The sequence below is a fragment of the Bidens hawaiensis genome, unplaced genomic scaffold (assembly GCF_021521415.1).
Source record: "Bidens hawaiensis isolate Kalapana, Puna unplaced genomic scaffold, B.hawaiensis_p1.1 tig00027327_1, whole genome shotgun sequence".
Lineage (NCBI taxonomy): Eukaryota > Viridiplantae > Streptophyta > Magnoliopsida > Asterales > Asteraceae > Bidens > Bidens hawaiensis.
The window spans coordinates 247,848-311,907 of NW_027494419.1; the positions used below are offsets into that span (position 1 = coordinate 247,848).

At 36.2% G+C, this 64,060-nt stretch overlaps 2 protein-coding genes across 2 annotated transcripts; both read right to left on the reverse strand.

Annotated features, from left to right (window-relative positions):
• Positions 1 to 29,627: 29,627 nt before the first annotated feature.
• Positions 29,628 to 30,527, reverse strand: LOC143575265 (auxin-responsive protein IAA32-like). Its single transcript, XM_077059682.1, has 4 exons — positions 30,371 to 30,527; positions 30,070 to 30,297; positions 29,880 to 29,988; positions 29,628 to 29,709 (listed from the first exon to the last, which is right to left on the reverse strand). Exons 1-4 carry the CDS (start codon positions 30,525 to 30,527, stop codon positions 29,628 to 29,630), a joined length of 576 nt encoding a protein of 191 aa, XP_076915797.1.
• A 16,841-nt stretch (positions 30,528 to 47,368) lies between these two features.
• Positions 47,369 to 49,942, reverse strand: LOC143575264 (uncharacterized). Its single transcript, XM_077059681.1, has 2 exons — positions 48,961 to 49,942; positions 47,369 to 48,422 (listed from the first exon to the last, which is right to left on the reverse strand). The coding sequence occupies exons 1-2, from the start codon at positions 49,908 to 49,910 to the stop codon at positions 47,633 to 47,635; spliced, it is 1,740 nt and encodes a 579-aa protein (XP_076915796.1). The 5' UTR covers positions 49,911 to 49,942; the 3' UTR covers positions 47,369 to 47,632.
• Between the last annotated feature and the right edge of the window lie 14,118 nt (positions 49,943 to 64,060).

The window sequence follows — 64,060 nt, forward strand, 5'->3', positions numbered from 1 at the left end:
CACACGAGGAGTTGTAGGCTCAACTTGGGTTAGAAAGCAAGTGAATTTAGCTGTATTTACTATACCAGTGGAACATAAATAGGCATAAGCACATAAGACATTATTATCACCCGAGGAAGCAATTTGATGACGAGTTTGAACACCCACACCGAGGTCTCCAATAATGTTTTCTTGTGGATGGTAATTATGAATCCTAAGAGTAGGATTTTCAGAAACAGCAACATTGTCAAATAAGTTAGTATAATGTTCACCCAATTCAGGAGATGAAACATTATCATCATTCACAATTGCATTATCATCATATGAAGACGAAGCAATATTGTAATGAATAGGAGATTCATTATCAGGTTCTTCTTCAGTTGGAGCAACCAATGGAGCTTCAACGTCATTTGAACTAGCAAACCTTGGAATTTCCAACTGCTCTTCAAAATAAGCACGAACTAAATCTTCATTTGGATGTTCCGTTGATGGAGTAAATGAATTAAATAAGCTATCGTAGTCAAACATCCAGTCGGGACCTTTCCCTTGAGTAGGAGTAGTGTATCGTTGACAGTCCACATGGAACCATTCCTTAACACAACCAGATGTGAAATTATATACCCTTTTCTTTGGAGATGCATACCCCAAGGAATAACCTTCGATAGCTTTTTCCTCGAATTTACCCGCATCCTTCTTCAATATTGTACAAGGACACCCAAAGGGTTCCAAGTACTTTAAAGTAGGCTTTCGATTGTTCAAGAGCTCATAACTTGTCTTCTTGAGTCGTTTAATAGTCAAAACCCGATTAAGCGTGTAACAAGCTGTGTTCACCGCCTCATTCCAGAATTGGACAGGAAATTTAGAATCAGCGAGCATAGTTCTTGCAGCTTCAATCAAAGTTCTATTCTTTCGTTCTGCAACACCGTTTTGTTGAGGTACATAAGGTGCACTATATTCACGGTGAATTCCCTTTTGAACACAAAAGAAATCCAATATAGTGTTTTTGAATTCAGTTCCATTATCACTTCGAATTCTCCTCACTTTTTGTTTGTAAAGTGATTCGATCTTAGTGATAAGACTTTGTACCAAAACAGGCGTTAGATTTTTCGAACTCATAAATAAGACCCATGAGTATCTCGAATAATCATCAGTCACGACTAGACAATACCAGTCTCCAGAAATACTTGCCCGATTCACTGGACCGAACAAATCCATATGAAGTCGTTCAAGCGGAGTATCAATGGAATTCAATAACTTAGAAGGATGTAGTTTCTTCTTCTGTTTGCCCTTCTTACAAGCAACACAGTGATCGGATAACTTAAAGTTCTTTAACGACACTCCTTCTACCAGATCGTTTGCCATTAAATAATTCATCTTTCGAACAGGTATGTGACCCATTCTTCGATTCCAAAGCACTGAGTCTTTCTCGGTTGCTTTCGAGACAAAACACGTTTCGATCGATGTAGATACATTAGTATTCATATTTAAGACATAAATATCATTTGATCGTGGTGATCGCATGACAACCATGTCCTCGGGAATCACATAACCCGGTTTCAAGATCAGACACTCTTTAACTGTAAATACCGTATTGTATTGCTTATCACATATTTGCGATACACTCAATAAATTATGGTCCACTTTATCACAATAATTAACCTTCTCAAACGTAATCTTCCCATTTGAAACATCACCTTCTTGTGTAATCATACCCCCAGAATTCCCAGCAAATGCCACATAACCCCCTTGAATATTTCTCACGTTTGATAAGAGGTTGAGATTCCCAGTAATATGACGAGAACATCCACTGTCCATGATCCAGTTTTCACCAGAAGTGGTCTTGGATGAACCCTACACACAAAAGAAAATGATTAGTTCAAAAAGGCAGCCCAGGCCTCAGTCTTGGGCACCTTTTGGTTTTCTTGAGAAAAGTTAACCTTAGTTGCATTCAATTGTTGTTCAGCAACTTGAGAATAAGTTACAGGCTTCCTAGACTTTCGTCTTAAATAAGCGGCTTGAACTACATTTGAATTTTCATTCTTGCGTAGAGGTGCAGTAGGAATAAACTTAGGTTTGACAGATTCATGAGTTTCATTCATATGAACGAACCACTTTTCGAGGATGTACATCAGAAAACATAATATGAGTATCATCAGCATACGACATAGGTCGTTTCAGAATCTCCGTTACCACAGGAACCGGCTTAGAATGTTCCTTGATAAAAGGATGAAGATTCTGATAGCTCTTCTGACTGTAATTTCTCACTACATGACCATGTTGACCACAGAGAAAACAACTTCGCATGTCTACACGATGATGTTGAGAGGTAGTTGGAACGAATGAAGCAGAAGTTTGATGATGACTCACATTTTTTATCATGCTCTTAGCAAACTCATCAGATAATTCAGATTTCTTTTTCAAGTAAAAATCTAACTTAGAACTGTTTGAAAAACTTTTTAATGTATCTCTCCCAGTTGACTTAACAAAGTTAATTTTCTTAGCTTGTTTTAAAACTTGTTTTGCTTTAGTCAATGGGTCAGATTGAACTGATGTTTTCGCTTGAGCATATCGACGTTTAAGATCTTGAATCTGTGAAGTTTCATTGATAAAAACACTCTCAATAAGCTCAGGTTTGATGATACTTATTGGAATATCTTTTTCTGTGAACATCGTGTCCATCCCTTTTAACTTAAAAACCCTAGAAGATGATGGCTTAGAACTTGGAGGATTTATGAAACGCATTAAATCCTCATCAGAAATTTTCGGTTTTTCTGACTTCTTTGCCTTCACAGAGTTTGCTTTCAACGGATTTTTCTTTTGCACCTAAGGTTTGTGTGAACCATACACTGCTTCCTCAAATTCATGAGGTTCGCACAGAATGTGATTAGAACTTGGAATGTTCTTATTCTTGTGTATAATCTCGGGTTTGTTAGTACACGGTTTTGCGTCTAGAGTCTTTGTATTTAACGTTAACGATTTTGTTTATGTTTAATGTAATAAATAGTTTATTTATTAATCAGTTCGCTATGTTAAAGGCTAGTTCGCTAGGGGATGTTAGCGAACTAGCCAATTAATGTATTCCCTCCTGATTCGTTAGGGAAAGTTAACGAATCAGGGGGTGCTTCGCTATGATTATTTATGTAACGAAGGGGAAGCTGGTTCGCTAGGGGATGTTAGCAAACAAGATTACCCTCTATATATAGTGAACTACTGTTCACTTTTAATGTAAGTTTTTGAGCTAATTTTTCAGTCCATATCTCTCTCAAAGCTTCACATAATATTATACAACAATTACAGATAATATATTGATAATATATACACATACATAACACTGAATCAAAGTTAATTATGAGCTAGATCCTTAATCGTATTAATAGTATAAACACAGATCTGAGATCTGTTAATGATTATTGTTATTGATACGAATCGAATTGGGATCAAACAAGTGGTATCAGAGCTATTGGTGCTCGATTTACACTTGATTTGGTGTTTCAATTGTTATTGTTATTAAGTTTTTTCTGTTTTAGAGTTTTTGAATTGATTATGGTTAAATTGTTTGAATTATGAACAATTTGGATTGAATTTGTGTTGATTAAGGTATTGGATAGGTTCGGATTAGAGGAATTGAGGTTTGATTTGGATTTGAGTGGTTTGGTATTGATTTCGGTTTAAGTCCGAAACAGGGTTGTGTTTTGGTCAAAATTGGTTTGGCTATTGATGTTAATCGGTTACGAGATGATGTGTATTGGATTCGGAATTTGATTATGAGAAGATTGATAGGTTATTTGTATGATTTGGTTAAGATTTGAAAGAGTATTACAAATTTGGTATTTCTGGGTTTCTGGGTTTGATCTTCAAAATTTCTGGAAAAATTGTTTGAAGATTTGAAGATGAACGTAATTCACTATCATCTGTATGGTGATTCGCTATATGTTTATCTGTGATTCATTATCAATTTTGTTACTTTGCTACCTTGTTCGTTAGCCAGTTCGTGTGAGTTATTGGTTCGTGTTATCTAGTTCGTTAACTAGATTAACTGATTCGTGTGACACGCGTCCACGTTGGAATTTGTGTCATAACAACCTTTGCTACGTGGCATAAGGTGTCAGAGTTTGTTACAAACGGTTGTAACAACCTGATTCGCTATAGTGTGATTCGCTAATCCACTGTAGCTGTTTCGCTAAGCATTCCTTAGTGATTCGTTACTGATTATCATCTGATTCGCTAAACTAATCCTTTGTGATTCGCTAAACTAATCCTGTGTGATTCGTTTGGTCAATTCGTTATCTTGACTTGTGATTCGCTAAATCTTCATCTCATTCGTTATCTGTTTCGCCATTTGGTTGATTCGTTAACCTTATTTGTGATTCGTTAACTTTTAATCTTAACTTTGTTAAGACTTGATTCGCTACACTATTCACAGTTCGCTATAACTGTTCTCAGTTCGCTATAATAGTTCACAATTCGCTACACAGTTCGTTAAATCTAGTTCTTTAAACTTGTTTAATTTTCAAATATGGCCGGTATGTATGCATTGGCGTCTCAAAACATGTTAATGCAACAGATGTTGCAACTTGATACCGAGATAGGTTCGCATTCTAAATGTCCAAGGTTGATGAAGTTCAGTGACTTTGCCAAGTGGGAACCTCGGTTTCGTGCACATTTGGGATCTGTTCATCCTGATTGCTCTTACTGTCTTGATGAAGTTTATGTGGCACCAATGATTGGTAATGATACTATTGGGTATACTCCTAAAGCTGTCTCTCAATACTCACAAGAAGAGAAGAAAGCTTTAGAAATCGAGATAAAAGCCTATTCTACTCTGACTATGGCATTAACAGAAAATATCTTTCATCAAGTTGGTAGTATTAAGAGATGTGCGTCTTTATTTCAACATCTGCGTATGAGAAGCATGGGAAACACAGCTGAGACTAAGAAAGTCATGCTCAAGTTTCAGTTTCGAAACTTTAATCTATTAAAGGGAGAAACAGTTGAAGAGATGACTACAAGATTTAGTCATTTAATTGCTGAAATGGACAAGATGAAAATGGAAATTTCTGAAAGGGATAAAATTGACACTATTAAAAGTGTGCTTCCAAGTTCTTACTCAACATTTCTAATGGTCTTGAAAGAAAATGACTATTTCTTAAATGAAGACTTAACGGCACTTGAATTTCTACAAAAGATCGAAGCTAGAGAATACGATCTTAAGTGTCAAAAATCCTCCAAAGAAAATCAAGATCCAGCTTTCTATGGTGGAAGTATGCCTCTTAGTTCAACGATCTCTCCAATTACTGCTTTTCTTACTCATGCTGCAAGTGAAAAAGAATCAACTATGTTTAATGATCCAAAAGTTTGTTTCTACTCTGCTGGTAATTCGGGTGGTTCTGGAAGTTCAACTAATACAAATCCATTTGCTACAACACCTAGTGTTAATATGAAGGAAGCTGAGCATAACTTTTCTTTTCTGACGGCTTTTATGTCTTCATATGAAAACTTAGTGAGTAGTAAGATTGCCACAAGTGATTTAACAGATGAGGACTATGATCAGATAGATCCAGATGATCTAGAAATCATGGATTTAAAATGGAACATGGCTATGATTGTTCGTAAGTTAAAAGATTCATGCAGAGAACTGGAAAAGATCTTCCAGCTTTAAACAAGAAGTTGGGTTTTGACAAATTAAAAGTAAAGTGTTATAATTGTCAAGAATTTGGGCATTTCGCGAAGGAATGTGACAAACCAAGGAAAGAATACACTGGTCCTCGTGGTCAAAGTCAAAATGCTTCTACACCACGAGGAAGTGATGCTGAAAAGAAACCATCTTCTTCTACAACACAAGCAATGTTAGCAGATGGAACTGATTGGTCACAACGGTTAATATGCAATGATGTTCAAGCAAATTTGGCTATGTTTGGATTACACAATGATTGTCAAGATGCAACTGGTAATGAGATGTCTTCCAATAATGATTCTGGATCTGATTCTGACGACTCTTGCGGCAAGCCTTCCGAATCAATGTTTGCTTGCATGGCCAAAATCAACGAGGTTAGTAATTCTATTTCTGCTACTTCATTTGTTAAAGCATCATGTGTTAACTGTAAATCTAACAAATCTAAGTTAGAAGCTTTGAAAAACCAAAATGATAGTCTTATACAAGAAATTGCTTCTCTGAAAGATACTTATCGACAATCTCTTGAATCTCAAATGAGATCTTGAGAAAAGATTGAAGCATTGTCGACAAGTAACCATGATCTCAAAGCCGAATTATCTGTGAAAATGACCATTAATGACCAAAAGTTTCAAGAAATATTGAAACATCGTTCTAAGATAACTGAGCTTGAGAATTAGGTTCTTGAGTTGAAGAACAAATTGGGGAAATTTAGAAATTCATCTTTTCTGTTGAATGAAATCATTGAGGTATCTGGAAAACAAAAGGATTCCAAGAAAGGTATTGGTTTTGTTGAAATTCCACCACCTTCCATAATGATTATAAAATTAATCCTTTTGCAAGAAAAGAAGAGGATTTGATTCAAAAAGATTCTGTGACTTCTGAAAAACCTAAATTGGTTAAACCTGAAATTCTCAAACCCCAAGTTGCACCTCAAAAACCTCATGTGGAAAGTAAAAAGGTCTTTGTTGAAAATGTTGACAAAGTGATTATTGAAGATGTGTTTGAACCTGAGATTATACACAAGAATAAGAACATTCCTAGTTCTAATCATATTCTTTGCGAACCTCAAGAGTTTGAGGAAGCTGTGTATGGTTCATTCAAATCTCAAGTGAACAAGGAAGAAACTGTGAAAACCAAACCAGTGAAGGCTAAGAAATCAGACAAACCCGAAGTGTCTGATGAGGATTTGTTACGTTTTATCAATCCTAATGCTCTTAAGCCAACACCTGCTCATGTTTTTAAGTTAAAAGGAATGGACACTATGTTCACTGAAAAAGACATTCCAATTAGTATTATCAAACCTGAATTAATTGAAAGTGTGTTTTACAATGAAACTTCCAAAGTTCGTTAACTTGAACGTCAATATGCTCAAGCGAAAACATCAGTTTCATCAGATCCAATGACAAGAGCAAAACAAGTTTTAAAACAAGCTAAGCAAGTTAAATTTGTTAAGTCAACAGGAACTGACACCTTGAAAAGTTTTTCAAACTGTTCTAATTTAGATTTTTACTTAAAGAAGAAATCTGAATTATCTGATGAGTTTGCTAAGAGCATGACTAAAAATGTGAGTCATCATCAAACTTCTGGGTCATTCATTCCAAATACCTCGCAACAACATTGTGTAGACATGCGAAGTTGTTTCTTATGTGGTCAACTGGGTCATGTACTGAGAAATTGTAGTGAGTAGAACTATCAGAATCTTCATCCTTTTATCAAGGACAAATCTAAGCCAATTCCATTGGTCAAGGAGATTCTGAAACGACCTGTGTCGTATGCTGATGATACTCATATTTTGTTCTCTAATGTGAATCCTCGGAAGGTTCTTCATGTTAATGAGATACATGGTCAAGTAAAACCAAAATTCGTTCCAACTGAACCCATATGTCAGAACAAGAATTCAAACATTGTTCAGGCAGCTTACTTAAGACGAAAGTCTAGGAAGCCGGTAACTTATTCACAAGTGGCTGAACAACAGTTGAAATCTGTTCAAGTTGATGATCAAAGAGAAAACCAAGAGGTGCCCAAGACCGAGGCCTGGGCTGCCTTTTTAAACTAATCACTTTTGTTTGTGTGTAGGGTTCATCCAAGACCATTTCTGGTGAAAACTGGATTATGGATAGCGGATGATCTCGTCATATCACTGGGAATCTCGACCTATTAACCAACGTAAGAAATATTGAAGGGGTTTATGTAGCGTTTGCTGGGAATTCTGGGGGCATGATCACACAAGAGGGTGAAGTTTCAAATGGTCACATTACGTTTGAGAAAGTGAATTATTGCAACAAAGTTGATCATAACTTATTGAGTGTGTCACAGATTTGTGATAAGAAATACACTACCGTTTTTACTGACAAAGAATGTCTTATCTTGAAACCGGGTTATGTTATTCCCGAGGACATGGTTGTCATGCGATCACCACGATCAAATGATATTTATGTCTTAAATTTGTGTTCTAAGGTATTCACATCGATCGAAACATGTTTTGTCTCGAAAGCAACCGAGAAAGACTCGATTCTATGGCATCGTAGAATGGGTCACATACATGTCAGAAAGATGAATTATTTAATGGAAAATGACTTAGTTGAGGGTGTCTCGTTAAAGAATTTTAAGTTATCCGATCACTGCGTTGCATGCAAAAAGGGCAAGCAGAAGAAGAACACACATCCCTCTAAGTTATTGAATTCCATTGATACTCCTCTTGAACGACTTCATATGGATTTGTTTGGTCCTGTGAGTCGTGCGAGTATTTCTGGGGATTGGTATTGTCTTGTAGTGACTGATGATTATTCAAGATACTCTTGGGTGTTATCTATGAGTTCGAAGGATCAAACACCGGTTTTGGTACAAAACCTTATTATTAAGATCGAATCACTGTATAAACAAAAGGTGAGGAGAATCCGAAGTGATAATGGTACTGAATTTAAAAACACTATATTGGATTTCTTTTGTATTTAAAAGGGAATTCACCGAGAATATAGTGCACCTTATGTACCTCAACAAAACGGTGTTGCTGAATGAAAAAATAGAACTCTGATTGATGCTGCACGCACAATGCTCGATGATTCTAAGCTTCTTGTCCAATTCTGGAATGAGGCAGTGAATACAGCTTGTTATACGCTTAATCGAGTTCTAACTGTGAAACGACTCAAGAAGACAAGCTACGAGCTCTTAAATAATAGAAACCCTAATTTAAAGTACATGGAACCATTTGGGTGTCCGTGTACAATGTTGAAGAAGGATTCGGGTAAATTTGAAGAAAAAGCTATCGAAGGGTATTTTTTGGGATATGCATCTCCAAAGAAAAGGGTTTTTAATTTCACATCTGGTTGTGTTGAAGAATGGTACCATGTGGACTGTCAAAAGTATACAACTCCTCCTTAAGGGAAAGGTCCAGACTGGATGTTTGACTACGATAGTTTATTTAATTCATTTACTCCTTCGACTGAACACATTGAAGAAGATCTGGTTCGAGCATACTTTGAAGATCATTTGACCATTCCAAGATTTTCAAGTTCTAATGATGTTGAAGCTCAACTAGATGCTCCAACTGAAGAACCTCAAGTTGTTTTTCCAGTTGCTATTGATAATGTTTCTATCTCATCTGATGATAATGCTTCCATAATTGGGAATAATGTTTCACCTCCCGAGTTAGGTGAACATTACACTAACTTATTTGATAATGTTGTTGTTCCTGAGAATCCCACTCTTCGGATTCATGGATATCATCCACAGAAAAACATCATTTGAGAACTTGATATGGGCGTTCGTACACGTCATCAAGTTGCTTCGTCAAGTGATAATTACATATTGTGTGCTTACACTAACTTACATTCTTCGGGAATTGTAAATCTTGCTAAATTCTCTTGCTTTCTATCTCAAGTTGAGCCAACGACAGCTCGTAAGGCACTTGAAGATCCTTCTTGGGTAGAAGCTATGCAAGAAGAATTGCAGCAATTTGCACGTTTGGGTGTTTGGGACTTAATAGACAAACCTGCTAGAGTCAAGAAAGCCATTCCGACTAAGTGGGTATATAAGTGTAAGAAGGATGATCGTGGGGTAACTGTGAGAAACAAGGCACGTTTAGTGGTGCAAGGTTTTCATCAGCAAGAGGGTATTAATTACACAGAGGTATATGCTCCAGTTGCAAGATTAGAGTCGATTAGAATCTTCCTGGCATATGCAGCTTATAAGAATATCAAGGTCTATCAAATGGATGTAAAGAGTGCTTTTCTCAATGGTGAATTACACGAGAGAAGTGTTTGTTTTACAGCCTCCTGGTTTTGAAGATCCTGATTATCCGGACCGTGTTTACCGATTAAACAAGGCCCTGTATGGTCTACATCAAGCCCCGAGAGCTTGGTATGGCACGCTCACCGACCATCGACTGCTTTATTTCATAAAACTTTTGGTGACGATCTTCTCCTAGTCCAGATTTATGTCGACGATATTATTTTTGGGTCTACAAACGACACATTGTGTAAGGAGTTCGAGAAGTCCATGCAAACAAAGTTCGAGATGAGCTCGATGGGAGAGATGAATTTCTTTTTAGGGTTGCAGGTTCACCAGTCTACTCACGAAATTTTTATTCACCAGACTTAGTATGTGAACGACGTCTTGAGCCGATTCAAGATTTCTGACGGAAAAATCCCTTCTACTCCTCTTCCAGTAGGGCACAATTTATCACCGAATGAATTGGAGGATTCCGTTGATCCTACCCTCTATCGTGCCATGATCGGTTCTTTAATGTATTTAACGGCATCTCGCCCTGATATTATGTTTGCTGTTTGTCTTTGTGCTAGGTATCAAGCAAGTCCACGAGTGACTCACCTAGCTGCAGTCAAGAGAATTCTTCAGTATTTGAGGGGAAATCCAGACATCGGGTTATGGTACCCCGAGGATGATACTTTCGATCTTACTGCCTACTCAGACTCAGATATTGGAGGATGCAAGATCAATTTCAAGTCTACTACAGCGGGATGTCAATTTTTAGGAAACCGGCTTGTTTCCTGGCAGTGTAAGAAGCAGACAATGGTCTCCACTTCAACCGCCGAAGCTGAGTATGTTGCAGCCTCGAGTTGCTGTTCCCAGGTTTTGTGGATACAACATCTTCGCGACTACGGTTTGAAGTTTCTTACTACTCCTATCCTGATTGATAATTATGCTGCTATTAGTATCACCAAGAATCTCGTACAACATTCTAAAACGAAACATATCGAAATTCGATATCACTTTATACGGGATTGCTTTGAGAAGAAGTTGATTGACCTTGAGAAAGTACATATTGATTTTCAGAAAGCCGATCTGTTTGCTAAAGCTTTTGACAAAACGCGTTTTAAATTTTTGCTTGATTTAAACGGATTGAAGGCCCTTGCTGATATCCTTAAACATGGATGACTATCTGTATTTTCTGTCATATTTTTCTTTTAAAATTTATTTTGGTTTTAGGGGGTGAAAATCTAGAAAATACAAAAAGAGTGGGTTTTTCGTTTGTATAGATAAAATCCAAAAACATTAAAAAAAATTTCAAAATTCAAAAATATTGTGATTTCTGTTCTTTAATGTTTTTCTTTTAAATATTTAGAAAAACCAAAAACATTTTAAAATTTTGAAAAACCAAAAAGAATGTGATTTATGTTTTGTACAGAAAAATCCGAAAATCCAAAAAGATTGTGAAATTTATTTTGTTTATAAAAAAATTGAAAAAGACAAAAATATTGTGTTTTTATAGTTTGTATAGAGAAAAACCAAAAAGATTTTCGCTTATGATCGCTGAAAATTATGTCATTTGCTTCTATTTCGAAGGACATATACTTGTATATGTTTGGTCCTGATAATTTCTTGAAATCTTCGGGTTAGCCATTTATCTGACAAATGGAAAGTATTTGGGGCATTCATTAAGCATTCTATTTTATTTTAGCTGAGAATTTAGTCAGTTATTTAAGTTTGTAAAGCATGCTTGCATGTCTTGGTCATGTTCTCTACTTGTAGATGAATAGGATAGCCATTAATTTATGATCTTAAGTTAAATAGGACGATTAAATTTATCTTTTCTTTATTTTATGCTCCTCAAAATTTTGAGTTTTTGAAGCAAAAAGAGAACATGATAGTACATTGATTATCTTGACCCCCAAATCCAGCAAAAAGTAAGCTTAAAAGACTGTGTGCTTAATTGCATTGGTGCATTGGTAGGTCTTAAAACAACCCAGTAGAGTAAAGTATGTGATATAAACATAAAGAAACACCAAATTGAAAGAGGTGTTAGTCTCTAGCAAAAGTCTCGGTGAGGATGGCAAAATGTAATAACTAGTCATACTCAAGCTTTATATTTGTTGATCATCCAAAAATAAAATAAAGCAAATAACAAGCGTTAGGATTCTGGACACTGTGAGTCTTTATGCGGCTTAACCGTCTGGGTATTCATAAGCATGAATATTTCACTCGCTTTCTAGAGCAAACCCAAAGTCATTAAACTTGATCACTGTTGTACTTCGTACAATCTAAATTACTGACTTGATCAAAATCCATTGTTAGTCATACAATTGTTCCTCCCTTGCGTGCGTCTTAATACCAATAAGAAACGGACCCCAGGGGATACAATGTATGTAAGCCGACAGATGGACTCATGCATACTCACTCACAGTAAAGGAAACTTGATGCATTGCTCAAAATTTCAAAATTGATGTCAAAAATTTTGATCAACAATATAATGGTTTAAGTCAAGTTGGGGTGATTTGGCAAAAATCAAATTAAGCTTGAACCGAGATTAGAGGCTGATAGTTTCTGATGTTCTGTGCTTTAATTGAACAAATTAATCATATCACAAAAATACTTGAATGTGTGTTATTAGATTTATGTGGATAACAATACCAATGACCGACTTATCGCCAGTCATAATATCGATGAAATATAAAACTGTGATGGAAGGGCAATTTAGTCAATATGATTCTCTGCTCAAACTCAACAAAAATACAAAAATACAAAAATATGTACTGCTTTTGATAAAATTAATGAAAACATAAAAGATTGTCTATTTTTAAAGGATCGGATTTTCGTCTTCTTTGTATAAATTATTTAAATAAGTTAAGTTATGTTTCGAAAAATGAAATGTTTTTAAGGTATTTGGTTGTCGGGATAAAAAGATTCTCGATAACCTAATTTATTTATTTTTATTTAATTATTTAATTCATTTATTTATTTAATTTAAAATTAAATAAAACTTTATTTTAATTAGAATCTAATTTGTTAATTATGGATAACGAACTAGGTGATTTACTAGCGAACTGGATTCTAGTTCGCTAACCTAATTCGCTTCCGCACTCTGTAACGAATCATCCCTTCGTTATGCATATTTAAGAATCACGACATGAATCATATCTTGATTCGCTAAATGTAACGAATCAGGAAGTGATTCGCTAACCTAAGGTAACGAATGAATTAGCGAATGGGCTAATTCGCTAACATTAATTAAAACGAAATGCCTACTTCGTGCCAGCTGTACCTTGGGTTGCGTGCAAGGTTATAAAAGACAAGAAAAACGAACAGTTCTCCACTGTTCGCCTTCTTCCTTCACCTTAAAGAAACTCTGTTCAAATTTTCTATGAAATTTCGACCTTCTCGTTTTGACATTTCAAGGATATATTTGAGTTTCTTAGGTATAGACGATTATTGCGATCTAATTTTCGTCAAAAATGGTTGTGATTTGTTAGCTAAATTATTGATTTTTAAGGGTTTAAGGATTTCCGAGTTTTTAAACCTATTTATGTATCATTTATGTTAACAACTTGATGATTTAGATGTCATTGTGATCTGAATGTGATTTCGATACCCTTGGTGGACTCTAATCAACATTTGATTGTTGTTTGATGGGTTAATTATGATTACCTGTTATCGGTGGTTACAGTGGGTTCGTCTAACCTTGATATTTCAAGATGTTGAGTCTCAATCTCATCAATCTTAGTGTATTAGAGTGATTCCGAGTACAACGAGATCATTATCTCGATGATTCGACGATAGTTATGGCCAAATTGAATCTGGGTTTATAATGTTGACTGTTGTTGTTCTTCCTGATTTTGACCTTAACTATGCGAGTCAAAGAACAAGTCTTAATTATCTTGACCATTCGTTAATCTTAGCAAATTGGGACTGTTTCGTGTCCAATTCGTTAAGATCATATACGAACTAGCTAAGCGAATAAGATGTTACACGAATCAGATATGGATTCGCTTAAAATATAACGAACTAGAGTTTAGTTCGTCAAAATTAAATAGTAATTCGCTATGTTCAGTTCGTTAAAGTATTTACTTGATAGCGAATCGCCTGATTCGTTATCTTATTGTAACGAATCAGTGTGATTCCCAACGAATGACATTTATTAATTAACTTAATTTCAATATTCAATTAATTTAATTAAAGAATTTAAAACGTCTAATACGCGTAAATATGTTATTTATACATATCCTTTGATCACGTATATACACCATATATAGATATGTTGATATATTTTGATATCTCTTCTCATATTCGATTTTCTTTATGCAGTAAAACATGGCTGATCAAGAACAACAAAATCAACCACCACCAGAACAACTTCCACATGATCAACAAGATCAACAAGCTGAAGTGATCTTATTTTCGTTTGATAAAAAGCACAACATTTGTGCTTATGTTGATCAAGATGTACCTGATTTGGAAACATTTGGGGATTTGTTGACTTTCTTACGACGATCAAAGATACACTATGCTATCACTGCTAGACCAAAGGTGTATCTAAGTATTATCAGACAATTTTGGAACACGGCTGCATATGTTGAAGAAAATCAGATCATCAGGGCTACAATCAATCAAACTCCAATTACAATTGATGTTGCAGTGATTCGCCTAGTACTTCAATTCGATGATAATGACGATTACCCGAGTGAATTTGACAGGTCATTAGTTAGAGGACTATTCACCCGTTTGCACTATAATGGAAATATTCTTAAGTCCATGTTGAATAAGAATGGGGTGTGTGCACCATACAAGTATCTGCTAAACGTTTTACTTCATTGTATGAGTGGCCGTCGGGGTGGTTTTGATGAGTGTAGACTGAGTTTGCAGTCGGCCTTTATTGCCTTAATTCTGAACAAGCCGTATAATTATTCAGAGTTAGTATTTGATCATTTGAAGGAACAGGTTCAGCAAACTCTTCAGTCAAAGAAATTCTTGATGTATCCTCACTTTTTACAGCTAATTATTCAAGATTTGATTCCGAATTTGGTGTTTGATCGGACGTTGGTGAATGATGTACTTCATCAAGAACATATGACAGCAGATACCATTCATCATATGTTAATTTATAGAAAGGATAAACCACAGGATAAACAGATGATTGGTTATATAATCAATCCGGATTATGTATGTCCTCCTAATGAGCGCTGGATCCACGACTATTTGGATTCTGAGCGTGAAGGGGGAGAAGGTGGGAACGGTGATGGTGGAGATGATGATGGTGATAATGATGGGAATGATGGTGATGGTGGAGCTGGTGAACGAGTTCTTAAAGAACAACAAGATGCAGTCGATGCTGCTCTAGCTGCCACCATGAAAGCTCAGCTGGAAAGAAAAAGAAAGGGTAAAGCTGTAGCTACTGGTGAACCATCAAAGAAGCCCCGTGTGTCTGCTGGGGCTGGGGTAATCATTAGAACCCCACCACCAAGTCATACAACGCCTCAAATCTCGGCGGTGCCGCTAACTACTAGCACTCCGATGCTTACTTTGACGACGACGTTGGTGTCACACGAGAGGCTCGGTCTTATTCCTCAAATGGCGTTAACCGAGATGCCGAGACCTCCTGCTGCATTGTCTACAGTATCTCCTATTACATCAATGAGACCTCCTCCTCCGCCAACAACTACTTCTCCTTCTCCTCCACCTCCGCCTAGTGATATCTCATTTATGAGAATTACTCGGCCTCAAGGACCTGTTCAACCTGTTCACCCATCCGTATACAACTTGCCACCAGGTCGTCAAACTGAAATGCTGCTAAATCTGCTATATCTATATGAAAATCAAATGGCAGCTGACCGTCAAAATCAATAACGACACATGGAGAATCAACGACGAATGATGAGTTATATTTCTTACTGTCAGAAGGAGACTAAGTCGTTGCGTACGATTGTTGAGTCTCAGGGGGTGAAATTAAAGGAACAAGAAGAGTTGCTTTTACAATTAACTTGTAAAGAAGATGCCCTCAAGAAACTCAAGAATGACGACGATGATCCTGACGAATCTGGTGCAGGAGGTGAGCCTAAACAATCGCATGGTTCATCCTCTGGTGCTGGTGTTAGTGGCGGTGAAGACTCAAGCAAACAAATTATTATTTATCAAGATCCAACAGCTGCCAAGCCAATTGAAATGATTGCAGCTAACACAGTGATATTTGTTGATGGATCAGGGGTGGTGAAGAGTGTGGTGAATAGGGACGAGATACAGGTTGGTGAGTTTGTAGAAAGATCGTTGACACGGACGCAGATTTCTATACTACTTGGGCTGAATGATGATCAGCTAAATGCTTTAGAAGCTGAGCCCGATGTTGAGGTTGTGAATGAAGAAGGGTTGGATGTGGATCCGTTGTTTATGAATACGGATTTTATTTATGAGAATGAGGACATTGAGATGGAGGATGTGACTGCTGATGAGTACTCGGACTTGTATCAACACACGAACGTTGATCAAGGTGCTCCGGTATTTCAAGAAGAAGTATTTAAAGAGACTGAGGATGAATTGGAAAAGGTTGTGCAGCGAACAGTACCCTCACTCAAAGAAGTTACTGATGAGGACGTAGAAAGATGGTTCAAACGTCATAAAATGGGTAAAATTATCAGTGCTTATCGTTATGTAGATCAAGAAAGAAAAGATACTGCTGCTGCTTGGGTTAAGGCTAATCAGGTGACTACCTTCAAGACTGTTTCAAAGGTACACGGTGATATTGTTTCATAGGCTTATGACTCTGACCTTAAAGTATGTATAGTCAAGTGGGAAAAGGTTGTCCAGTATTACGAGAAGATAATGGATGTTCTTACATTGCCACAGTGGGATGTTCGTACCCTCGCGAGACGTCCATTTATCAATCGTGGGGGTTACCGAACAGCTGAGTGGTTTCACCAACACTAATTGTTCGAGGTCAATCATGGCATCAAATTCTTCAAGCCCCAGGTCCCAAGACGTAAGCGCATTGACGAGATTGATCCAAGGACCGGCTGGAAGAAACTTGTCTTGAAAGTGAAGCCGCCAAAGACGATGAAAAAGGTTCCTGTGAAGACGATGCCTCAAGATATTTATCTGTCTTTCAACCGTTGGTACTATGACAATCGTATTAGTGAGGCCGTTATTGTTCGTGGTCGAGGACTGCAGACCGAGCTTATCAAGATAATCGACCCGATGTGGTTGGTTAATTTATCAGAGACAGACAACGACGTGCTACACAGGAAGCAGATTTTGTTTGAACGCCAAGAAGATTACGACCTGGCTATGCAATTCCAACGTGTGGTTCGTGTGTGTCATGAACATGGAATTCATAGTTGCAGAGACTGGCAGTCAAAGCGCTTCAAATAAGTTAAAGACAAAGAGCTCAAGATGAGGGGGTGTCTGTTAGTACACGGTTTTGCGTCAGTCTTTGTATTTAACGTTAACGATTTTGTTTATGTTTAATGTAATAAATAGTTTATTTATTAATCAGTTCGCTAAGTAAAAGGCTAGTTCGCTAGGGGATGTTAGCGAACTAGCCAATTAATGTATTCCCTCCTGATTCGTTAGGGAAAGTTAACGAATCAGGGGGTGCTTCGCTATGATTATTTATGTAACGAAGGGGAAGCTGGTTCGCTAGGGGATGTTAGCGAACCAGATTACCCTCTATATATAGTGAACTACTGTTCACTTTTAATATAAGTTTTTGAGCTAAGTTTTCAGTCCAGATCTCTCTCAAAGCTTCACATAATATTATACAACAATTACAGATAATATATTGATAATATATACACATACATAACACTGAATCAAAGTTAATAATGAGCTAGATCCTTAATCGTATTAATAGTATAAACACAGATCTGAGATCTGTTAATGGTTATTGTTATTGATACGAATCGAATTGGGATCAAACTGGGTTCGAACACATCCTCAATAATAACCTTGTCATTTTGCTCAACAAACACTTTGTTGCTTTGAACATGAGATTTCTGAGGAGCAAATTGGGTCTTAACAGTTTTAGATTTAACAGATTTAGCATTTTCTGAAATCACAAATTCTTTCAAAATTACCTCTTCTTCCTTTTTGGCAAAAGGATTGATTTTATAATCATTGTGAAATGGTGGAGGAATTTCAACAAAACCTATCCCTTTCTTAGAATCTTTTTATTTTCCAGAAACTTCGATAATTTCATTCAACAAAACGAAGAGTTTCGAAATTTACCCAATTTGTTCTTCAACTCAAGAACCTCATTCTCAAGTTCGGTTATTTTCGAACGATGTTTCAAGATTTCTTGAAACTTTTGGTCATTGATTGTCATTTTTACAGATAACTCGGCTTTAAGATCATGATTGCTTATAGTCAATGCCTCAATTTTCTCTCTCGAGTTTATTTGAGAAGTCAAGGATTGCCTATAAGTGTCTTTTAAAGACACAATTTCTTTTATCAAATTATCATTTTGAAGTTTTAATGAGTCTATCTTGGACTTATTATACTCACAGTCAACACATGATAACTTAGAATTTGAATTACAAACCTCGCTTTGTTTGGCCATGCAAGCAGATGTAGCAGAATCACTGATCTTCGCCATACAAGCAAAGCTAGTTGGAAGCTTTTCACTTGGATTATCATATTCAGACTCAGTTTCAGCGTCAGAAGAAACTTCACTTCCACTTATATCTTGAGTGTATTCAGGAAACCCAAACATAGCTAGATTAGCTTGATTATCATTGCACAATAGTCATTGTGACCAGTCACCTCCATCAGCTAACACTGCATGTGACCCAGAAGTAGACTGTTTCTTTTCAGCATCATTGACTCGTGGTGTGGAGGAATTTTGATTTTGAAAACGAGGAACAATATACTCCTTCTTTGGCTTGTCACATTCTTTTGCAAAGTGCCCGAATTCTTGACAGTTATAACATTTTACCTTCAACTTGTCAAAACCCAACTTCTTATTCAGGGCAGGAAGATCTTTTCCGGTTCTTTGCATAAATCTTTTCACCTTACGAACAATCATTGCCATGTTCCATTTTAAATCCATGAGTTCAAGATCATAGGGATCAATTTGATCATAGTCTTCATCGGTTAAATCACTTGTTGCAATTTTGCTACTTACCAAATTCTCGTAAGAAGACATAAATGCAGACAAAAATGCGAAATTCTGTTCAACTTCCTTGATGTTTACATTAGTTTGAGATGAGAATTGGTTTGCAGATGATGAAGTTCCCGATCCTCCAGATGATCCAGAGATACCAGAAGATCCAATATTACCAACTGTATAAAAACAGGCTCGTGGATTACTATACACTGTAGTTGCATTCTCACTTGCAGCTTGAGTAAGGAAAGCAGTCAATGGAGAAATAGTTAAACTTAGAGGCATACTCCCAACATAGAAAGAAGGATCTTGACTTTCCTTAGAAGATTTCTGGCACTTAAGATCATATTCCCTGGCTTCAATCTTTTGTAAAAATTCAATAGCAGTCAAATCTTCATTCTAGAAATAATTATTCTCCTTGAGAACCATTAAGAATGTGGAATAAGAACTTGGGTGTACACTTTTAATAGTGTCAATTTTATCCCTCTCAGAAACTTCTAACCTCATCTTGTCCATTTCAGCAATTAAGTGATTAAATCTCGTTGTCATTTCTTCAACTGTCTCACCTTTGAGTAAATTAAAGCAACTGAATTGAAACTTAAGAATCACCTTCTTGCTTTCAGCAGTGTTACCCATACTTCGCATTCGAATATGTTGAAACAACGAAGCACATATTTTTATGCTCCCCACTTGATGAAAAATATTCTCAGGCAAAGCCATGGTTAGAGTAGAATAAGCTTTAGTCTCTATCTCTAATGCTTTCTTTTCTTCAACAGAGTATCGTGAGATAGCTTTTGGTGTAAAACCAATAGTCTCATCTCCAATCATAGGGACGGTATAGACTTCAACTAAATAATATGATCAGTCAGGATGAACTGATCCTAGATGAGCACGAAACCTAGGTTCCCACTTGGCAAAATCACTGAACTTCATCAATCTCGGACATTTTGAATGTGAACCTATTTCGGTATCAAGTTGTAACATTTGTTGCATCAACATGTTTAGAGACGCCAATGCATACATACCGGCCATCTTTGACAATTTTCAAAAAATCAAGGGTATAACGAATCAAACAACGAATAAGGTTATCAAACTGTAAACAGTTGTAACGAACTGTGAACAGTAGAATAACGAATCAAATCTTAACGAAGTTAAGATTGATCAGACAACGAATCACAATTGAGGTTAACGAATCAACCAACGAATCAAAAGGTAAACGAATTAGAAAGTCAAACTAACGAATTGACTAACGAACTGGCCAACGAATTAGCAATCAAACTGATAAGAAAAACTTAACGAATTAGAGAGTCTTTAGTAGCGAATCACTAAGAAATACTTTGCGAAATAGATAACGAACCAGCTACAGTTGATTAGCGAATCAACTATAACGAATCAGGTTGTTACAACCGTTTGTAACAAACTCTGACACCTTATGCCACGTGGCAAAGGTTGTTATGACACAAATCCCAAAATGGACGTGTGTCACACGAATCAGTTAATCCAAATAACGAATCTGATGACACGAATTAACAAATTATACGAACTGGCCAGCGAATCACTTGAAAGTTATGACGAATCAACTAATTTAGATAACGAATGAAGATGAATCATATAACGAATCATCATAAAGATTATAGCGAACCATATTCATCTTCAAATCTTCAAAGAGAATTTCCAGAAATCTGGAAATGATGAACACCAACCCAGATTCTAAAATATTTAATACCAACTCAATCCTTAACAAAAATCCACAAATGACCTACCAAAATACTCGTAACACAATCGCGAAATCAATACACCAAACCTCGATACCAAATATCTCTGATTACCAATCCAATTTAACCAAAACACGAACCCTGTTTCGGCCTTAAACCAAAACCGACACCAAATCCACTCAAAACCAAAACAAATCTCAATTCCAATTCATAAACTCTTACCAATACCTTTAACAACTCAAATCAAATCTGAATCGTTCATAATTCAATTCAATTAACGTAAAATTAGTCCAAATTCACTAAAACAGAACACTATCGATATATAAAACTAAGTAACCAATCAATACTCGAAATAAACACCAAATCAAGTGTAATTGAGCTCCAACGGCTCTGATACCACTTGTTGGAACCCGAATAATTAATTAACAGATCTCAGATCTGTGTTAAACCGATTGATACTTTAACTATAGATCTAGCTCATAATTAACTTCGATTCAGTGTTATATATATGTATATATTATCAATATGTATATAATAGTATTTGTATAATGTTAGGATGAAGATTGAGAGAGAATCTGGATAGCGTTTCGTTAATTAACTTCTCAAAGCTTATATTAAACGTGAACTGAGTTCACTATATATAGAAGATAGGTCTGGTTCGCTAACATCCCCTAGCGAACCAGACGCTACTTCGTTACATACATTAATAAGACGAAACACCCCCCTGATTCGTTAACATTCCCTAACGAATCAGGAGGGAATAAACTTAAGTCTTAGTTCGCTAACATCCCCTAGAGAACTAGACATTACATATAGCGAACTAGACAATAATTAAACTAATTATTACATTAAAAACAAAAACAAATACGTTAACGATAATTACAAAAACTCAAGACGCAAAACCGTGCACTAACAAAAGGAACTTGCATTTAGCATTTTTCTCACCTTATATTAAAGTTAGATACTTTAACCCGGTTTCAAGCAAACTTACATTTTTAAAGGGTTATTATTATAAATTCTTAAATAGTTACATTTTAAACCTTGAACTTTAATTGTTTACTTTTTTGCAACAATTATTTAGTTAAAGATCTTCAAGACAACCTTTATAAATCCAAGACTTTCTGTTATTTAGGCTTCATACGTTAAACTCGTCGTTCCGGCAAATCTCCAATTAATCAATCTTTCAAGTTTATTACTTGAACGTGAGTAACTTCATACCCCGTTTTCTATCTTTTGTTTTGGGGTGACATTTCATACTTATTCAAATTAAATGCTTTATACTTGAGTCTTAAACGACAAACGTTATTGTATACTTTACTTAAATAAATGCTCGATTTGGTGTTCTATGCTTATATGATTATATGCTTATGTGTTTATCGCTTTTGGAAGGTTGATTTATAAAATCCGTGAACTATCTGGTATTCTCTTATAGCACGGTGCCGTTAATGTATTCTTATTAATGACCTCATGAAATCCAAATCTATTTGGTATTCTCTTATAGACGGTGCCGCTAATGTATTCTTATTAGTGACCTCAAATTATCCAAATTATTGCTATTTATTTGTTGTTTCGTATACAAGATTGTGGCATTTCTTATTATATACATATATGCTCAAAACTGTGAATTACTCACCAACCTTTGTGTTGACAAACTTTATTTTATGAAATGTTACAGGTTTACATCTCGGTTGATTCGATGCTTGTGGAGAGAACGAATGTCAAGACCTTTAAGTTATTAGCAAAAATGAACAATATTTGATTTGCTATATTTTGTTATATTTTCTATTGACTATCTCTTGAATATTGTTATGTGACATTTTCGATGTTGTGAAATAAAATGAGTTTGTTAAATATTGTCGCTTTAATTAATGTCATGCGCTTATGGGCAATCGTTACACCTCGGCATGTTCCGCCTTTGGTCGGGGTGTGACATTTCTTTATACTAACAAAAGTCACAATATTTTTGTATTTTTCCCTTTTTCTCTCCCAAAAACCAAAATAAGATAAAAAAACGTACAAACTTAAAGTTGATTATTCGAGCTTAAGAATACAGCAAATGTTTTCAATCCATTTATACCAAGCAAAAAGTTAAAGCGTGTTTTATCAAAAGCTTTGGTAAATCTATGTTTTTGTGACATGTTGAATTAAACAAACATATATAAAACTATGTTTTTTTTAAAATCATTGTTTAGTTGTTTATATATGTTTGAATGAACTTTGAAGTTTGTATGTAAAAACTGGAGTTAGGATAGAAAAACGAAGCATGCTCGTTAACAGAAGAAAGCTGCAGAAAACGGGTTATATAATACCCGAAAATAGGGTATTCAAATACCCGAAAAACGGGGTTTTTCAATACCCAAAAATAGTTTTTTTTTTTTGTTTTAGTGGGTTTTGCCTAAAATTAATGGAATTTAGGTGTCTAACACAAGGGTTAAAGGAAAATAGGTATTCCTTTATGTTCGATGAAGGAAACTTTCCAACATGACATTATATATCATTACTTGAGAGTACATAGAAGCCACATAGGACTAGGGGTGCTCAAAGTCGGATATCCAGAGTTTTGGATATCCGTACATTTCGGATAATGAATTTCACTATCTGAATCAGTATCCGAAATTTCAGATATCCAAACTAATTTTGAATATCCGATTGGATAGTTAAACGGACATCCAAATTTGTATTGCATTTTTATTTATTTAACAAACCGCTGCAACATAAAAATGATCGAGATCTGATAGTTAGCATTCCCAAACATTAATTCAACCATTTATTCTATAATGTGTTTCCCAAAGAAAAAAAGGTATACCTCAAAAGATTTGAAGATGGATATTTTAACAAACCACATATGTGGTATAGAAGTTCATGGCAGATTAAAATTTTCAAATAATCAAAATAGTTATGGCTGATTCACGGTTTCAAATAACCAATATATCTGGTATCCAACCTTAAGCAGTGGAGATCTAACCTAGACGCGGCCGCCGGCCGGAGAAGACAACGATGGAGGAGTGGTTTTGAGGGTTTGGCCGTTGGGTCGTGGAGGAATGGATGCTGAGTGAGGGAGCGGCTATAATACAAACTAAAGGAATTAGGGTTTTCTAATCTTATAAGTTGAGATATAAATATATTTAAAAAATACTAAATTTACTATTTGGATATTTCGGATAATCCGAATATCTGAAAAATCCCAAAATTGATATCCGAATTCAAATCCGAATATCTGAAAAATCCCAAAATTGATATCCGAATTCAAATCCGAATTTTCTGATATCCGGAATTCGGATATCTAAAATTTTGGATAGTTCGGATCTGGATTATTGGATAATGTGGATACGGATAGCAACCCTACATACACTACAACAAAAATGGTATTTTAGTACACACAAAAGCGTCCTAAAATACTATTTTATAGGACATTTTATTAAATAGGACCAACGAAAAAAGTGTTTCATGTAAAGGGGTCGTAATAAGTATCAGAACTCAAAAGGCGTCCTGATATCCCAACTAAGATTATGAAACCAATTTTATGGTCGCATAATATATTCATTAACAACCTAGAAAACGTCCCAATAAAAATATATTATGACACTTTTTCAATGTTTTAACATGTTCTTACCTACCTTTAATCTTTTAATACATATACAAGTGTCCTTAAAAATTAATTTATAGGACCCTTATGTAACTGTATAGTACCAAAAAAGGGCCCTAATATCCCATACAAGATTATGAAATTTATGGTCACATAATATGTCTATAGACAACTTAAATGTCCTAAAAAGCATATTATGACATTTACAATATTCTAATGTTTAATAGTAACAAATCATATTATACAACCCTCTTTTTTAAACATCCACACACAATTTTACGATACGGTTATGGACATTTAAATATTGAAAGAAATAAAACTTCATTATATTAAGTAAGCTTGTTCATAACGAAAACACTAAACATAAATAAGTTATAACATTATCCAACATAAACTCTTGTAACATTCAACAAAAAATTAAAAGCAATAAAAGAAACAACACCATAAAATCCCGAGTCATCATGCGTCCTCAATCCTCAAGGACTACCTACGAATAAACCATCCATGTATAAGCATTAAGTTCAAATTTATCTCGATCTCAGCATTTCAGCTCATTAAGGTAAACAAATAGCCGAGCTGGCTCGTTATACTTCGAGCCCAAACCATGAGCAAAACATCGGTTGACTCAACTCGATTCATTTATAACCTATCTCATATATGTTTCATACTACAGTGCCAACTTTTACAAACAATGGTTTTCTTCCATTTATATAAAAACAATATTGGGCAAAATTTGTTTAACCCATATAAGAAGTTGTCATTTTTTACCTGTTACCGACTACCCCGTTTCAAAAGTCCCTGAAGTTAGTACTTTGACCCGTTACCAAAAACATTCTTCGTTAGACACTTAGGCTTATGGTTTCTTCATCTTTATTTACAAAAATGTTGTTTGTGTAAAACCAAACTCGTTCCCAATCTTCCATTAGTAGCATCTGCATCACACAAACGGGCTGAAATAAAAATATAAAAGTCACGATATCATAATATGCTCAAACTTTAAAATTTACATATGGAATTGATTGATGAAATTAGAGTGTGGAAAAGCTTAACACATTCCACAACTGTTAATACTATTTTCAAGCTAAGATAGAACCTGTTAGTGCACGAAATGGTTGTCCGTAGCATTCGAATAAGTTATACATAGTCTAGATTGTTTATTTATTGTAAATGGCCCATTCGCTATGGTTTGTATAGCGAATGAGGTCCATTCGTTATATGCTAGGCTAGTTCGTTAAGGTATAAGCTCATTCGTTATGGTAGCATAACGAATGAGAACTGGTTCGTTAAGTGATTAGCCTAAACATAGCGTATTAGGCTTATGTTAACGAATGGGAGTGTGCAGCCTATATATAGGATGCTCCCATTCATAGTTATGTGAGATCACACATATGAGAGGTGTGAGGTCCTAGATCTAAGTTATATTCTCTCTAAGTTATGTATTTATCTACCATAATGTATTCTCTCCATATTTATCAATAAACTATGTATTTAACGTATCTTAGATTCGTATTGTATAATCGATGTATCATAGCGGCTAGATCCGTAACGGGTTACTACAGAACCCTATAAACTTGAGTTTTAAACCTTACCAAGTCCCTTAGAACATGCAACTAATATACTTCATGTGGACGCAATCACTAAAGCGAGCTACTGCTTTCTTAAATACAAAACCAGTCCAATCTTCAATTGTTTCATAATATTAAAACATGGAAGTGTTTTTTTTAAACAATGATAACGGCGAAAACATTTTAGTTTTTTTAGATTTTTTTTAATTTATATTTTGCCTTATGACTTTTTTATTTTTATTTTTTGAATTTTTTATGGGTTGTCTATTAAGATAAAAAAAACCCTCAAAAAATATTCAAAAATAATAATAAAAAATTCTTTACTCAAAATATAAATTAAAAACAAAGAAAGTAAAAAAACTAAAATGTTTTTATTCATTGGCCTCGTTAGAAAAAAAAACCTAAGACGTCTTACTATTTTCCTCATGATATCAAAAATTGAATGCACACCTGACTTTGCTGCCTCGAATAAACACATGTTCAAGTTGAGCTACCTTTCTATCCTGCAGACATGATTAACAACATTATGATATAATTGTTCCAAACTTTCAATAAAAACAATTTGATTCCAAAAATATGAAATCCGTTTAAATTTCTACTGAACTTGTGTGATTGTCTTCACCATCATTATCTAGCAAATATTTAAATTCAAGTGTGCTATAAACAAACAGACATGAGTCAATAAGCCGAGCCCAAGCTCTACTCGTTTATCATTTATGAATTTATATTTAAAATTAAATAATTTTTATATACATTGAAAAAGCCTTAAAACAAGCCTAAACTCGACTCGATAATGTATGTAGAACCTTAAACATGCCAAATCTCAGCCATGCAGTGTAAAATTAACGCATAAAAGTCCAAAAAATTTAAAATTTATAAATACACAAGGTCCAAGGCTCGATGAGCCTAAATTATCTTCGCATATAAAACTCGAGCTCAGGTTCAATAACTAAACAAGCTTTATCTGAGGCTTGGCCTCGATAACTCTCAGATCGTTTCAAGCTTCTTATCGATTCAATCTCGAGTAGCTAGCGAGCGGGCTCAGCTCATCACATTCATATAACTAATGTTAAGGTTTAGGGTTTACAAACACACAACAATCAATTCGGTGTTCAATAATCATGAATTTGTTATTAAAACTCATAAAATGTTATCCGTGCAGTTGTAGCTCTACTCATAAAAACTTAGGGTTTATACAAAGTACTTAATAAATGACAGCAATAGAACAAATTAAAATGATAATTGACTGTACATATATTCATAAATCAGAGAGTAGTAACCTTAGCGGTGAAGGTGATGTTTTCCAGCTGGCAATTCCGGTTATCTTCACATTCAGTCATGCTTCCTCTGTAAACTTCGCCGCTCTTGAGTTCTACGGTAACTATGTGTCCGGCGGCCTCGTGTAGAAGCTTCATCGGAATCCCTAGGCTCCGACTGGTTCTATGAGTGTATGGTGATCGGCGGCAAGGGTTGCAGATTCAAGGGTTTTGAAAGTGGAGAGTGGTACCCTATTAATTCTTTTATTATTAGCACTAGGAGTATACTCGCGCGATGCCGTGGTAATTAACGACAAGGTAACGACAATAGTGTAAACAAATTTTTAGTAGTTACAACCTTTTAAACATATGAGGCAAATCAAAACCATTTATTTAAATATAACTTGAACTCATAATGCTTATAACATGTTTGAACCATAACCAAAATTAACAACTTTTTTTCCCTTAAATGACTCAAACTCAATTTTACTTATTGCATGTTTTGGCCTAAACAAGATTTTAAACTTTTAAATATAATGACCTAATCTCATTTGGCTTACATCCAATTATAACTCGAAGGCATTTTGACATGTCAAAGTCTTCAATCGTTGACCCGAAACAATAAACTAATTTTAAAGAAAATGATTAAGTGTATTATAATAACACTACAATGATTAAGGGTCCTATAAAGGTTAAAGTTATAAGACTAAAGTGTCAAGTGTCCTGTTAAGTTATGTTATAATAAAACTCTAGCGAATAAGCGTCCTATAAATCAGATGTTTTATGACTAAAATATCAAATGTCCTATTACGGTGTATTATAATAACACCATAATGATTATGCATCTTATAAAAGTTAAAGTTATATGACCATAGTGTAAAATGTCCTATTAAGTTATATTCTTATATGACTTCAACTAGAAAAGGTCCTATAGCACCGAACATTTATGACTTAACTACAAAGTGTCCTATTAAGTTATGTTATAATAAGACCTCCAGTGATAAAGTGTGTTATTACATTGACACATAATGGGACACCAAAAACTACATGTCTTATATATTACTTTATTAGGATTTACATTTTAAGTGTCTTATTAAGTAATATGATAATACAATCCCAAAGAAGAATCCATTCTATTATATAACTTTTTAAGACACCGCATCTGTAGCGTATATTGTAAAAGGACCCCAAATGTTCATTTGTCATATTAAATAGATTTTAGGACCCTATTTTACAATCAGCCCACACAAAAGGTCCTAAAAAGCCCTTTTTGTTGTAGTGATAGGACGCGCATCATGATTTGTTGTATTAAATAATACTCCATCCGTCCCTTTGAAAATGTCCACATTTCCTTTTTAGTTTGTTCCATTACAAATGTCCATTTTCAAACTTTATTAATTATTTTTCAAATTTACCCTTAAACATGCAATCATTCAAACTTTATCAAATTTTGTCTTTTTATATATGTTAAGGACATTATAGTAATTTGTTAAGAAAAAAGTACAATCATTTAAACTTTATTAACTTTTGTATTTTTCAAACCATGACATTTATAGAGGGACGGAGGGAGTAATAATCACAACAAAAATAGTTATACTAATTATTCGTAAAAATAATAACAATAACCATGTAACAAACTCGCCGCGTAGAATTGAAGTGGTGCATAATTCCGTCGATATTTGTTAGGTCTGTAACGATAACAACAATAAAATCAATAAATTAAGTAAACATGGATTAGTATTAACATTCGTACAGCTTACTGTAAAAAAATTATTTATAACGACTTGTAGTCAGTAGGTAAAACATGTGCAATACAGTCAGTTGACACGAATTTAATCAGTATCAATCACAATCTTTAACTTAACACCACAATGTCCCGCAACGTCTTTCAATCACAATCTTACGGCAACAACCATACATATTTACCTTATATTTTTATTATTACGAATTTTATCATTGTAATTATAATACGCAATTTGAGATCTTAGACACATGTGCTGTTATTATTGTTTGCTCGTTCTCGTTAAGTTCGTTTACTAATTAAACAGTTAGCTGATTTTGAGTTATATTATAATTATTACAACTTAATTGAGTAAAAAAAAATAATATTTTTATTTATTTATTTATTAATATATATATATATATATATATATAATGGGTCAATTTTTTGAATTTTCGTTTCATTTACTCATTTTACGTTATCCAAAAGTGATTCACAAACTCAACTTTCTATAATTCTATCTAGGATATATATATTTTGAATTTAGAAGTTTTAGTTATGGTTTATTAATTCAAATTTTACTTAGGCTGCCCATGTATCAAAAGAAACCATAAACTAATATGAACAAGAAGATAACTCGAGTGCAGTTAATACACGAGACAATTCATTGCAGAAAACTGAAAGACGAAAAGCCTTTTCGAATATCTATACGATTAGTAAACCACCATGATCTAAATTTGCCTATAGCTTCCAACTTTCCGTCGACGCCCTATTATGCAAACTTCATGGTTCTGATCATTGACAGGATCGACTAGACAGATGTATTTACTGGCCTAAAGAGTGTGTCATCCTTGAGCATGATCCGCATACGTGTTACACTATCCACAAACTCCCTGCATTATTTGTAAATATTATTCGGTTAACAATATCATAACCAAAATATCAAACGGATGTTATTTATGAGTTCTAAAACTACTATAATTTTATAGCAGTGTGACATGTACGGAAGAAAACTATGTAGTACTAATTAGTGGTATTCTTTTTCTTAAAAAAGTAGACTTACTTCCATGGAACATCACCCGCGATTCTCCATTGTTCATCTCTATCTTTATACCACAACGAATACTCCGAACCACTTTCAAACAGTCTTAAACTGCATGAAGATTGTTTTCCTGAAAAACCCACAAATTGTATCATAATGAAAGAAAAATTAAACGTGTCACATTTCAAGAACTAGTAGCAAGCATACTAACCAAACATGTCTTCTAGTTGAGTAGCAAGACTCAGGTAACTTGAATGATCAAGAACACATATTTTTCGACCAATGAGTACGCCATCCATGTTAATCTTCACGAAATCGCTTTGCTGTTTGGTCCTTTGGAACATGTTTCTTTCATCAACAACATTGTCAACCGTGTCGTCTTGACTTTGGTAAGGGTGGAGTTGGTTCCATTCTACCAAATCTTGGTAGTCATCTGAGACTAAACAAGTCATGTTTTATTGGAAGACACTGAAACAACTACAAAGACAAATAAAGGAAATAGAAATACGCACCGTGGGGATGTTCGGAGTGGCCATAAGTCTGCGGCTGCAGAACTCGAAGACTAAGGCCCAAGTCGATGATGCCACCGGTTTCATTGTTGGTTTGATAGTAGAGTGAATGAAGATCAGCATGGTTGAGAAGGTATGTGGATGATGAATCCGAAGCCATTGAAATACAAGCTAGTTATGTTATGATAATTTATCTAAGTTTAGATGCTATAAGGCTATGAGCAGGTTGCATATATATATACATATATATATATATACACACAAAATATATATATGCATATATGTATGTGTACGGTGTGTTTGTTTTCACTTTTTTCTCTTTTTTTTTAGAGTAGCACAATATATAGGTTTGATAATATGAATTGGATATTGGCTTTTTTATTTGGAATATATAATTTAGTTACTACAAAACGATTACAATAAAGTGGCAGGCAAACGGGCAACAAGCTGCGTCGTAACCCCCTTTTGAATAGCAAAGTTAATCCTACTAAAAACGAAAGGTTAAGTAGGTTAGGTTTTTAAGACTATGGTAAATGGAAAAACAAAGACATCGGGATGAATAATGGGATAGGTATTCGAATATGGGTTGGGTGCTTAAATTTATTACTTTTCAAATAAAACATTGTTGTTAGTAGTTAGGGTTTTATACTTTTATGACATCCGCCATTCACGCATCCGTACATTCGCCTCCAGCCTCTCACTTCGGCGACCAACGACCTTCATTGGGTAGTGGTTCCTCATGGAGTCACGACGTCATTGTGAATATTCAGTTTTGATCGGACTTTCAGGTGTTTGATATAAATATTCGTTTAGTATGTGGTACTTGTGTTAAAACTTAAATTTATGGTTGAATGATTAGATCCCAAATTTGAATATACTTGTTTAGTTATTTAGTTGTGCTGAATACTTGATTTAGTTTTGTTAAAACTTGATATGTAAAGCAAATGAAACTGTTATTGAAAATAAAGTTTGAGTCATCATCTTCGAATAATACCCATGTGAAAATTATATAAAAATGAAAGACCTTTCACATAATCCCTTTGTACGGAAACAAATTTCCCCTTATAACCCAAATTAAAGAGATTAAATTATATGGGCATATAAGGTTCATGTCATCCAGAAACGTCATAATTTTTAAAACAACTTGTTTGATGACAAATTAAGATGTTTATTTTTTAATGATCTTGTAATTATATAATGTGTTTTTTAGTTATCAGATATTATCATGATAACGTATTTTAAAATGTCCTGTAAAATTATTGTTTGGTTGTATGAAATTTGACCACAGGAAAAAGGTAAGTCCTCCGGATAAAATCATGACTGGTCCAATATCAAGATCATTAAGCTTTAGTTAATACTTCATTGAGTCTTCCCTCTAACCAAGCCTTGTACTCACGATGAATAATTAGTGTTTTGTTAAACTTTCCAAGAAGATTTGAACTCAAATAGTAACTTTTGGGTTATGATACGACTGTTATTGTTATTGTTACTTTTACTGTTATCTTGAGAGAAAGGTTGTCGTTGAAACCAGATACAAGAATCTACACATCATATTGATGCAGCAAAATCCAAAGCAACTTTTGTGCCCATCCTTTGTTGTTGTTTGGTGTTTTGGTTTTTGATCCATGCATGTAAATATTTGCAGAGAAGAAGTTAACTTGTTGAATAATTGGTAGTGGGATAAAGGGTTATGTGTCTTCCATGTTCCCTTCCTTTCATCGATTTCAATACTAGTTGTGGGTCCATGATTTATCCTCTCACATAACATGTCTCCTGTTAAGAAGATTTACATATGAGTGTAACAGTTTAAATATATACCACAATATTTTTGTCAAAAAACTTAAATTGAAGATATATGGCACTAGGGTTTCGCAGTAGTTTAATACTTAGAAGTCTCACTTAACCACTAAAAATAAGGTTAGATAACGGTATTATCCCTTCCAGTTTAGATTTATAATTAAGAAGTGTTAAGGTATAACCTGTTTTACTACTTGTGACCAACGTAAAATTTTCATATTTTACTTTCTTAATGAAGAGATATATTTCCAGATCCGTACAAGCCTACGCCAACAAAGATTATACCCACGTACGCACACCTGAACACATACGTCCAAGACACGCCACACAAAGGGAGGTACAATCTGGACCACCGTCAGTACTAGCGCTATCCTATGCAGGTTAGGCACCAACAGAGCAGCACCACATGTACATCGCAAGTACGTGCGGAGCCACTGCTACAACCACGCAAAGAGACAATAGTACTGAGCAGTGGGCCCAATGCAAAACAGTATCCATGATCTCCATTATGACGGCTTCAGAAACGGTGGACAGGATAGTTCCTCGACGCGTGGCTCAATGAACATTCCATAACACCCCATATCTACGGCTATAAATACAAGACTCCACCAAATGGTAAGTGATTCCGCTCTCCCTCTCTCGAATGATATACTATCTTTGTGTTTTAAACACTCCACCAATTGGATTACGCATTTCCCTGCCTCTTTACATTTTTAAGATCACTGTATATGGCACCTCGGATTCAATATTCTCAATATACCATACCCTATGGAAATGCTCGTTCTACCACGGTTGAACTTATGTTTCTTTCACTTAATATACCACTCTAAAATATATTAGTAACTATTATTCTAAAGATAAAGAAGTAAAGTGTCATTTTCGTCCTCGTGGTTTGACAAATAATACGAATTTAGTCCAAAAAGTTTATTTTTTTTTGCATATGGACCTTCCACGTTTCCCAGTTCTTGCCAATTACATCCAAATCACTAACCTCATTAAATTTAATCATTAAGTCAAGGGTAAACATGTCTTTTCACTATTTCTTTATTATAATACTTATTTCAGTGAACTGCGGTTTTTGTCCTTCTGGTTTGTCCAAATCCGCGGTTTTAGCCCAATAGTTTCAAGTTTGCAATTTTCTTCCATATGGTTTAATTTCATTAGCAATTAAACTCGAATTCCCTAATCTCGTTAAGTTTGGTTGTTAAACCCATCAGTGTGCCCTTCACGTGAGGGGCATTTTTTCCTTCTTTTTCCCCATTTCCCCCCAATACACTCAGCCTTTCACGTGAGGGGGTTGCGAATTAGGACTGAGGTTTATTTGAGGAGAAAAACGACAAAATTGATCGTCACATGAGGGGCACGCAAGTGTGTTAACGACAAGACTTAATGAGGTTAATAAATTCGGGTTTAATTGCAAGTGAAATGAAACTAAAACGACAAAAATTGCAAACTTGAAACTATTTGACTAAAACCGCATATTTGGACACCCCACAAGGACGAAAACCGCAGTTCACTGAAATAAGTATTATAATAAAGAAATAGTGAAAAGACATGTTTACCCCTGACTTAACGATTAAATTTAGTGGGGTTAGTGATTTGGATGTAATTGACAAGAACTGGGAAACGTGGATGGTCCATATGCAAAAAATAAACTTTTTAGACTAAATTCGCAATATTTGTCAAACCTCAAAGACAAAAATGGCATTTTACTCTAAAGATAAAGCAAAAAACTAATTGCTACAGTCATACATTATGTGTCCATATTCAACCCACATGAGTTTAAATGTTGGCATATATCGTCCCTTTAGGTTTCCTTTGTTTCACATATTTAATCCCTTAGGTTTTTATAGTTTGCTTTGCATCGTCCCTTGGGTAGAGTACAAATTTGTTCCTTTAGTATGTATGTATGTTCGCCACGAGGTTTGTCAGATGTCTATATAATTTAATTGATTAGACTTTGTATTGTTTGTGTTTTGTGGATCATTTTTTTCGGATGACTCTCTCTCGTTTTTAGTTGAAGTTAAATGTCAATTATTGTTGGTGTTGTGTTTTTTTTTGTTCGATTGTGTACTTTTTTGTTATGTAGAACGTCATTGGTTCATTGGTTTATGATTCATATTGATTTAATATATAAAATAATTGCAAGTACATCACAAAACGAAGTAGTGAAATGCACAACAAACGGCGTAACGTGCCGTGAAAAACACTTAGTTTCATTAATAATAATGGACAACTTCGTGTGATACAAAAGTATGATGACACAAGTTCTTCGAGCATCCTCAATGTTTTTAAGTTTCAGTTGCACTCCTTATAGTATAAATATACATTTTCAACTAACTTAATTGTTTAGTAATATTTCATTAATTATTTTGTTTTTTTTTAATAACTTGATAAAAGGTTTATAAAAAAATATTATGCATGCCTCTTGTTTATCAAACACGTACAAATGGCATAACACGCTCATCATCGACGCATTTTTTTTCTTTTGATAACCGGACCGTTAGTTGAATCAACCATTTTATCGTTTTACAGGTAGAACGGTTTGATTGATCGCATCATATTAAAAACAACATGACCTCATAAATATTTTAAAAATTAAGCATGTATACACGACAAGTTTAAAATAGATCATATTAATAATAATAAGGCTGTAACTATATAACGGTGGAACAATCAACATTTCTAACGAATAAGGGCATTTTAGATGGGCCACTATTATTAAATGAATTAGTGGCTTGGTTGAAAAGGTCGCATATCAAAGGTATGAGTTTTAAAGTTGATATTGAAAAGGCGTATGATACAGTTATTCGTGCTTGTATTCAGTTATGTTTGGTAAAAAAAGGTTGAAAATTCAGAAAAAGCCATAAAAAAAAAAGTTATCAGTTGATGTTAACTGATTGTAATAGCGGTCTTTTGTATTTATGACTTGTTGGTTGGTTAGTTTGAATAAACTGAATTTCATCCACCTTAGTCACTAAATATAGCTGTTTCGCACCTGAGCCTAAGCCTTAGAAAAACCTATTAGTCCGACTCTATATGCAACCGATGGTTAATGGCAGGGAATATAACTGATTTGCAAACATATTAAGTTGTGACTCATATTTGGTCTTCGAGGGAAGAGATATACTAGAACATCTTTTGCTAGTCCGGATATTAAACTGAGAGGAGTGTTTATAAAGTGAGGGGTATGAACATGCATGCCTTCACCGAAAACAATGTACACTCATTTAGGCAGCTCTATTATTTTTAAAGCATCACCAAGGGTATTTGTTGACTGTCAATCTAGAAAGTATCAGTCAAGGGAATCGGGTATGACCACATATCTTACTAGTATTAATGATAGTAATTAACATACCTATGATAGAGGGTGATTTTTTGCATTAGAGTTTGTTTGAGGGTAAGTAAAAGATAAGTGTGGGTAAGCCTATAAATGAATTGAATGTTCGGTGAACTATTCATGAACCGTTCGGTGGGAAGTTCATTTATGTTCGTTTCGGTAATAAACGAACGAACATAAAAAAATTTATGCTCGTTTAATTTAAACTAATGAATATGAATACATGTTCCGTTCGTTCATTTATGTTCATGAACTATCGTTTATGTTCATTTATGTCTGTTATTTATGTTTGTTTATGTATTAGTAGACAACGTTTAAATATTATATGGATGAATCATATACTTAAAATTTTATTTTTGGTAATTTGTTCATTTAAGTGATTTCACTTATGTTTGTTTGTGTACATTTATATTTGTTCATATATGTTCGTTTATTTTTGTGCAGTTATATTCGTTTAGATTTAAACAAATGAACATAAACGAATGCAAATGTTAATTTTTAAAATAAACGAATATGAACATTAAAATTTGTTCGATTAAGCGATCGTGTTCATTTAAAGTTAAATGAACGAACACGAACCATGCTCTTGTTCGTGTTTGTTCTATTCGTTTACATGCTTTCATTATTCACATTGATGAACAAATAGGTATAAATCTCTAGGCTCTGCCGATTTTATTTATGTTTATTTGTATTCGTGAGCCGTTCGTGAATACATTAATTTCCTTAGTGAACGGATATGAAAATAAAATCTCGTTCACTTAGTTTTCCGTGAACACATTATTTCCTTAACAAACGAACATGAACAAGGCCTTGTTCGTGTTCGTTCGGTTCATTTACATCCCTAAGTGTGGGGATGTGATGGTCGGGTGTTATGTTTAAATATTATTGTGTTAATTGTACAGGTTTTAGTCGTTTATTGTACGAACTATGGTACTTCATCTACATGTTTATTTTGATACAAGTCACAGGTTGTTAATACGGATAAATGGACTTGTACAGGCACGAAATGAAGTCTCGGGAAGAAAAGCACGCAAAATGATGCTGAAATCAAAGTTGGCTGGTGAAGGGAGTCTGTCGCACTACGTGACGGGGTTGTAAGAAGTCCATCGCAATACCAGATGGACCAAGTTATTAAAATGTTAACTTTTTGGTCCATCGCGCTACGTGATGGACCTTATGATGACAAGAGCGATACTCGATGAAGTGTAAATTCGGGAAAATCAGGGTTATACATATAACATCCATTTTAACGAGTTCTATCTATCTATCACGTTCCAAAGCAGTTTCCATTAGCCAAGAGACGAATTCCAGTCATTCCAATCACCGAGAGATCATTCCTAATGGTATGTTTCCTCATAATTGAAGATTTATTGATGAAGATGAGCGGCTAGTCTCCTCAAGTCATACCCGGGATGTATAGTATTATAACTTTTCAGTTTTTCTCTTGTTTTAGAATTGACCTATTTGTAACTATTGATATATGAGCATTGATGTTTGGTATTGTTATGCATTCAGTCGGTTTAGCTTTATTTTAATCAGAACGATTAGTTGCCAATGTTGTGATACGTGTCTCATATGGTTTTACTGATTAGTTTAAGTGTGATAAAGCATACATTTTTCCTTAATTGATTCACACTGGCAAGGAACCTTTGGTTACCAGTGTCGTGTGTTTACATTTGTTGATGCCTAAGATGTGATTATTTGGTTGACCTGATTCATTTTTGATAGTTAATTTGTTGAATAACATGAGAATAATGTTAGTTGCATGCTTGAACATCGGGTGTGATTTGCTTCTTGTTATTTGTTTTCAACTTGCTTACTTGATATATTTACTTTAAACTCAAATTATTTCTAGCGTGATCAACACTCCAAACCTACTACTTCATAAATGTTAGGAATTATATGCACGTTACACTTACCACATACTCCTCGTGGTTCAACACCCTACTTACCCTAACTCATGTAAGGTCAATAGGAACACTGAGTTATTCTTATTTTTTTTATTCGATCACGACACTCTAGATCGCGGTTCAAATACATACAATCAGACCGGCTATATGCCTGGTTCTCATCCAAATGGTCGACCCAATCTGATTCTAAAAACACTACTCTTCACACACAAATTATATTGCCACATTTCATCTTGATTTGTCCAATATTATTGACCTTCTATACAACAGTCACCTTCGCGATCTCTCCTTTCTTCTTTTTGTGTGAACATATGTGATAAAAAGGGGGACAGAGCATAAACTGAATATTGACTAGGTTTAACGGGTTGTGCCGGAACGCTGATGCAACTCCATCTATCAAGCATGATAGACGAGAATGCGAGATCATCATCTGGATTGGGTTGGGAGCACTGTGACCGTTTCAATCGTCATTTTTACCGTTATTTATTCAAAATAAATAAATAAAAATATTAAACCCCATTTTTCACACTATATAAACTTAACAAATAAAAACGTTTACACGTCTCTTAACTCAACCACAACATTTACATATCTCTTTTACACAAAATTAAAAAAAAACAAATGGTTGGCTCAATCCAAAAAGGTTCGGCTAGAAAGAAAAAACCATATAGGAAGAAGGTTCGTTCTAGCGGAAACAAACCGGGTATATTTCGTTTACAACTTGAATCATTTCCAGCCTAATTGTTTTCAACCCAAGTGTTTCGAAACCACTATCCACAATACTACACCCAACCCAACATGTCAACCGAAATCACATCTACATTTCACTTTGCAACCCAGAGAACATATCATTGATCGTTTCGCATATCATGACCAAGAGCACTACTACCAAAACCGACTATATCGTAACCCAACCAGTGATGTACCTTCCGACTCTTTTGAGTAAGATAAACAACAAGAGCATGAAGAAGAGCTCCCAAAAGAGCACAAAGAAGACCTAACATGAAGATCAAAAACATATCAAAAAATTAACGAATAGCGTGACTCAACAACATTGGCCCTTCTACTTTTAGGGTCTTTTTTTTACCTTTTGGGTTTTTTTCTAACATATCATTTTCTTTTCTTTTAAAATTCTATCTTTAGTTATCTTAATTTGATACTTTTAAATTTCGGTTATACAAACAACGTTTATTTTATGTGAAGTTTAAGAAAAACAGTTTTTCTTACCCGCGCTTCGCCGCAGAGGCGTGTATCTGAGAGAAAACATCAACTCCTTCGCGTTGAAAGGTTAAAGGCGAAGAAAACTAACTAACAGATAAAGACAATGAAAACTAACATTACCTTTAAGCTGTGAAATTAAACTTTTGTATCATCTTTGATATCTTATGAAATTAAATTTGTAATTTGCAGATGTGCAGCATATTTAGCAAACATAGACGCGAATTTCAATATTATTATAATAAATACAATCTCAATGAAACATCCAATAGGAACTTAATATAAAAAACTAATTTTGCGCCACTCAAGAAAGCCACCGTCATCAATGGTTCCGAACTGGAAACTATAGACGATCGTCATCATAGGCTCAGATGCATGATCATCATAGCCGCATTCAACAAAACCGACAAAGACCACGACTCGTAATCGGCAACCATAAAAGGCCACTGTCAACACAAATCCACCACCACCAAGGGTTTCTAATCTAAACCCGGCAATGGTAGATGATCATCCTGTACATCTATTTCATGTATTTAAACCTCCATTACATGTAGTTTTAGCTCAGGTTGGTTTCAGTTATTAACCGAACCGAACCAAACCAAACACCAACGAAGTATGGGATTAACCGACAAACCGATTGGTTAATAATAGATAAACCGGTAACTTCGGTATCAGTTTAGGCTAATAATCGAACCGAACCATGCACACTGATTCCAAACAACAATCTGAATAGAACACATAGTATAGCGATTAGATTGGACCAATCCATCAAGTCAACAATAATCACTACTATATAAACACTTAAAATCAGACCGTAATTATGCATCAACGGAAGACAATAAACAACTATATACCATAATAGGCAAGCCCAAACATCCTGTACCACCATGATCCACCGCTACCAAGGGTTTCGAATCAGAACCCAGCAACGACAGACGGCGGCTTCCCTACGGGTGGCCTCTCCGTCCACCCGACCAGTGGCACCACAACACCACCGCCACTTAGGGTTTAGTAAAAAAAACTACAACAGTAGATGAAGCACGTACCCCATCCACGGATAAACGACCAACAACAGAATCGCCACTAAAAGAATAGCAAGAGGCCACCAATACCGCCACCTAGGGTTTTGAAACAGAACCCTAAAATAGCGCTGGTCACCCACAGAATCGCCCATCGGAACCCTACCGTAGACACAACAAACCAAGGTAGCATAATCAAACGACACCGGCAACGGAACACCCCCGCTACCATAGGCGTCGTTGAACGACCGTGAAACAGGTATCCGACGACACGAAATCCAGCCGCCACCTGGACGCCGTTGACGACATCCATATTGTCTGTCTTTGTGAGTGTGAAAAGAGTATGTTCAGAACAAATATCACCAAGAGAAGATATGTGAAAGATAGATATAGCAGCACATTTCAGATGGTGAGGTTAAAAGAGGTTATACACGTGTGATAATCTCAGGAGACATATTATTTTATTTAACGGTTGTAAATCAATAACTTCATAAATAGTGAATTATGAGAGAGGGGCAACTTTTGGTTTTTGATATATATTAATCTGGGTTTCAACGAGAGTGTTACACACTTATTAAAATAAGTAAAGTATTTGAAAAGGTTTTATAAGGTTTAACACGAACTCATACGTTAAAGCATAAATATGGCATTGTTTAGGAAGAGAAGTGTTTAGACTTGGGAAGAATGGTACACCTTATAATAAGGAAACTGAAACCTATTGGTTATGCTTAAATGACTCTATGGTGTGTGCGCGGTGTGCTAGTAACACCTTAGGTGTGCTTCTAACACCTTAAATAAACACACATTGTTATGCTCTCCGTATGAGAGAAATTGGGCCAAAAAAAAATGTCATACCTCAAATATCACCATGTTTTCGACGTAATGGTCGTGGATAAAAATAAATTCTTAAAGTTAAGCGCACTCAGGTGAAGTTGTATTAGCAACCTAGATCGCCTCCACTCAATAAACAAATTCATGAGCTTTTTGTGACACTAAGATTGTCTGTTTATCCATTCTCAAACAGACACCGCATCACGGATTCTAGCCGCCTCTAAAAACTCATGTCAAGCAATCAATTCATGTAGAGGTCAAAACTTGACTATGGTCGTGTAAGGCCCCGTTACCGGTGCCTCACATTTGGACGTTGGATTTACTCATTCACATAGTCCTAAATTATCAGAGTTAATAAAAACATTCGCGGAACATAAAACTTTCACAAAACATTTCACAACCTTGTCTTAACCAAACATCTTTGTCTTTTAAAATAATCAAACATTAAACATAAACTGATAAACGTCTAGAGTCTTCCGATGCCAGCCTCTTATTCAATGCTATGTGTTCTCCTCAAGAGAGCTGTCTCATCCTACTCACCTACGTACATACTAAAAGTCAGCTACGCTGAGTGAGTTCTAGTTAATAACATAACATACTTTGCGTACATACATACTTTCATAATTCAAATTCTACTTTACTTTATTATATTCTGCCTCGGATATTGTTTGGGTCTGGTCCCATTTCTGCCTTCGATATTATTAGGGTCCAGTCCCTTTTCTGCCTCGAGATTATTAAAGGGCTCGGTCCCTTTTCTGCCTTGGATATTATTAGGGTCCAGTCCCTTTTCTGCCTCGAGATTATTAAAGGGCTCGGTCCCTTTTCTGCCTTGAATATAATTAGGGTCCAGTCCTTTTTTCTACATTTCTATCACTTACATGCATTGATAACATACATACATAACATTCATATTTCATACATAACATCAGAACTTGACAGTACGTGCAATATCCGAAGATCGTTCACTTACCGACAGGCAATTATTCTTACCTTTCACATAATCACATAAAGCATACACTTATCACTTAGGATAAATGTATTAACAATCACATCGAGTATGCACACAGCCCCGAAAACATAACACAGAAATGGGGCTAGAAACTCACCTGAATCCTGTTGCGTTCGCCGTTAATTGTTATCCCCCTCTTTAATTGTGCACGGCTAACTGTTAAATAGATATATATATATATATATATATATATATATATATATATATATATATATATATATTAACCGTATAATTATTTAAGTTGGTATTCTAATTAACCAACACTTCTCGAAGTTGGGCTTGTTTAGTTAGATGTGTTATGGGCTTAATGTTTGCGGGTTTAGCTAAGCCAGGCCCATCTGTCCATTTAAGCACTTAGGCCCAACTAGGGTCAGGCCCAAAAGAAACTGGGTCACCCGAGAACTCTTGGAAGAGAAGCCCTTCTTGACCGAGAACCCATGTTGACCAAAACTCATACCTGACCGAAAACCCGTATCCGATCGAGAACTCGGTGGCCGAGAACTCAGTGGCCGAGAACCCATGCTTACCGAAAACTCTAACTGACCGAGGACTCTTGGTGACCGAGAACCCCACTCACCGAGAATCCATTTTACTTTCAGCTCGGATTTTCCTACCTCTAGATCCATTTTAGGCTATATTAACGGTTATCAGTCCGAAATTGCTCTTTTAACTACCTATAACCCAACCCTCCTTAGTCGTTTTACATTCGCTACTTTCCATCATCAAGATCTAGTCCATTTCTGGCATAAAGCTCGAACCTTTAATCTATGCAGTCAATCTCGGTGGTATCTCGGTTATCGGTCCTCATGTGAAATATCGGTCAAAATATCGGTCAGAATCTCGGTACCGATAATATCGGCGATATTGACCGATATTTGGCCGATATTTCTCCGTTATAATTCCACCGATATTCCCAATATCAGTGTTTTAAGTCTTAATTTTCAACTTTTAGTGTTTAATGTTGGTGGTTTGAGTCTTAATCAGTTTCTACTTGCTACAATTGTAAGTGTTTTGCAAGTTGCAAAAGGATGATTTGTTAATAGTAGGAGAGTATACTATATTGCTAGTGTTAAAGTGCTACATATATAAATTTTGCATGATATTAAAATTACAGATATCCCACCGATATCTCGTCGCGATAACCGATATCTCAAATATCGGTCCTTGATCGATATCCGATATTTTTCCGCATTAACTGCTTAGCCTTTAATCCATAAAACGTTCTTTACTAGATTTAGGGTTTCCTTTAATCAAACCGTTCACAACCATAAGTTTGTTAAGTCCATTTAACATCAAGTTTGCTACTTTATGGTTTGTCTAAGTCCGATCTTCTCTAGGTTTGAGTTTCATGATCATTGGTTCATAAAAACGTAACATTTAAGATCAAGAACATACCTTTATGATGCACCTCAAGCTACGGTTAAAGCTAGTACTTGATCTTGGCCTTTTTAGCTTGCTTGTATAGCAGCGATTTTGTCCAAATATTGTTTGCTTGCTCTTTCTTGACCTTCTCTCTCTCTCGGCCGCCACTAGTAGAAGGTGTGTGTGTGTGTGTTTTAAGGTGTAGGCAAGGTGTGGAATGGATGGAAATGAAAAGATTTAGGGGTTAAGGGGTATTTATACTCCATTAAGCCCATGGACCTAAGGCCCATCTTTCCTTTTTAGTCCATGATTAATCTCATCTAATTAGTCTACCACTTCACCACCTTTATTATTTTATTACTTCTTTAACAACTCAAGTAACTTTTCTATTATTTGAAATAATATATAAAATATTATTATTCAAAATTTTGGGATGTTACAGGTCGATGGCCCCCTCTCCCAGATTCGCAATCACGAGCCAGACACAAAAAAAATATAAATACTTCATGTTTGAATTCGATTTGGTATAGATGGTGTGACATTCGTCAATTTCGGATCCTATTTGTATTCGTTTATCACGTAAACCGACCCGATTTATATCCCGAACATTTTAAATATATAAAATATTGGATTTTATGTTACTAAATTATTCCCACATATTCAATTTGAAAAACTCCTTTTACAGATTCGAAAACGCCTTTAAAGTGATCAAAATACATCAAAAACGAAATTCTGGACGCGTATCGAACCACGCTAGACGAGCTGGACCAATCCCCACCCCCATATGCGCCGCGCCGTGCGGACATGAGGGCTAGGGCTGGTCGCGCGGCGCCTAGTGACATCTGCAGCATATTACGGGTTTTCTTTGTTGTTTTGAGCTTTGCTTGTTTGTTTAACCAATCTATTTACATGCAAACACGAAAGAAAACCTTGTAAAGAAGCTTTGACCCTTACCCTATATATACACCACCATCTCCTTCATTTTTACATTTGCTCTCACTCCAAATTCTCTCTCAATTCTCCATAGATTCAAGGTTGTTATTTATGAGTTCTTGAAGGTTTGACTTTCAAAAATCAAACTGAGTTTAATCTTTCATTCTATTTAGTTCATATGGTCTTATTAATACTTGAATATGGTGGAACACCATATATATAACATACACCTCTTGTTACCTTTGTTAGTTACTTCTCTGATCCCGGTCGGTGAGGTTTCAGACATTGTAATGCAAGGCTTCATGGAGGACTTCGTGTCCTTAATACATATATATATATATATATATATATATATATATATATATATATATATATATATATATAGGATCAGGATCATGAGAGAAATTTTTTGAAATTAAGAACTATGAGAACCCTTTTGGACCACAAAAAACCCAAAAATAAAAAATATCATAAAATCAAAAAAAGTAAAAAAACCAAAATTCTTATTTTATCATCCCGATTTCATAAAAAAAACTCGGTTTAGCTAAATTATATACACATGTGTATAATATATACATATATGTATATTTTCATGTTTTTTTGTATACATGTGTATAGTATAAGATAAATGATACTGTACATATGTGTATATTACGTAACTATATATTATATAAAATTATACATATGTGTATAATACGACGTTTTTTTTTATTTTTTTGATTTTTATTTATTTTTTTAATGAAACCGTAATGAAATATAAGAATTTTGGTTTTTTTTACTTTTTTAAAATTTTTATTATTTTTTGTTTTATGATTTATTTAAATATTTTTTAAAGGTGTTTTTAGTGGTCCAAAATGGTTCTCCAAGTTCTCAATTTGCGAAGGGTTCTCTTAGGATCCTTACCCTATATATATATATATATATATATATATATATACTTATATAACTTGTTTATACATACTAACCATGTCTAACTTCTACTCATTTTAGTTTGTTTGTTATATTTACAAGTTCCATGGTTAAGGGTTCTAAGAGTCTAGCCTCGGTTTAACCGTAAATAGCTCTAGACCGTAAACCGAACTTATTTACTAATTTTTGTTAAATACTTGTTTAAACATGTTTAATGTTAGATTTAAGTTTCCAAAATCATTTTTATAAGTTCTTTGATATTTAGGCATGTGGAAACCATCTAAGAACTTATTGTGAAATGGAAACCGAACCAAACCAAACTTTCGTTTAAAGACTTTATTGTTAACTTTTTTGTTGTAAAAACTTAAGTATCATCATTTATAAATTATTATACAAGTTATTTGATATTTGGGCATGTGGAAACCATCTATGAACTTATTGTGAGACGGAAACCGAACCAAACCGAACTTTCGTTTAAAGACTTTATTGTTAACTTTTTGGTTGTAAAAACTTAAGTTTCATCATTTAAAAATTATTATACAAGTTCTTTGATATTTGAGCATGTGGAAACCGTTTATGAACTTATTGTGAGATGGAAACCGAATCAAACCAAACTAAACCGATTTTCACTCGTTTAAGACACACAAGTGTGTTTTTAGCTATCAAGACTTGTATATTTCTTTAAAAATACTTTATAAACTGATTTTTAATTATTTTTCTTAAGTACTTGGAAATGTTAGAACCAACTTGACCTCATAACAAAGTTTGAACCGACAACCCGAATACTCGTTGAAACCCGTTTTAGTATCTTTATTCCAAAGGGAATTGCATTCTTAAATTTTTACCCACCTTATTACTTAACATAGGTTGAGTAAATATTAAGGTTAAATACTTTAACCCGGTTTCGAGCAAAATTAAATTTTAAAGGGTTATTATTATAATTTCTTAAATAGTTACTTTTTAAACCTTAAACTTTAATTGTTTACGTTTCTTATCTTTTATTTTAAAAGTTTTCTAAAACAACCTTTCTAATTCAAGGCTTTTACTTTTATTTAGGCCTTGCTCGTTAAACTCCGACCTACCGTTTTCCCGTCTTTTCCGATCAAGTTTTCTTACTTGAATGTGAGTACTTTCATACCCCGTTTTTCATCTTTTGTTTTTGGGGTGACATTTCATACTTATTCAACTAAATGCTTTATACTTGAATCTTAAACCACAAACGTTATTGTATACTTTACTTAAATAATTGCTCGATTTGGTGTTCTATGCTTACATGATTATATGCCTATGTGTTTATCGCTTTTGGTTGGTGGAACTATAAATCCTAGTCTATTTGGCAACCCCTTATAGCAAGGTGTCGTTAACGTAATGCAATTAACGATAACTATAAAATCCAAGACTATTTGGCATCCCCTTATAGCTAGGTGTCGCTAATGTAATTCTATTAGCGATATCTATTTATCCAAGTTATTGCTTTTATTTATTGTTTCGTATACAAGATTTGTGGCTTTTTATTATTATATACTTATATGCTCAAACTTATGAATTATTCACCAACATTTGTGTTGATAAACTTTATTTTATGAAATGTTACAGGTTTGACTTTGGTTGACTCGAGGACTTGACGAATAAACGTTACCAATACTATTAGGATATTAGTAAAACGAACAATATAATTGTTTATTTGTATTCAATTTGTTTGTATGAACGAGATGTGTTGTTTATTGAGTTATGAAATAAAATGAGTTGATTAAATATTGTCACTTTAAATAGTATATGTGTATTTGTCCAATCACGTTGCACCCCGGCATGTTCCACCGTCTTTGGTCGGGGTGTGACAGATTGGTATCAGAGTCATAAGACTATAGGATAGGTGGTTAGACGTAACGACCTAGTATAGTCTTTGCTTTAAGGTCCTTACACGTGTTTACCCTACTTGATTGTTCATTACACTTGTTTATTTATTTCATCTAGTCCTTAAAATTTGTTAACATTTACATAAAAAAGTATTAAATTAGGTTATGCATTTTAACATTTAACCCTTTTTATCTAAACTAGTTTTAATTTGATCCTCAACTTGTAATTTTATACATAAAATGTTTAAAATTAACATCAAATATATATAAAAATTATATATTTTTTGTTTCTCGCTCCCGTGCAAAATAGGTGTTCACAAAAATTGGGGATACCGTCTGACAATATTTTAATGGATTTCCGGCTTCCAATATTAAAATCAACCATCTCTTCCACTAAATTTTCTTTTCAATTGATTTGGGGTTCACATAAAACTGGCTGCATCACTAGTTTGCCAGAACAAGAGAAGGAGAGAGTGGGTGGGGGTGGGGGGGGGGGGGGATTGGGTTCTAGTAACTGGTCGGAGGGTTAAAATGATCTGAAAAAACAATCTCCACTGAATCATACCCTTGAGCCATCTAGGCAGTTAATTCTTTCAATGACAATAGTTTGATCCTCAAGTGGATCACATGTTAACCCTCTACTGTGAGTCGTATTCAATAGGGCGCTCGTGATGCATTTTGAAACCATGTTATAGAACTAATAGCTAATAATCAACTTAAGATCTATAAGTGCACATCCAAACCAATGACCAAACCAAACCATAAACACACATTGAGTTAACAGCTCCTCATAAACAATGTATGCATCAAATGCTCAAGCAAAATAAAGTTTCAACCTTTCAAAGTATAATAATAACAAGAATCCATAAATTATTTTCAGTAATAATACCAATAGAAGATAGTAGTCACTCAACAGAAGAATGCACAAAGAAACTTTTCAACTGGTACTTTTTACCACCTAATCACATACCAGCAACCAACACAAATAAAAACATAGACACCGAACGATCACGAGCGCATATAAAACCAAAAACCAATTTGACTTCAAAACTTTATGAGAATCTAACAGACCTCTTACCCGTCAAGCCTGTTGAGTTCTCCCTTGCTGCTGCTTTACATTATTATCAGGAGGAACATAAGCACCCGATTCACTAGTCACGGTTTGATGAGGTGGCAATGGCTGAGCTGCGTAATATATAGCCTGTCCCTGTGCAGGCTCAGTAAACTCATAACCATAACCAGCACCAGGATTAGCAACAGGTTGAGTCGGGTGGTGAATCTGTGAATACCCAACAAATTGTGGTGGAGGCTGATGTTGACTGGATGGAACTTGAACATATTGAGACGGTAACTCACTTTTGGCAGCAGTTTGGGCAGTACGGGATGTGGAATAAACAGAAGGCGGCGGTTGAGAATGTGGAAGAGGGGCAGCAGTGGCGGCTGCAGAGGACACCTCAGCATAACCGGTGGTGTGATGCTGCATTTGCAAGTTGTAGCCATGTGGAGCCGGTCTAGCAGGCACATAATACACAAAGTTCTGGTGGTCAATAGGCGGATGGTGTTGGGACTGAGACGGGTACACCTGATAGTACGACGTCAACGGAACCGCCCCAGATGGGTGGTGGTGGATGTACTGTGGGGGTGGAACAATAAACTGCGGTTGCTGGTGGTGCATTTGAGGGTGTTGTGGATCGATTTGGGGATTTGGCATTGACATTACGTAAGCAGAATCTGTAACTTGTTGAATCTGGCTTCTGGTGTTTTGATCAGGGATATTAACCACACTATTCGGATCAGAAGCTCGGTTATTATTGTCTGAAGGGATTAACACTTGATCTTGATATATCACGGCCTGCTTTTGTCTACCTTCACTGCAAATTAATAATGGCACGCGTTATACCAACACCAGGTTGGTTATCCAGACACCAGATGAGACCTATACGACTCGTATAAGCCTATACGGGCCGTATAGGTCCAGATTTGTGTCAAATCGTGTCGGACATGTGTCAGTTTCTCTCTCTGGCTTGTATAGCTCTACACGAGTGGCAAAGCCCTATACGACCCGTATAGGGCTATGCTGCTCGTGCGGTGCCTTACACGTGGTTCGATGCCTTATACTTTGTTAAAACATGACAAATTAAAAAAATATGATGGTTGTATAGCCCCTATACTAGCATATGTAAGGCACCGTACGAGCTGTATAGACTGCAAAAAATTGCCTCTTTGCTCCCTTCATATATTTGTTAGTCATGTGTGGCCTATGCGGTTCATACAAGCCTATACAAGTCATAAAGGCATGATGGTGTGGTATTCGTATATAAAATCCCTTAATAATTTACACATTATTTTCACTTAGGCATTTCAATAAACACTTTATACGCATTGTAGTAATAAAAACAAAAAATGTACCTAAACACCGTATCCGGCGCCACCGGCGTAGAACTCGACGACACACCCGTAGCAACCAACACGGGAGCAGGTTGCTGTACACTCATCTGAGTAAGCTGCTCCTCAATTCCTTTAACCTGATTATCATCCACGTGTACTTTAATCGGCGGTAAGTTCGCCAACGACGGAGCCGAGGAAGCCGATCCAAATGACGAAGTCCGCTCCAAATCCGGAACCAAATGAACATCCTGACCCGAATTACTATTATTATTATTCCCTTTCATATTTTTCCCAACTACATCTTTTTTCTCCGGTGCCAAAACCTCATCATCTAAACTTAACAAACAATTCACCGAAGAAGTATCCGAAAACGACGTCGTCCCGTTCAACGCACTCAAAAACCAATCCTCCGATTTCGTACTGCTTTCCAGAATCGACCCGATAGACGAACCGGATTCGGGTTTCGTCGGAAACAAAAACAACCGGATTCGTGAGGACTTGGTGACGTCAACCGAATTAATCCGCTCGTATTCCTCAATCATGTTCTCCAGGTCCTCATCAGTGGTTACAGATATCAACGAGTCAAGATCCTCCGTCGGCAGCTGATACTTGACCGTAAACGACGTCGTTGGAGATGATCGGAGAAGGGTTTTGGATAGCCGGTGGGTGAGGTCCTGTAGAGTGGTGTGGCGGTCAACAACGACAATTCTCGTATCACCGCCGACGTAGGTAAGAGACTTGTCGTGTGGGCGTGGGACGATGTGGCCGCCGGAGCTGCACATCAGCCGGAGCTTGGTTACTCCGGCTGCCGGATTAGCAGTGCCGTTGGTGGGTGGGTGTAGAGAATTGTCTTCGCCCCATGAATCGGTGGTAAGGGAACGGGGAGATGAGTCGATGGATTCCGGGTAGGTGGTGGCTGCCGCCGTGGTGGTGAGTGACGGCGGCGGTGGCGTAGGGGTTTGTTGCTCCATTGGTTTACCGAATTATGAGTTTGGGGGTGGAATGGTTAGTGTGTGTTGTTAATACTTAATAATATTGTATTTTAATTTTAGATTTTGATTTCTTAAATGTTTTGTAGGATTGTTTTGGAATACCGGAATAGAATAAGAAACTTTGGATAAGTTTTTGTGACATTATGTTAAAGAATTATTATTTTATAAAGACTGTGCCACATTGTCACTAGGCTTTTTGACCTTTTTGTGTTGCACGTTTTTTTATTGTAAATCCTTTTTCAGTATTTCAAAAGGACACTCAAAAAGAATTAAGAATTGTATTCTTTGATTATGAATTTATTATTTATAGCCCCCAACAACTTTATCACAAATTATTATTATTATTATTATTATTATTAGTGTCATACAAACGTTACTTTAATCTTCATAGAAAAGATCCCGAGATTCATACACTAGAAAAATTAAACAAAAAGCATGTATGATATTTTGATCTAAATTTAAAACATGTATATAGACTATAGAGGTATGTCCTACCGGGCTTGGTATTTAGGTTTGGGCCCACCAATTATGATTTATTTCGTTTTATTAGGTTACTAGTTCTTTCAACTAAGAGTGACCTTGGGGACCCTTCTAACATCATAATCAAGACCGACCCATTAGTTCATTATTGCAACAAAACAATGTTGCAAGTTGATAACTACTGGTTTGTTTCTATTAAGAAGTTAGCAAATAGTAAATCAAATAAAAACTTATGTCATGTTTAGCGTGTTTCAACAAATCATAGACAAAACTATTTCAAAAATAATTCAAATGGTCTTGAGGAATACTAAGAGGCTAATGATAGCACGTAAAGATGAAGTAAAAAATATCAAGTTAACCTTTCTTGCTAAGACTATTCGTTGTCAAAAAGTGATATATGAAAAAAAAAATACACAAAAAAAAAGTTCTTCCACGTAGATCTTGGAGGGCTTCACAATTCGCACTCAAAAACACGTGTGTAGTGGGGTGAAATATGAAATATAGTAGGCGGATATAAATGATTGGATTATATATATTTAACATATAAAAAAAACAAACCTTTGCCGCCCTTTTGCCCGCAGCTAGCCCTACGCCCTCCTCGTGCTCGGTGTGTGGTGGTGTTCGCACTCATCGCTGCCACTATGGTGGGGCACCACACCCGCTCGCATAAGCTGCAATGCATGACCTAGTGTTGTTTAAATGAGATTGATCGATCATACCGGTAACCATATTCTTAACCAATTACTAACACAGTCGTATCGATCTTTTTTTTAAGTGGTAGTTGAACCCTGAAACTATTTTAAGGGGTTGTTTTTATTTTCTTAAAAGCTCTTCTTGCTTCATTTGTCTGCGCCACACAGACGTTGTGGTCTACAGTGTGTTTGTTTTTCGGAAGATCTCTCATTAAAAAATGTATGCGAGTCCTCTTCTTGGAGAAGACTTGGACCATTAGCTTCTAACATCTTCTCTAATGTCTTCCCACATCTGTTCTCATCAAACTCTTCCATCAACCCTAGCAACTCCTCCACCCCTCTCCTTTTTTCTCCACCGCCACTAGGGTTGTCACTTTTACCCGAAACCAGAAACCCAACCCGAAAAAACACGTACCCGAACCCGAACTAACCCGACTCGAAAAACCCGAACCCGAGAAAAGACAAACCCGAACCTGAACCGAAGTAATTTGGGTTGGTTCTCGGGTTTGATTTATAAGATATTGGTCAACCCGATTAAACTTTTAGTTTTGAAAATAAATATATTTTTATGTATAATAGGCTAAGTCGTAGCTACTAAAGTTATTATAATCTGGCTCTAATCGACTGTTGTCATTATAACTATTATGAATCGATTGCTTATATTAATTAATTATGTTTTTTCCGTTTATTACTAATAGCAACCGTCACGACTGATTGAATACGATTATGGTTCGAGTTACTTGTACTATTCTTTTATCAAGTTAGATTAGTTTATTATTTGAGTATTTGTCTTATGAGCAAAGAATAATATGTTGTTTTAATTTTAGCATTGTAGTTTAAAAAAAACTAGTTTTGTGTTTTTTTTCCACATGATACTCGAAACCCGATTAACCCGACCCGAAAAACCCGAATTACCCAAACCCAAAAAACCTGTGAGAGATTTGGGTTAGGTTTCGGGTCAAGATTTAAAACTCTGAAACCCGAAGAACCCGACCTGAAAAATCCAAAACCCGAAAAACGAACCCTAAGAACACCCCTAACCGCCACCCCCTCTCCTTTATTCTCCGCTGCCGCCCCCTCTTCTGCCACCCCGCACCTCTGTTATGTCACACCCCAACCTACGGCAGAACATGTCGGGGCACTACAATATTGTATCATAGCTCAAAAGACACTAAAATAATTACACGTGTCAATATATAAATTATTTCATTTCATAAATCAATCAAGTACACAAAAACATAAACATTGACTCAAAAGAAATAACATTACAAACAACGACTTAAAAATAAATTTGCTCTTTATTCATCATAGCAACCTAAGCTATAATCTAACTTCATCACTTGCTTCATCCCAGATAGCTACTTGCGTCATGCGTGAAAATATATAGTTTGTCAACCTAAAGTTGAGCAAGTAATCACGATTTTTGTATATATATAATATTGAAAATGACAATTCCTTGCGATAAATACGAATTACAACAACTAGCATAACAATATAAATAAAGGGGTCGTTTCTCTCGTCCCAAACGAGTCGAGCTACTCAAGCGGCGTATGATCATACTAATGAAGATGAGGATGAGATACCAACAACCATAACTCAAAATAAACACATAGTTACATTCACACGTATAAACTAATTGAGCAATGGCATATCAATGGCATATCTACGCAAATAGTGGAATTGTAGTGAAAACCATAAAGCTATTGAATTTGTGAACGCATAACGCACCCAAAAATATAAAACGGTAAAAAGGGGGTTGTTAATTACTCACTTTATGTAAGGCCCCGTTCCCAGTGTCCTACTTTGACATTGGATTTACTCATAAAAACAGTTCTAAATATCAGAGTTAATTAAAACTTTCGCGGAATAAATAAAAGTCAACCATTCGTTACAAACATTCATAACTTGTCTTTTAAAACATAACATAAGATATAGTATCAAAACATCATGACAATATTCAGATGCCAGCCTCTTCAGATCCTGCCATGTGTCCCCCTCATGCCAGCTGCCTCAGTCTATTTACCTACGTGCATACTAAAATTCAGCTACGCTTAGTGAGTTTTAGTTAATCAGGCAACATATAATAAATTCACATACTTACAACCATACGTATCTGAAGATACATATTACGTACTTAGCCTGTTATCTTTCTTTCATTCATACATACATGCTTCCTTTCTTTATTTTTTTCATACTTTCAATGTTTATCTTACTTGTCATACATACTTACACGTTTTAAAGAGCATTTCACCCTATAACCTTTGCAGATATTATTAGGGTCTGCAACCCTGTAACATTCGCATATATTATTAGGGTATGCAACCCTGTAACCTTCGCATATATTATTAGGGTATGCAACCCTTTAAGCTTACATCCATGCAACAATACATTATCTTCTTTATATATTAAATTTATGTACTTTCTAACATACACTTAACATTCTCTATAACTTTCACATATCATTCATACATCATTCGTAAAACATGTACATATCACACTATTACTTAGCGGCAAATGCAATATCCGAAAATCGTTCACGTACCGTCAAGCATTCATTCATACAAAAAATCATAGAAGGCATACACTTACCACTTAAGGTAAGTGTATTAATGAATCACATCGAGTATGCACACAACCTCGAAAACATAACAAGGAAGTGGGGCTAGAAACTCATATAAATGAGCTTACATTCGGAGTTAATGGTAATCCCTTTCTTTAGTTGTGCTCTGCTAACTGTATAATAATTACGCATATCAATTACTATCACTACCCATATCGTATTTCTAGTTTAATTGTAACCCTCAACGAACGGGGGTCCGGGGGCAGCGCCCCTGGCAGCGGGGTTAAGGGGAGGCAGCCCCTAGCGGGGTCCAAGGGGCAGAGCCCCTGGCTAGGGTTAAGCTGCCAGGTCAGCTTGGAAAAATTTTATTTTTATTAACTGTCTTAACACAATTTTAATTATGATTTTAAATTATTATCTAATTCTCTAACTCATTCCTTATAACGAATGGCCTCTGATTAAGCCTCATTCGTTATCTTATCATAGAGAATGGGTGAGTAACGAATGACCTGATTCGTTACCTTAACATGACTTGGTTCGTTACTTGATTCGTTATTTTAACGTGACCTGATTCGTTATTCTGATTCGTTATCTTAACATGACCTGATTCGTTATGGTTTTCTAACGAATGACCAGCTGTCACACCCCACTTTAGGGCCTAGGCGTGTGACCACAAGTTGGTACCACTTTTGTAAATACATCAGAGTTGCGGTTTTTATAGCGGAAGTCTTTAAAACATTTATATTGAAAACTTATTAACCTCTCGGGTTTAAATACCTGTTTGATGTTTCAAATACATTTCTTTAGAAAACGTAATTCTTTTATAATATTTTTAAATAAAATATCTGAGCCATCAGATAGCATCTAATGACTATAACTCTAATCTTCCATTTCCTCTTGCTTGTATGTTCTAACCTTTCTTGTTTCCCTTTTCTGTTTATAATCAGTTTCTGATACTGATTCCTGTTTTCTGATTCCTTCATCTTGTTTTGTTACCTCGGACCTCGCACGGTTATTCGGAGTTAGATATTCCTAAGTTTATACGGGCAGCACTTCTACTCTATACACACGTCTATCGAGGCGTTCTTGATCAACTCCTCTTGGCACGCAAATCGAGACAACATTCGAGTGTCGCCGGGTCGTGCACGTACCTCGAGACGGATGTCGGGTTTCTTGAGTGGCACGCACTTCGAGGAAAACACCGGTTTTTGCACGGATTACGATGTGATATTTGTCGGGTCGCGGCACGTAAAACGATGTTCGGCACGCAAACCGAGGTAGAGAGAGAAAGTAGTTAGAGAGAGAGTAGCTGTGGGTGTATGAAATGAATGTGCCATGGCCGCCCTATTTATAGCAAATTTTGGATCCCATCGCGTACCGCGATGGGCTTATTTCTGGCCTCGTCGCGTACCGCGACCGACACAGATTCTGAGATCTTGCCACGTGTCGCCACGCGGCCTGACACGTTTGCCACGTGTCGCCACGTGGTCTGACACGTTTGCCACGTGTCGCCGCATGGTCTGACACATTCTGCCAGGTGTCTGTCGTGTTGCCACGTGTCCGTGAGTCATCACGGCCCATCGCGTACCTCGATGGCCGTCCACTTGGACTCATCGCGTACCGCGATGGGTCCTTAGATATTATTTTTCGTTTTCAATCCTTTATCTTTTGTAGCTTGTCATTTCTGGTCTAGTTCTCGTTGTCCAAAAATACTAAGGTGGCTCTTAAAGCGGCTCGCGGCGATGCGAGCGTGCGAAGTGCAAAGTGCGCCATCAAAGCGCCACATTGCGCCCAACGCCCCTCCCCGTCGCCGTCGCCTTCGCCATCGTCCTCGTCCTCGCCCGAGCCCGAGCACGTCGGGTGCTACGCACCCTCCGCTAGGACCACTTGGTGTATGATATTCATAAAAGAATATAACTATGGAAATTCTATCTCTTATAAAGAGCTTCCATTTCTTTACCACTTTCCATGTGGGATGGATTCTATCTTCCTTATTTATACCTTAGTGTAATGCTTCCACTTTCTTGCATCTTTCCATGTGGGATGGAGTTTTCTTTCATGTAAGTAAACTTATCTTTAGGAAATATTTTTATTTCCTTATTTTTCTTATATTTCCTTATTTAATATTTTCTCATTACATATCTTTGAGATTATTTTTGATCCCTCAACTTTCCTAAGTTGTCAAATTTGGATCAAAATTTTGGGGATGTTACACCAGCGATACGAATGAGCATCAGTTCTTATCCTAATCTTTGACTCTGGGGTCAAAGTCAAAATTGATAAGAACAATAAACAGTCGACAGGTATTTGATTTCCAATTAATCCTCGTTTCGCGATGAAACAACACGAATCTGGTGTCATTGGGTTCGTATACCCAACGCCTATAAACCCCAATCCACGAAACATCCAAAAATTGTGTTTTAAACAGTCTGATTTGTTCATTTATAAACCTGGGTCTTTACACCAACGATTAACCTACAGTTGTTAATGGATTGCACTGTGAATTAGTTCGTTTGATTCGTTTTAAACATCCAAAAATTGTTCATTTATAAACCTGGGTCTTTACACCAACGATTAACCTACAGTTGTTAATGGATTGCACTGTGAATTAGTTCGTTTGATTCGTTTTTACCATATTCATATAGATCTAGGATTACTTAAACGAATCTGAGCCTAAATGAACAAGTTTTCGTTATAAACGTACCTTAAACGAGTCGGTTTACGAACACGATCTAGTCTTGATGTTGGTTTGGTTTGTCACAACGTTCTAGCTCCAACGGGTTCGGGTTTTCACCTTCGGATCTTGGCTCGGGATATAAGATGGTGTTCGTGTGTGTTCTTGAGGGTGTAGGCTAAGGTGTAGAGATGGATAAAAATGAAAAGGTTTAGGGTTTAAGGGGTATTTATACTCCCTTAAGCCCATTGACCTAAGGCCCATTCCATCCCTTATTCCATCTTTTAAATGTCCAAGCCCACCTTCTATTAGTTTATTTATCTAAACCGATAAACGACACACTATTAAATAAACGAAATTCTTTTTATTAATTCTTTTTCAAAGGCAGGATGTTACAAGTCTTTCCTCCTTAAAGAGGTTTCGTCCCCGAAACCTAACTATTACTTAAACAATCATGGGTAAAACTTGCGCATCTCATCTTCAGCTTACCAAGTGGCATCCGATCCTTTACGATGCTTCCATATCACTTTTACCAACGGGATAACTTTATGACGAAGTTGTTTTTCCTTGCAGTCAACTATCTCTATAGGTTGCTCTATGTAGTTTAACTGTTCATCAACCTCGATTTCTATTAATGGCACATGAGACGTGTCATCGGCTAGACATTTTCTTAGATGGGAAACATGAAAAGTAGAATGAATTCCTTCTAACTCTTCAGGTAAATATAGCTTGTAAGCCACTTCACCCACCCGATCAACAATCTTAAACGGTCCAATGTACCTTGGACTTAGCTTTCCTCTCTTCCTAAAACAAATAATTCCTTTCCAAGGCGAGACCTTGGGCATCACGTTGTCACCGACGTTAAACTCGATTGGTCGTCGCCGCTTATCAACATACGACTTCTGACGGTCTTGGGCAGCTTTCATTCTTGCCTTGATCTGATCAAACCTTGAAGAGGTTTCTTGCACAACTTCTAGACTTCCAATCTCTTTCTGACCAATCTCTCCCCAACATACGGGAGTTCTACAACGTCTACCATACAACATCTCAAACGGCGGCATACCAATACTCGAATGGTAGCTGTTGTTCTAAGAGAATTCTGCAAGATGTAGATGATCATCCCAACTTCCTCCAAATTCTAAAACACAAGCACGTAGCATATCCTCAAGGGTTTGGATCGTACTTTTAGACTGCCCATCTGTTTGAGGATGGTATGCCGTATTGATGTTCAGTCTTGTTCCCATAGCTTTAGGGAACTTCTTCTAGAATCTCGAAGTAAAGCGAGTATCTCTATCAGACACGATCGACAACGACACCCCATGCTTGGCCACAACCTCTTTTATGTACAGATTTGCTAACGTTTCTGACGAGATAGCCTCTCGTATAGGCAGAAAGTGAGCACTCTTAGTCAAACGGTCCACTATCACCCAAATGGTATCATGATGCTTAGTTGTATGCGTTAGCTTAGTTATGAAATCCATGGTGATGTGTTCCCATTTCCATTCTGGGATCTCTAAAGGTTGCATCTTTCCATAAGGTTTCTGGTGCTTTTCATTGACTTGAAAGCAAGTTAAGCACTTACTGACATAATCTACTACGTCATTCTTCATACCCGGCCACCAGTAGTCTCTTAAGATCCTGATACATCTTGGTGGATCTCTAATGAATCGAATATCTAGACTTGTTAGCTTCATCTAAAATTCGACCTCTAAGCTTTCCATGGCGTGGAATCCACATGCGGCCAAACCTAGTCTTCACACCATGACTGTTTTCCATCAGCTCGTCTTGTTGCCCGAAGATTCTTTCCTTCTGCACTAGCCCTTCACTTATAAGCACTTCAGACTGCACCTTGATGATATCTTCAAAGAGGTCTGAGTTAATGAACAACTTATACGACTTCACTATGGCAATGACTTCTTCATTCTTACGGCTTAGCGCGTCGGCGACTACATTAGCCTTGCCAGGATAGTACTTGATATCACAATCATAATCCTTTATCAACTCTAACCATCTCCTCTGTCTCATATTCAACTCTTTCCACTCAAAGAAATACTTCAAACTCTTATGATCGGTGTATATAGTACACTTAGTGTTGGAGGTCTTTTTAGCTCTTTTTAGCTAAGAAATACTTCAAACTCATTTTGGGCACTGAAATATTTAAATAGTAAACGAGACTCATTTTCAACCACTCAAAAGATAACACGTGTCAGTAATCGGCTATACTTAATCAGCTCCTCAGTTTCTTAGCCGGTTGTATGAGTTTTAGCCGCCTTTGAGATCCGTGTTTCTTTTCTTAGCATGTTCCAAATCGGTTTGCAGGCTAAAACCTTCCGTTAACAATCTTCTTTTCTTCTTTTAGCCACCTACATGTAGCCACCTAAATTAGATTGGAAGTTTTTTTTACGCCGTCTTCTTTTCTTTTATTCGAGATGTTTCCCTTTGGCCGCCCACATGTAGTTATTTTTTTAGCTGACTTTTTTTTCCTACTTGGCTGGGAGGTTTTAGCCGTCAAATTAAATATTTTTACCTATCAAATTTAATATTTTGCCCATTTAGTTGCCTCTATTTGAGTCTCTCTCTAGCCGGTTCTCTCTTTTTTTAATCTCTTAGTCAGAAAGTTTTAGCCGCAATATTAAATATATATTTACCTGCTAATTTTAATTTTTCAGCTTACATTAGTCGTTGAACTCCTTAAATTAGTGTGCGCAATATTTTCGAGTTGTGTTATTTTATCAATTATTTTGTTTTATTCTCCGATGCTTTCTAATGGACATGCCGCATCCAACAGCTTCACGAATGAGACGTTGGAAATGCTCTAAGTAAATGTTTTTTAAGCATTTTTTTTGTTAAATTAAGGACTTTATTTTCTTTGGTTTCTTAACGTTTCAGTATTATATAAAGTTTTGATTATTTTTTGACTTACTGAAATGAACCAAATTATAAAAATTAAAATACGTTTACGAAAATGTAAAATACCAAGTACTGGCGTAACCGGCTAATACCACGATCTTGTCGTGCATCACGTCCAAAATGGGCAAACTCTTTCGGATCTTATTTTGGCATGTCTATTTAAAGATATTTCCTTTCTACGTTGACTAAACCTTTTTTTTTAAATCCATGTACGTACAATAATACTTTCTCCGGTGATCTTCTACTCGTTTTAATAGGTCAATTTTTTTTAAAGGCTGCATTATATTAAAAAAGGCTATATCTTTTTTTGAATGACAGGCATTATATTAACAAAGATAAAAAAGTTACTTTTGAATGACGGCATTATTATTAATTTTTTTGTACACTGTGATGTCTATTGATTAAAGAATGTTAGTGAAGAACAAATTTTGATGGACGATCATAATGTAGATGTAAGGCGAACCACTGTAAATAATCGTATTTATATAATGATATTTTACCGGAAAACTTCTTAGGTTTGTTATTTAAACTTCAAGTTTTTGTATGTTTTTTTATTATTACTTTTTTTTTACTAAAACCAGTTGTTTTTGAAAATGTCATTAAATTTAAAAAAAAAAAACTATTTACCCTTCTAACCTTTTCATAAAATCTAATATGTTTTTTTATCTAGTTATAATATTTTTATGAAAATATCTAACATATTGGAGTATTTGTTTTTTTTATCACAACCCACTTGGAATTAAACTTGGCGTGACGCTTACTTTGGGCCGAAACTTATTAATCATGAAGATTTTATGAACCCAAGAAAGTACTTATAATATGTCCAAGATTAAAAAGAGAGTAACAAATATGGCTTTAAATAATTTTCTATAGCCTTCACATTTCCTTTTTTAGTCAAACAACAACGTTTGAACTATCCAATGCCAAGTGAATTTTTCAGAGACGATATATTAGCGGTTCTTACTGATTTTGGCGTTCAATAACTAACTTAACCATGAACGTCATCAAGGAAAAAACTCACTACAAATAAAACTCACTCGAGTCAGGTTTCAAACATAATAATATAAACCCCAAGAAAGTACTTATAATATGTCCAAGATTAAAAAGAGAGTAACAAATATGCATTAAATAATTTTCTATAGCCTTCACATTTCCTTTTTTAGTCAAACAACAACGTTTGAACTATCCAATGCCAAGTGAATTTTTCAGAGACGATATATTAGCGGTTCTTACTGATTTTGGCGTTCAATACCTAACTTAACCATGAACGTCATCAAGGAAAAAACTCACTACAAATAAAACTCACTCGAGTCAGGTTTCAAACATAATAATATAAAGATCTCAAGCCTTAATCATCAGTTCGATGCTTGCATAGCCTCCACATTTCAGTCCATAAACCTAATCATAACAAGATAAAACCATATATAAACCTACCGACTTACTTTAGCGTAAACTATTAAATCATTTACAAATGTTTATGAATGCCCGTAATAACAATAAAGAAACGAAACGTATGGGTCTAGTCATGAGTGAGCCAACTCACATGCAAGAGGAGCCAAATCACATGCAAGAATCATATTCAAGCCTCATTCCTCGTACGCACGTCAAGTTGACCTGTCGGTGTTAGCGTCCTCTCATTGTTTGACTTCACTCACGAAAAGATTCCATTCCACACATATTAATTAATTAATGCATGCATCCCAAGATCTATGTATATGGAATCTCTAGTTTCATACTAAACGTTACAATAATAATATACAAAAAAGATCTTGACAAGTGAGTTCTGTAATGACGGGTTCGCAAAATGGTATTCCGATGCATTCGCAAAACGGCAAACACCCTCTAGATTCCGGTCACTCTCGATTAAATGAATTGGGATACAAGCAAGAACTCAAGCGTGATCTCTCGTAATTTTTCTTTTCAGCTCAATCTCAAATATATATGAAGAAACACTAAGTGACCCCGGGCAGATTATAGGTAATCTGGGGGCTAAGTAATGTTTCCCACGAAGGTTAGGTCCAGCAGAGTAAGTTGTACTTCAGGGAACCTGCAAAACAGACACCGTAAGCTCGTCACTGAGAAGGGGGGGGGTTCCTCCTTGTGACCACCCTCCGGCGTGAGAATCAGTCTATATTGCTCTTTGAATATAAAAGTATATGAATACTATTAGAGCAGTTATCAAGTAAGTTATACGAGATAGTAGATGATGAAATGATAATACCATTTGCTGTCTTTTATAGCCGAAGGTGGGTTTCCAAGGGGTTTAGCCGGCCCAACACGCTACCAACTGTAACCTATGCACGTGCCCTACCTGTGAGTGGTGGATAGGTAGCGGCTGACACAGAGCAGGCGTGCCGTGCACTCTTCGTCTTCTACCAACTGCAGGCTAGGCACGTGGTCTGGCAGGAGTTGGTGGGCAGGCGGCGGCTATTGGTCACAGTGCTGTGGCGTGCTGTCTGCCACGCTGCTGTCAGTGAGCTGTCGCATTCTTGGTCAGATCTTTTGTCTTTACCTCGTCAGGTATCACGCAAAAGATCCTCCATCATACGGACTGGCCCATTTTGGCGGGAGTTTTCCCCCTCCCGCCTTTGCTCATTCTTTCAGGTGACACTGAATATTTGTAAGTGTTAAGCCTTATGCGTGTAGCTATGCTGTGCGGGTAGCCTTCCCTGATGGCTTGTATCCGCAACTGCGGGAACAGGCGGGTTACTTTACCATTGGGAGGCTTTTCCCTGCGTATGCAGCCTGCATACTGCGCGTAGGCTTCTCTGAGCATGGTGGGTCCTGCGGGAGTAGATGGTCTTTGCGCAGACATCCCTGTTCAAGGTGAGTCATGCGGGACCAACTGAGCCCTGCTGGGACCTACCTCTTCAAGTCCCCCCAGTCCAATGTTCTTCTCACGAATGTCTAATAAAGTGAGGTGAATTTTTGGACTTAAGCAAAGGGTTTTGAAAAGGGGTTTTTGTAAGGTTTTCCATGGGGGTTCTTCCCGCGGAAGTCCTTGTCACTTGCAGAAATTCCCGAGTTTCCTGCTTGGTCTTTGGGTATGATGCGGGTAGGTCTGTAACCTCCTCGCAAGTCAGGAGCATTGAGTCTTAGTTGTGCGGATTCTCCCTGTGGTTCTGGTAGTTTTTGAACATAGTGATCAATTATGTTTAAACCACCAATTCCATCTTGGAGCCTCAAACAACGTAGTACTCGATGTTCCCGCAATGCGGGGATATTACTTCCGTTTTCACAAGCATTGCCCAGAAGATCCTTCCTGGTTTCAATTCTCAGCGGGTGCTAGGTATGTGAAGGGTTTTGCCTTTACACTGTACCTGCGTCCGTCTTACGGTTACTTTACTTCCAAGGTATTCCTGGCGTCCATTCCCTGCGGGTGCTAGGTATGTGAAGGGTTTTGCCTTTACACTGTACCCGCACCCGTCTTATGGTTACTTGGTCGCCAAATATTTTGGCTTCAATTCCCTGCGGGTGTTAGGTATGTGAAGGGTTTTGCCTTTACACTGTACCCACACCCGGCTTATGGTTACTTGTTTGCCAAGGTAAGGGATATTTTCCCGCTTACTTTTTTGAACCTTGGTCTTCAAATTTTTAAATTTTGAAATTTGAAGAGTTGGATGGATAACAACCCAATACCTCAAACGTCGTGCGACGGTTTCTTCTGACTGTGTCAGGACGTGCCAGAAGTTATGGCGACATGACATTATGTGGTCATTCCAGTTGCTTTTTCAGGCGCGTGGGCACGGGATTTCGGGCGCGTAGCCGCGAAATCTCTGACACACGTCCTTTTTGACAGCTGTTGCCAGTTCGCTTTTGCCACGCGTCATAGTTTCATTGCACCTTTGATTTCTCTCTCTTCCGTATTAAATTCATCGCATTAATTGCGATTGCTATATAAAGGGGGAGAAGGTTATTTGCAATTCACACTTTCCACTTTCATCTCTTCTTCTCCAGTAATTTCCGGCGAATTTCTCTTTTTCAGTAAAGCATTGCTCTGAAATCTCTTCTTTCTTCCACCATGTCTTCTCACGATGCTGATGATCAGAAGACTGCTGGCGAATGCCAGTGTTATCTTCCTGTCGAGCTGTACCAGTATATCGTCAGGAAGTTCATGCTCGAGTCTCTCGAGCCTGAGTTTCCTGAGCCCCACCATACTGTGTACGATGCCCCTAGTGGCAAAATCGGGGTTTATGCTGCATTCTTTGTCTACGGGAACCTTAGGTTTCCGTTGACAAAGTTTGTGTACCGTGTCCTAGAGAGGCACGGTGTGCACCTGACAGAGGTGCACCCCATGGCCATTGCCAAGGTCCGGCACTTTGAGTGGGTGTGCCGGATACTGGGCCTTGAGCCCCTTGTTGACCGCCTGATGACCTTCTATACTTGGAGGTGCATCCAAGGGTGGTACACTCTTACAACCCGTATCAAGGGTTTAAAGATTTGTACCACCGAGCGGAGTCTTCGCTCATGGAGAAGAGAGTTCTTCTTTATATCCGCTCGAGCCATCCCCATTGCCATGAAGTTCAAGAATGGCCAGCCGCTTCCGAACCTTCCCGCCATCAACTACGAGGAGGCGGAATGGTTCGCGAAGATATCCCGGGTCCAGTCCCCGGTTTTCCGTTTTCCGGAGTCGGCGATGGTGATGCTGGGGATGAGCCGGGTGTGGAAGGCGGAGAATGCGGATAAGGTTCCGATCGTCCTTGAATATGGTTCGAACTCTACCCCTTATGGTATGTCTTGTTTCTTTTTTGCTGACTACGATTTTTTCTAACTTTCTTGTTGATTTCAGAGGGTAACGATCTTCAGTCGCTCC

Coding starts and splice junctions, on each gene's coding strand:
- LOC143575265 (XM_077059682.1), bottom strand. CDS start 30,527: ATGGCTTCGGATTCATCATCCACATACCTTCTCAACCATGCTGATCTT. Junction 30,298..30,370: donor CCACTCCGAACATCCCCACG/GTGCGTATTTCT, acceptor TGACTTGTTTAG/TCTCAGATGACTACCAAGAT. Junction 29,710..29,879: donor GCGGGTGATGTTCCATGGAA/GTAAGTCTACTT, acceptor CAAATAATGCAG/GGAGTTTGTGGATAGTGTAA.
- LOC143575264 (XM_077059681.1), bottom strand. CDS start 49,910: ATGGAGCAACAAACCCCTACGCCACCGCCGCCGTCACTCACCACCACG. Junction 48,423..48,960: donor GCGCCGGATACGGTGTTTAG/GTACATTTTTTG, acceptor ATTAATTTGCAG/TGAAGGTAGACAAAAGCAGG.